The sequence below is a fragment of the Brienomyrus brachyistius genome, chromosome 6 (assembly GCF_023856365.1).
Source record: "Brienomyrus brachyistius isolate T26 chromosome 6, BBRACH_0.4, whole genome shotgun sequence".
NCBI lineage: Eukaryota > Metazoa > Chordata > Actinopteri > Osteoglossiformes > Mormyridae > Brienomyrus > Brienomyrus brachyistius.
Window position 1 is genome coordinate 2,145,661 of NC_064538.1, and position 60,948 is coordinate 2,206,608.

Sequence of the window (60,948 nt, forward strand, 5' to 3'; positions counted from 1 at the left end):
GGTACTTGCAGTACCTGCCAGTGTGACATGGGAAAGTGGAAAAATGCCCAGCCGTCGAAGCCATTTCCGGAAGGGGGAGAGTTTTACGTTTAAACTCGCGAGGTCTGTGAGCCCAGGAAATGCGTAATGAACTGCAGCAGCATCAAACCCAAGAGTCGGCCGAGTCAGAAAAGAGTCAGAGAAGAGTCATCGAAGAGGTGTTAGAGAAGATCGTGGAGAAGCAGAATCAATGACTCTGAAGCGCTGCGGTGCTGTCAATGAAATCCAACCATGAAATGCAATTCTATAGATGTTTTTTCTTTTAAGACTAAGGTGCCTGTAACTTAGCAAAATCTCTAGATTCAACACTGGGATTAGTCTATGTTAGTGACAGTAGGAAAGATCCCCTTCTCTCAGATCACAATGTCAGCTAGAAAGCACCCAAAGGAGGTTAACAGTGACTGATATTCTGACTGTGGGTTACCAGAACCCAATTTCTCCCATTACTGGTTGATGGTAGAGGAAGGTCAAGGTATGCTGTACTGGAATGACTGACCCCTGCACTGGGATTAGTGGGTGAAGCAAGAGTGAGGTTTATACACATACCTGGAGGTTTTCCTCTTAATGGAATGTGGTGAATTACAAACCACAGCAACTCTTCAGGCCACCACACACAGAGACCACCTGCTTTGGTGTCTCACTGTGATTGGTTATATGCTGTGACATCATCTTGGCTGACTTGCTAAGAGATGCTATATGGGGGAATTATAATTTACGGCATAAAGTCTTCTCGTTACACAGAATGTGACATAAAACTTGAAATGCAGATAAAAAAATAGGAACAACGCCTCTGCTATGTGCAGCCATTTGAGAACCAAGAAGAGATCAAACTTCCAAATTCCTTCATACAGACAAGGCCCATCCTGTCGTCGATGTCAGAACGGGACATTAGAATGACACCAGACTTTCTTCCTCAAACTACAGACTGTGAACAATGAAATGGCTGGGCGCAGTCATAAATGCGACATGGACCATTTTCGCCAGTGACGCATGCAGTGTTCCCTTTTGTTCCAGGTGTCCAAAAATGTCTGGTTTGTGCAAAACCAAAATCAAGGACAATAATCATCAGGAAAAAGGAAAAACATGCAGAACAATAGGAAAATAAAAAATACTGTTGGCCCCTGATGTTTCTTCTTTTATCACACTCCTTTGAAAATGAATAAAAACAACAGACAAACGTAGAGACAAAGAGCGGGTGGGTGTTTCACGGCGCTGGTATTGTCTGCTGATCAGATATGATGCAAGGCGACCTTTCGAGGTTCATCAAACTGCCCCCAGCATCTGCGCAGAAGAGCTTATGGAAAGTTTTGCCGACTTATCTCAACACAACGCTGATCAGGTATTTTAAAAATGGTCTTTGCTCTTCATGGGCCACTGACGACTCACTCAAAGCTTTTAATCAGTATTGAAGGTTTCCATGGAATGTTTCCATGGAATGTTTCCATGGAATGTTTCTGACCTTGTGGCTGGTTTGATTTTTAATAAAATTCATAATTCATGAATTATTCTCCACACAGTGCCTTATAGACTCTTGGAATCAAACTAACTCAATTCCAACGGAAAATTCAAATAAAATAAACAGGTAACAACAGACCAAATTGGCAATGGAAGGGATGGCTTTTCAGGTTTGTTAGTAGCCAAAACAGCAGTGACTTCGCACGACATTTAGTTTCGCATGTGTAGGGTGAACAATATCGCACAGAATCCCGTGCACATTGCACTCTTTCGAATCGCACAAACATCCTTTTCTGTAGAGAGCTTTCCATGTTACTTGTAGGTTGTTTTATACCAACCTGTAAGACTGCATCGAAGGCGAAGCAATGCAGAGAAATGCAGCATGCTGAGCAGGGGGAATAGCAAGGGATTTAATTGCAGAGAAATGCAGCATGCTGCATAGGGGAATAGCAAGGGATTTAAATGCAGAGAACCGCAGCATGCTGCGCAGGGGGAATAGCAAGGGATTTAATTGCAGAGAAATGCAGCATGCTGCACAGGGGGAATAGCAAGGGATTTAAATGCAGAGAAATGCAGCATGCTGCATAGGGGAATAGCAAGGGATTTAAATGCAGAGAACTGCAGCATGCTGCGCAGGGGGAATAGCAAGGGATTTAAATGCAGAGAAATGCAACATGCTGCACAGGGGAATAGCAAGGGTTTTAAATGCCACCTGGATGTGGACAAACGTCAGCAGATTTCTCGGTGTTGTGTTGGATCAGGCTGGGCAGGGGCGCTGGTTTACGTATATGCTAATATTAAACCAACATAGTCATATTTTAATGTCTAAATTAAAAACATTTTAGACATTTGTTTTTTGCGCATTATTATTACAAAGTTAACTTCTTGTTGTCTCAGGTCTGATCCCAATCCCACAGTGTGCGTGATGCCCGCCTGTGTTGTGTTGGTCACATCCCATCATACAAATGCACAAAATGCAGAACTGGTGTCTCCTTGCTACATTTCCCAGTTCCGTGTGAATGTGCATCCCTCTCTCTGTGATCCTGTACTGGAGTAGACAGATGGATGAACATATGAGGACTTCGTATGTCATACCTGCTGACAGTGTTTCCCAATCCGGCCCTCGGAGACCTGCAAACATCCACTTTTTTGCTGACTCCCAGCTCCCAACCGGGACCAAAAATGTGGGCCGTCTGCGGATCCCAGAGGACCGGGTTAGGAAACACTGCCTGCTGACACGACAGAGAGTAACAGATTCTTATGACCTGGCAGTTTTCGGCCAGATTGCAAAGCATGTTGGTGAAAGTGGGTGAAAGAGACCCAGCTGTCTGTCCCCTTTTCCCTCTGGGGGCAGGAGGACTGCAGCACTGGCCTGTGCCATGTTCAAACCCCCACCATACACACCAAGTCCCCCCACTGCCTCTCTGACCTCCTTATTGGGGCTGGCGACTTGACAAACTTTGTGATGGTGGCGAGGGGGAGGGGGGAGATCATTATGGGATGTGACAAAACATAAAGCCATTAAGAATAAAGATGGCTTTGAAACACTGGGCTATTCTTGCAGCCTGGCTCCTGGCTCCGCTCACTGGCAGACCAGCAGGCCTGGTCTGGTAATACAAACTGGCAGGATGTGCAATAAATGGGTGACGGACAGGGCTTCGGTTCAGCTAATCTCAGTGCAATGCGGCACAAACCTAGGAGGCAGAGAGCAGGGAAAGGAAATTCCAGCACAAAGGATCGTCTTCCAAACTGGCACGTCTGTCCCATCACCATATCAAATGATCATCAGAATAATCAACAAATGAGTCTAAATGTTGCAGAATGACACCCGTCCTCTATCTCAGCCGAATGGAGTGCAAAAAGGCCGAGATACACTATCAAACACGAGAACGAATGGAGACTGACAGACAGAACTGGTTTGGATTGAGTAAATATACGGGCTCACAGAAAGTTTTCGGATGCTTGCTTAATTCTCTAATAAAGTTGAAAATTTACTGGTTTCTTAAAAAAAGTCCATCCATCCATTTTCCAAACCGCTTATCCTATTGGGTCGCGGGGGGTCCGGAGCCTATGCGGAAGCAATGGGCACGAGGCAGGGAACAACCCAGGATGGGGGGCCAGCCCATCGCAGGGCACACTCACACACCACTCACTCACACACCATTCACTCACACACGCACACCTATGGGCAATTTAGCGACTCCAATTAGCCTCAGCATGTTTGTGGGCTGTGGGGGGAAACCGGAGTACCCGGAGGAAACCCCACGATGACATGGGGAGAACATGCAAACTCCACACACATGTAACCCAGGCGGAGACTCGAACCCGGGTTCCAGAGGTGTGAGGCAACAGTGCTAACCACTGCACCACCATGCCGCCCCCTGCCTCTGAATTGTGCTATATAAATAAACTTGATTTGCCTTGTAGGTTGCTTTAGATAAAAATAAATGGATTCGCTAAATGAAGGAGACGTAAATGGTTGTTTACAAGGGCTGAATAAACGACAAAAGGTACATCGACCTACCAATAACTAACAAAAGCATATAAAGGAAAGTCTGAAAACTGTTGCAGTTCTTGTTATATTCGGTAGAAACAGACACATTTCACTGACCGTGCACGGAATCGCTTCCCTCTTCATCATGTGTCGACAAGCCGCAGCGCATCACTCCGCAGCTGAGCAAATGTGAACCTTCTCGCACATGATGTCATCGCGTGTGCAGTGTTGGGGAAAGTACTTTATGCATTTAAAAAATACAATAATACAGAACACAAAAGTATTTTGACACAAATTAATCATCATTTCTATTAAGCTGATCAACTGCAAATTACAAAATATTATTTTATATTTTAAATAGGCCAAAATATTTTATATGTATGAGAAATTCTGTACAAGTACAAAGAATGGGCTTTGGTTCCTTCAAAATTAATTTTTAATTGAGACCAGTACCGCAATATACAGATCAGTTTAAATAAAATCCTGTAAAATATTACTGACTAATATGGAAATGTAAAACAATTTTACCAACAAAAATGGGAAAAATGAACTTAGTATCTACTAAATTGTATTCAAATCTCCCAGATACACTTATTAATAATAACCTGTCAATAAAGGCAATGATTTCTAAGGACTACGAAGGCGGATATATTTCCTACCTCAACAGCAATTTATGTAATATCCAAGTACTATAGTTACCGTAGTATGGTTTGTAGTCATTGGCTCCCAAAGGGAGCACACATTTTCGGTGTTTTATGTTATTGCAAAGGTGTTACTAATTAAAAATCACCAATGATGCTTGTCAATGAACTTTAAAACTCAGAACAGCTCTTTAAGAGCTATAATTTAGGGTTCAACTTACAGCTGATCCCTTGGGAGAAATTCTCATTTCCTTCCCCCAACCCGCTCTCTGTGGGTGAGAGCACGCTGGCTGTGAAGGGCGGCCACCCATAGCTGGAGGCTGAGGGAGCACCCAGGGAGCTGGGGGTTGGGGGCCTCGCTCAAGGACCCGCAGATGTGCTGAGGCCGGGCTTGAGCTGGTGGCCTTCGAATCACAGGCACAGAGGCTCAGCCCACTGAGCCACACGCTGCCCCCAAGGATATCCTGTTGAGGCTCACGGGGGGTCTGGAGCCTATCCTGGAGCGCCAATCCATCACAGAGCAACTCATACACTACACACCCACACACCAAACACTCACACACTCACACACCATTCACTCACACACCACACACTCACACACCACTCACACACACACCATTCACTCACACACCAGTCACTCACACACCAGTCACTCACACACCACACACTCACACACACTCACACACACCACTCACTCACACACACCAAATACTCACACACCACACATTCACACACTCACACACCACTCACTCACACACACCACACACTCACACACAAAACACTCAAACACCACACACTCACACACCAAACACTCACACACCATTCACACACCACACACTCACACACCACTCACACACACACCATTCACTCACACACCAGTCACTCACACACCAGTCACTCACACACCACACACTCACACACACTCACACACACCACTCACTCACACACACCAAACACTCACACACCACACATTCACACACTCACACACCACTCACTCACACACACCACACACTCACACACACCACACACTCACACACCCACACACCACACACTCACATACCAAACACTCACACACCAAACACTCACACACTCACACACCTCACACTCACCCACTCACACACACCAAACACCATTCACTTTACATTTCCGGTTGACTCTTGTTTTGATTGTCACCAGTTTTAACAGCTAGATACTTTACTAGGATTATTCTTAAAGGTTCTACTGAACTGGAACTTTGGACTTGAGGTTCGGGTCTTTAGCTATTAAGCGTCCCAGCCATACATTTAGTGAGAGAGATTACTTAGTTCTGAGTTAATGAAATAGGACCAGTACCATTATTATTGAATAGAATAATTCAGTTTAATACCGCCATGCATTTGCACTGCGCCACACAGGAAGCCAGTGCTCCTCGCAGCAAGAGGACCATGACATGACATTCAGACAAAGTGAATTTGGGTTATTAAGTCAACACCCCCTCATAAGATGGCGCCCTCGGCTGCTGTCTAATTTGTTTGGCTGCTACCGATGACAAGTATTCAGAGTTTGAAAGATATACAGTGATAAGCCACTTGTGCCACATTCGCTGGAATCAAGCTCACATTCAAGGATTTGCAGTGTAGTGATGCCCCCTACTGGGGAAAAGGGAATGAAGATTCTCCAGATGAGGGGCTGCGCTCAGACAACCCACGTTATTTGTGAAGCTAAACTAAGACACTGAATTACAAAAATAATAGCTGCAAATAATTAGTGAGAATTTGTTTGAACTGCTATCCATCCATCCATCCATCCATCTGCTCTATTAACCTTCATCTGCTCCAGGCCAGTTTTCATTTTCATTTTGGATGACATTTGTATTCAAGGTAAAGCTGACTTAGCTCCTGATCTTTCCAACCTGATCTGGAAGCAACCTTCTGCTCAGCGTAGCCTTCTGCCAGCAGAACCAAATGCAGATTTTTTTTTTTTAAATACAGTGGTCTCTTAATTTTTTCCAGAGCTGTACCACAAATTTTTTTGCAGTTTTGGTAATAAAAAAATAAGAAGTAGACTCAGGCCTCACGAAATACATGCAAATATTTGCCTTTGTGGTAAATGAAGTATTAAAAGCTGTAAGGTGACTTAACCTCCCACCAGGACGGCTGACAAGCCTGAGTGCATCTTAACATACTGTTGTGACTTGAACCTCTGAGACTATCTCACTGTGGACGTGTTCCTCCGATAGCAGAGGATAAGGTGCTGACACTACGCACGTCGCAGGCAGAGACACAGTCCTTGAGCTCAGCTCGGCTGTCTGGAGGACTTTTCACACAAAAACGCCGCCAGCTTTTCGACCTGCCTTCAGTCACGTACACTATATAGAAAGAAGTACTGAGACACCTGGCCATTACACCTGCCTGAAGCATGTGGCTCAGTGGGCTGAGCCTCTGTGCTTGTGACCTGCAGCTCACCAGCTCAAGCCCGGCCTCGGCAGGTCTGCAGGTCCTTGAGCGAGGCTCTTAAGCCCCAGCCTCCTGGGTGCCGCTATGGGTGGCTGCCCTTCACGGCCAGCTTTCTCTCACCCACAGAGTGCAAGTTCAGGGAGGCATAAAGAGAATTTCCCTACAGGGATAATTATTATTCCAACACCACAATACACAACAACAACAAAGACCCAACAGTCCCAGTAAACAGCAGTGCAGTGCAGTGCAGTGCAGGGCAGGGCAGTGCAGGGCAGTGCACACATGCAGCAGACTGTGAAGCAAACTAAATATCAGGAAGGGACATCAGTTGGGTGTTTTTTCCTTCCACCTGTTAGGAGAGGAATTGAGGGACAACACTGGTGCAGCTTAGTGGAGAACTAACACAGGTTTATTAGGGACCAATACGCAATGTAATAGAAACCAAAAGGACCACAGAGGAGTCACAATGGAAGGGTAAAAGCAACAGAGCAACACCAACACCAACAACACCAACACCAACAACACCAACACCAATACCAACAACACCAACACCAACATCAACATCAACATCAACACCAACACCAAATATTACTAGAACATCACACTTATATATGAGGTACTCATGTATGAAGGTAACATGGAGGAGAAAATTAGTGTGACTAATTGGGAAATAAATGGAAGGAGACAGGATGGTCAGCAAAGACCTCTACTGGCCAAACAGGAGCAGATTAGGGACCGACTGACAGATCGTCCGTCAGTCAGTCAGTCAGTCAATCTTCTTATCCTGGTCAGATTTGTGAATGCTTGCCTTTTTATTTTTAGAAATTTAAGATTAAATGACATGGATATGACTAAGTGCTCTAATGGGAGAGAATCATCAATCAGTGTTCTGACTGATGATTAATCAGGGTTTTAAGGTGAAAATTTCTTGTTAAATTACAGCAATTTGAAAATTATAACATGGTCACCGATCTGCACATAGTTTAGATTTACCTGCATAAATCTCTGATCAGTATCGATGACAGCTGGGTTAAACTGTCCTAGCGTATGTTTAACTGACGCATGTTTAGCTAGGGTGCAGTGGTTAGCACTGTTGCCTCACACCTCTGGGACCCGGGTTCGAGTCTCCGCCTGGGTCACATGTGTGTGGAGTTTGCATGTTCTCCCCATGTCGTCGTGGGGTTTCCCCCGGGTACTCCGGTCTCCCCCCACAGTCCAAAAACTGTGAGGCTAATTGGACTTGCTAAATTGCCCGTAGGAATACATGTGAGAGTGAATGGTGTGTGAGTGTGCCCTGCAATGGGCTGGCCCCCCATCCTGGGTTGTTCCCTGCCTCGTGCCCATTGCTTCCGGGATAGGCTCCGGACCCCCCGCGACCCAGTAGGATAAGCGGTTTGGAAAATGGATGGATGGATGGATGTTTAGCTAACACTAAATACCTTTTAGTTCTCATCTAGACCTTTTCATAAAAGCTGCACTTTCCTTATTGTGGACCCTACCCAGATCCCAATGGCATGAGCTCACATCAGTTTCTTTTTAAATGAAGATTCCTCCTGTTAACCACATTACCAAAGATTTCGCTTTTACCTTGAAATGACATTACTTCATTACTGCATTGGGAGAAATAATTCCCATTTCGTATGTCTGTTTGCCAGTTTCCTACAGGCAGAAAATCTCAGTTTAACCACCAGTGTTGTCACAACCGGTCGCGGAGGTAAGCGGCGATCGTGCGGTAGGGCGTGGAAGGAGCAGGCAGGCAAGCGGGATAACGGGGGTTTAATGAGGTAACGGGGAGCAGGAGACATGTAACGCCACTAACATCAATGACAGACAAAGCAAACTGGGGAGACCAGGACTTAAATACACGGAACAAGGCAGCAGGAAACAAGACACGACTGGGCACGATCAGGAAATCACACGTGGGTAATTAGGGGGCGTGGCACACACGAGGAGCGGACGAGCCGGGCATGACAGAACCCCCCCCCAAAGGCGCGCTACACCGGGCGCGCCAAGGAAGGGGGCGACGGACGGGACGAGGCAGAACAGGACCTGGAAAACAAGAACAGAATTAACGCACGACGGGGAACAGGACCGAAGCACAAAACAAGGCAAGAGACAGAACATAGGACAGGAGCTGACAAAGGGCCGGGAAAGCGGAGAGACAGATCAGAAAGGGAGACACAGAGGGAACAGGCGGGACAAAAGGACCGGGAGTGAACGGAGGGAAGCCAGAGGGAGAAGGAGGAACACGAGGAGCAGAGACGGGAGGAACAAAGGAACGAGGAACGGAGAAAGGAGGAAAGACGGCAGGAGGAACAAACAAAGGAGGGACCAGGGCAGGAGAGAAGGGAGAGAAGGCGGGGGAACAAAGGGGAGCCCGTGGGAGCCCCAGCGGGCGACGGGCGGCAGCCGGAGGGGACCGAGAAGGGGCCGAGGAGACAGGGCGAGGGACCCGCGGAGGGGCCAGGGAGGGAGCAGGAGGGAGCACCAGGGAAGGGGACGAGGGAGCTGGAAGGGGCCCACGGCGAAGGCACAGAGGAGGGGGGAGCCGCCGTAGGCGACCGACCAGGCACCGGAGGGGGGAGCGAGGCGGGGTGACGAGGTATCGGAGGGGGACCCGCAGGCGACAGCCGACCCGGAGGGCCAGGACCCGCAGGCGCCAACCGAGCCCCAGCGCAGGCGAGGCAGGGCGAGCCAGGGGGCAGGGCGGGCGGGACCCCAGCCCTGCGTCTGTGTCCCCTTCCCCTGCGGGACACAGACAGGCCGACCCCAGGTCGGGGTCGACGCCGCCGGGGCGAGGGACCAGGGGTCACAGGAGCGGGGCCAGGGACAGGAGCGGGGCCAGGGACACGGTCAGGCTGTGGGGGCGCCGGCCCGGGAGCTGCAGCAGGCGGCTGCAGAGGGGGCGCCTCTGCAGGAACTGGAGCGCGGTCAGGAACTGGAGCGCTGACGGGAGCTGCAGGTGGCTGCAGTGGGGGCGCCTGCCTGGGAGCTGCTGCAGGCGGAGGGGGCGCCTCTGCAGGAACTGGAGCGCGGTCAGGAACAGGAGCGCGGTCAGGAACAGGAGCTGGCTGCAGTGGGGGCGCCTGCCCGGGAGCTGCAGCAGGCGGTTGCAGAGGGGGCGCCTCTGCAGGAACTGGAGCACGGTCAGGAACAGGAGGTGGTTGCAGTAGGGGCGCCTCTACAGGAACTGGAGCGCGGTCAGGAACAGGAGGTGGCTGCAGTGGGGGCGCCGGCCCGGGAGCTGCAGGTGGCTGCAGTGGGGGCGCCGGCCCGGGAGCTGCAGGTTGCTGCAGTGGGGGCGCCGGCCCGGGAGCTGCAGGTGGCTGCAGTGGGGGCGCCGGCCCGGGAGCTGCAGGTTGCTGCAGTGGGGGCGCCGGCCCGGGAGCTGCAGGTGGCTGCAGTGGGGGCGCCTGCCCGGGAGCTGCAGGTGGCTGCAGTGGGGGCGCCTGCCCGGGAGCTGCAGCAGGCGGCGGCGGCTGCACGGGAGCGGGGTCCGCCGGCAATGGCGGCTGCGCGGGAGCGGGGTCCGCCGGCAATGGCGGCTGCGCGGGAGCGCAAGCCGCAGGTGGAGGAAGCTGCGCAGAGCTAACGGACAGCGGCGATGGCTACTCCGGCTGCGCAGGTTGCAGAGGCTGGCGCTGCGCTGACAGCGCAGGCAGAACTGGCACGTCCTGGGAGGGGGAGACGGGCGCGGTCCTCTTCGGGACCCGGGGTATCGAGTCCCTTACGGCCCTAATACCTCCCCAATTAGCCAGGTGTTCGGGCCGGTGATTATACCGGTGCAGGGGCGGTAGTTCATCCGGAGCGAACGGCTCCAGCTCGGGATACGAGAAAGGAATGTCCTCCTCGTCGCTGCTGGAAGCCCCGACTCTCACCAGGAAGTGGACTCCCCTATGGAGCGGGTCAGGGACGGAGCCCTGGACGAGCCCCTCTCTCTCGTCCTCAGCGAGAGACCAGGAGTCGGCGAGGGAGCATGTGCCCAGTCGGATGGGCTCAGGCAGGGGCTTCCTTCTCCTCTGCTTCCTCCTTTTCTTCCGGTCTGTCATTCTGTCACAACCGGTCGCGGAGGTAAGCGGCGATCGTGCGGTAGGGCGTGGAAGGAGCAGGCAGGCAAGCGGGATAACGGGAAACCGGGGGTTTAATGAGGTAACGGGGAGCAGGAGACATGTAACGCCACTAACATCAATGACAGACAAAGCAAACTGGGGAGACCAGGACTTAAATACACGGAACAAGGCAGCAGGAAACAAGACACGACTGGGCACGATCAGGAAATCACACGTGGGTAATTAGGGGGCGTGGCACACACGAGGAGCGGACGAGCCGGGCATGACAAGTGTAGGGAGGACAACAATTTTAATAAAAATCATAGCATCAGTTCGGGGCAAGTACAAGGTCACAGGTTCTGATTTTTATGTAACTTATTGCCTGTCAGTGACTAACTTACCATACAGTACAATCTGAAAAGGAACAAACCAAATACAAACTTCATTAATATAGTACAGAAGGAAATAATGAGACACTTGCAGTCAGAACTCATTAGCTGTTACACATTGCATTAGATGTGTCCATTAGATTATGGGTTTGCAACATTTATTGAAAAAATGAAGCACAATTTCACAACCAATAAAGAGGCTCCTTTAAAGCGTAATCATGGGACATGCATGCTGATATTGTCTGAGACATCAAGCCGAAATTCAGGACCTGATGAGTATGCTTTTCAGTGCACATGTTTGATATCCGCCATATCGCCGATCTGCCCATACACCACCCAATAATCAGATTAGCCCAAAGAACATGCAGCGGACAGTACATTATCATGGCCCTCCTTGTCCAGAACTTAACATGGAAGCTATGGGTGCAAGACAGGGAATTAACCTATCACAGAATAATAATAATAATAATAATAATAATAATAATAATAATAATAATACATGCATGCTCGAGACATCCTGCTGGGTATCTAGCTGAGACCGGGAGAGCCTGCCTGAGACCGGGAGAGCCTGCCTGAGACAGAGGCTGTGAGGTGGGAGGAGCCTCACCTGCGTGATGCTGGGTCCCCTTCCAGGCTGGGGGCCTCGGTGGGGGTGTGACCTAAAAAATAAAAGAGGATAAATTAAAACAGAGGGAAAACTGCCATTGTTTCGATAACAGTTCATCTGATTCAACTTTAAAACAAGGATTTTCTGTGGATTATTTTCCAAATCCCAACTTCAGAAGTCGCTTACCGTCCAGCCTCTTCCCACCAGCAGATGGCAGTGTTATGTGAACATAAACATCGAACTCTGCATGTAGCGACAGGCTTGGCCTCAATGTGACCCAGAGCACCAGACCAAAAAAAAAAAAAAAAACAACACAGAAAAATCTACCTCTTCCCACGCGAGACAGTAGGGGTTCCCTTAGAATTCCGCTAAAAGATTGTCATAGTTATTATAGTTGTTACAGTTATTTACAAACGGAATAAACTAGCTGTGCTATTGGATGGCGATTTAGCTAAGAGCTAATTATACATCGGTATAACAGCATTATAATGGCCGCATGCATTTGGTGGGAGGCAGTCTGGAAGCGACTGTGCTTAAGGACGCGGTCTGAATAGGAAAGACCCAGGAGAGGTACTGCTGCAGCATGCAGGAGAACAGGCCGCTTAACCAGAAAGATTGCTGCAAAAAGGTCACCTGCCCGATAAATTTATGGCTAATGATTGTCACTTTGTGTCAACACAATGTGCTACCTACTAGGACAACTACTAGTAATAATAATAATAATAATAATAATAAATACTAACTTATCCGTTTTGTGTTTTATGCTTATGGTGCACATATGTAATGCACGTATGCATTTTTTTTTCTCGTCCAAATTCACAGCATAGTTCCAGGTAAAACGTCGCATGCTTGTCAAGCGCACAAACTGCATACTCGGCCAACTCCCGCTAGACGCTCCGACCATCTTGAAAAACCTGCCCTTCTTTAAAGTGCGTCCCACCAAGCTCTCCGCTTTGCCGGGTGATTCCCTTAAGACCACTCTGAATCTATTAACCAGACCCTCCAGCGGCACCCACCTTGCTCAGCCCATAAACTGCATTATCCTAACTTAATATATCCCCCCGTTATCTAAAGATCCTGCTCTGCCCCGAGTGGCCATCAGCTTATCCAGCCCTCACACTGGGATCCTGATTGTATTATTTTAAGGAGAATGAGAATGGAATCGATGGAGGAAATGAATCTTGGAAAGTGACTGTGGGCGGGATCACCACAGGCGGCCAATCACCAGCTTGTGTAACCCACTTTTAACCCACTTTCCATTGGTTACTTTTCTGGTTCCCAATGAGTCACACAGTGATTGACATAATACAATAAGTCCGCACACTACATTGTTGGAGTACCCCTCTTACAACATTACGGAAGAAATTTATTTTTTACTCTTTCACTAATCAGTGCTCTATGTTAATACTGTTATTTTTTGCAATTTGCTTTATTTTACTTTAATGTGGCCAATTGACTAATAAATTCCTTGTACTTGGGTTGTACAGGGCAAATAAAGTTCATTCCGGTTCTGATTCATAGCATGTTTAATGGTTGCAGGTGTGAATCTGCCCTTCTGCATGTCATTTTCAAATGACCATTAGATGCTGAGTATATGTTGTACTGTTTAGATACGTGTTTTGAGAAAAACAGGCATGGAATAATGAAATTTCTGCCATGCTGGATGTATGTGCAGTTAACAGGCACTCCTCCCAATAAAAAATACAAGAAACCCTTTTCCAAACTGGTCTGTTGTCCTGTGCGACTAATTATGACCGAATCCACTGCACTTCCCACACGCTGAAGCAGCATGAGGAACTTATTACCTCAGAGGGAAACAGAAGACCTGCTTCTTTCAAATTCCTCACCACTGTGTGACCTGTTTAATTATCTCATTACTACAAAAGCACCTGTGTGTGTCCAAGAAAATTATACCAATAATCCCAGGCCAGCATTTCTGTCGGTGAATTTTCTGCTTAACCCTTTACTAGCCAGAGGTCGGTTCGGAAAAACGAATTAATGACACCAGAGCCGGTTTAAAATGACGCATAACTTGTTTTCCTGGTCAAAGGAAGGCTACACGGAGATTCTCAACTTTCCACGTCTGACATGTCAGCCCACGCTGGGACATCAGAATATATTTGCATGTATTGCGACTTCTGCATGCTTCCATTAACAGTATGGTAATTGTGTTAACAACAAGGGTTTTCCAAAGACCAGCTATGCCCCCACTCCCCCCGACCCCTCCTCTCTTCAACCTATGGCTGCGGTCTGGCTATTACCATTAAAATTTCCCTGATGATTGTCGGCCGCCTAGCCTACTGTCGATCCTAAAGACAATAGTGAGATCTATGTTTCAATATACAATGAGTTCAATTTAAATTGTGGTTGACGAAAATATGGATGTGATACGTTGTAACTGTCGCTACAGTAGATCATATCCTTGTAAGAAACAAAATACTGTCTCTGGGGATGGGAAGAAATTATAATTGTTGTTTTAATTAACAAATATAACAGACAGAAATGCCCAGGCATGTAATTTAACACTGTATTTTGAAACAAATACGAATTGGCATGTTCTTCATACCTTCAACAAACTTTTTTTTTTTTTTTTACTTCTGCTACTTAGGAAAATCTTAGATTTTTATATCCTGCTGATTATTGTCAAAGAGGTGAAAACCTGCATAGGAAATAATTCAAGTTAATCGGTTGTTAATCCTAATTGCCACACGATTAAAACAGACTCAGAAGAGGATTGACACCCTGTGTGTCTGCTTCTTAGATTTTAGAGATAAAGCATTCACTTCTGGGGTGAGTCGGCAGCGTTTCACGCCTGCACCCAGCCCCGAAGTCCTGGGGCGGGATGCTCAGCATATGAGATATGTCTGGGATCATGCCAAAGTTTCCCTGTTGGCAGTGGGATGGTGAGAGTGACGATGTGATTCTGTAACCTTTATGGTGCCGGTTTGCATCCCAGGAGGAACCCCTGAGTAGGAAGCTTATGTTCAGAGCTTAACTGGAATTCATCCATCTGATGCTGTGTGATGGCGGGCTGCAGGCTGTCTAAGGCAGCCTAGAGCAGTGTTTCCCCCCACTAGATCCTCAGACGGTCCACATTTTTGCTCCCTCCTGGGGAGGGAGCAAAAATGTGAACTGTCCAGCAGGCAGCTGGGAGGGAGTAAATGCGTGGATGGTTTGGGGGGGTCCTTGAAGACTGGGTTGGGAACCACTACCCTAGGGTAGAAGGCGCAGGAACACCCCACCCCTGATGGGATGCCAGACCATTGAAGGCTTAACTGGAATCACCCCAGTAAAACACCCATAAATGGGAAGGAATTGTAGGCATTTGTGCAAGCATTGACAAATCCATTAAGATAAATGTTCAGTCACATGGCTGTTGTATTAGCTATTTAAAAATCTGTGCTATGTGACTGCCAGCTCTTGGGCCCCTCGCCACAGAACGGCATTGCTGACATTTCTGCTACCTGTGTTTTTGTCTGCAAATATATTCCTTCCTACTTAAAATAATATTTCAGTCACTTTCTACAAACCATAAACACTGCTTCTTCGACAGCCTGTGTGATACAGTCTTAACATAAAAACCTGCCCTCATGAAGAAATGGGAAAAGATTTTATTTGAAGAAAAATTACATATTAAAATTTTGTAATGTCTTATTTGATAACTTGCTGTATTCCTAAGAGAATAACATTATTTCATAAATTTCTATGGTTCTGTTTCTTGTACCCAAAAGAAAATGTGAAGTCTGCCTTCTCTATTCGGTACAACATTCCAGTTTGACGGCAGACGCCATAAAATTCCAAGTAAGGGTTAAACCCCTCTTTGTTGCCATGGAGATTCTGATAGGCTCTCTTTACTACTGGCTTGACATAGAACAAGAGAGGAAGGGGAGTGTTTGAGGGGGAAGGGGAGTGTCAAATGAATGCCTTGCGAGGCCATTGGTCAGATGAGATCACATGCTGCCTTTTGGAACGCTAATTCATTTACCATTTTTTTCCCTCTTCCCCAGCTCCTCCTCCCGTCTATTCGAGAGACTGTGAGACAGGACAAGATCCAGAAATGGTGGAGGATAACAGGAAAGAAACAAACATTTAAGCCGAGGAGGAAGACAAGGCCGAGGCAAAAGGTACGTTTAGTTGGCTTTCTTTGTTTGTGTAAGTGGAGTGGTGCGCGAGACCTCATTGTTGTGACTTTAATTTCAGCTTTTGCCACACGCGTCTGCATTAGTGTAGTTCTCCATGCATGCGGGACCCTTTGTAATGAGGGAAAATTTAGTGTCTCCCTGACAGAATAATGATGTTCAGTTCAGCCACATTTACCCACCTAGGGCAAGTTACGTGGGGCCAAAGATGTAGACGAAAGATCTTTTTTACTCTCTCTTTACACTTCATTATTTTACCGACATCCTGACCCAGCTTACCCTGAAGATGCCAGTGACTCCTGTGCTGCTGCCTCGGTATGTCCTGTTTACCTTGCCTTCTGACGGGCACGCAAGTCTGCTTGCGTTAAAGAGGAACATTACAGCTGTTTCTCTCCCGAGGTCTCAGGGCTGGTGTCCACGGGGTCAGGCCCCAAGGGGGGGAAACATTTATCTTGACAAGTGTGTCATGTCATTAATGGTAAGCAGTAGGCTTGTCCCACCTCCCCCCAAACCAACTGGCCTACAAAACCCCCCACTCCGTCTTTCTGTTTCACTTAAATCAGAGCACAATGCGGGAAACCAATACGGTGGGCAGAGAGTTGGCCCAGAGGTCAGGAAGTTGTACCTGCGGTCAAAAGGTTGGCAGGTTAAGTTTCCATACGGTGGCCTCTGCTGTACTTCGGATCACTGTGAGTTCGCACACTGTCCTTGGTCTGTTTACGCGCCGGATAGATGCCAACGTGTACGTGTCAGGAGAGGCGCGTTCTGCTGTGAGCCGCCCTCCAGCATCCTCGCTGTCTGTGTCCTGACCCTCCTCTCGATTTACGCACCCTCTTCACATCTTGCAGACACTCACGTCCTGACAGCCCTAACAACCGGACGGGAGGGGCAGGGGCGGGGGGATGACCCCGTCCCCGTCTCAAACCGCAAACGCCAACCCAATGTCGCCATGAAACCTGGATGCACCCGCTCTCATCTCTACAGCCTTAGCTTCCTGACACTAAAAAACTGCCTGATGGAGTCGTTAGGCAACTTCCTGCAGATAACACAGGCGTCAACAGTAACGTCATAAAAACATAACCCCCCCATAGCAGCTATACTGATGTGAGCTCCAGTTTACCTCTGTAACACGGTGCCTTTGGGGCGGAATGTCCGTTAGGAGGTTCGCCTGCAACGTGCAGCTCTCCATCAAACCTCCAACGTGACACTTGCCTTTCTGATAACACGGAGGCACAAAGAATCTCAGTTTCATCCCTGGATCTGCAGAGAACAGGGAGAATCAGTCGTGTGGAAAAGGCACAACCCAACCTGCCTTTGGCTGCAGGAAGCAGCCGATTGGGCTTAAGATCCAGAAAATGCACTCCGACGCATACATACATGCCCTGAAAAGCCACAGCAATTGACATCTGCCAACTCTTAATCTCAGCCTCTTGGCTGGTGCTGTGATCCTCTAGGCTTTAAGGGTACTTTAAGTACTTCATTTAAATCATTCTGCCGTGAAAACACCTTAAGTTTCTAATCAGGGAATCTTTTTCTTTAGCCTAAGTAGGCTAAGTGGTGATGTAGCAGATTCAGTATTTTATTTTTTAAATACACCTTAATTATCAACGTAAAAATAGTAAAAATAGTGTAATAATTACTCCGGAACTACTCAAGCATTTAATTAACATTAAACGGGGAACACAGTTTCATAACGGACTTAACATCCTAGGAATTTTCAATCAAAAATAGACTAGACAATGTTTCCACATCAATTTAAAATAAAAAAATAATAATTAACAAATATTTTGGACTGTAAAAGTAGCCCTAAGAGATTAATGTTAGGTAAATCTACCGTGAGCTAACATGGTAAGTAGGCTACAAAACTGCGGGCGAGTTTTTGCTATAGCGCAATTTCGGCTCTAAAAGCCGTAGCTGCCCTAAAAGAAACCAGCCCACCGGGTGAATGGAGATCTACTTCCATTTACTTCCGAGAAGTTTTCACACGTCATGGTGTTTGCAAGTGAACCGTGACTCCCGGGTAACAGGATCGCAGTGTCGACGGCCGCCCTCCGGCTCCCCGGCGCCCCGGCGCGGAGCTGCCGAACTCGGCGCCCGGGCGCTGCCTGCAGAGCCCAGTTTAGCGCTTGTACCGCTTCGTCGCATTATGTTTAGTAGATTAAAGCACAGGCTAATCTCTTAAATCTGTGCTGATAAGGTTATATTTATTTGTTTTGAAATGGATTCTTGCTAATACCCTCAAATAAATATACCACCAAAATTGTATTACGATGGTGCCGTTTCTAGTTCAATGCAGGGTTACACAACGTTACACGAACGCTCCTGGACTTGTGTAGTTAAGGACGTTAAAGAGATTTATGTGTAAAAAACTGAATCAAAATATTTGTTAAATAGTATCACCTGAGTGAAATAGCGTGACGGGCACGCTACCGTGATTATATTAAGTTTCATTCTAGTGTAATTTATAGTGTACGGGCCATATTTTCTGTCACAGATTTTATGCGCGGCGTAAAACGTATTGCAGCGTTTGAAGAACCTGTTTTGTCGGTACTTTTTTCTTTCAGAAAATTGTAAAGTAAACAGAATGGTCAATGTGTCAGGGTATTGTGGAAATTGGCCTGGGGCAGTATGGTAGTGTGAAAAGCACTCAAACAAAGAACTAGTTTTGTTTCACTCTGTAAGTCATTTCCTTTCATCTGTCTAATGGCAGATAAACTATTTTTTCCTCTGGATTACGGGGCATTAAAAGCATTTTGTGCGTTTTTATAAGGAAGTGTGATTCCTCGGCAGTTGCTTCGGAGAAAATATCAGGCGTTTTTCTTTCAACAGTGGTTTCGGCGGGATGGTTGAATGACTTTAGACTATAAACGGAATATAGTGTGTCATTGTGTAACTTTGACTCCCTCTAACTGAGTGGTGAATGGGGCACGAGAAAAATCAAGGCATCGATCTCTGCATTGCTGCTGCCCGTATAGATAAGTGCGACTGCTTGCACGTCTTCATCAGCCTGTGACCTGAGGGCAGTTCAGCGTGTCTGAAATTGGCACGCCGTTGCATAATACTGTGGGACAGCGCTTGGTTTCCGAACGTGTCACTGAATGCAGTTGACGTTCCTGCTTGCTTAATGTACTGATTGTACAGACCCCTTAAGCTGGAAAGTGTCTGTCTAATAAATGGACGTGAACTTGTTTTTCGGGCACAGGGACAGCGGGTGGTGACAGACATCAGGCAAATGGTGACGGAGTGGAACCGTGCGCCGTTAAATGGGGGAGAGGGTCAGCTCACACTTTTAACACTGGAGTTTGTCTGAAACAAAAAAAAAAAAGATCAGAGAAACTTTAGGTGTAAGACTGTTGATCATTCGATGCCAGATCTGAGTACGAAAATGACGTACTGCGATGTGGCGTGAGAAGCGGTCATTAGCCGGCACAGCTTGCCTTACCGGGGCTCGGCTGTTCGTGCAGCTCGACATTTTAACGGCACATTCTGAGTTAAGTTTCTCACTTAGGGCTCTCCTGGGACCATAGCCAGCTACTGGCTGCTCAGTTACTCCAGCTTCTCAGCAAACCGCGCTACAGCAGGGCTCCCCTCCCCCCCAGTCCCGAACCTCACACGCCAGCCAGGTGTTCCTGCTTCACCTGAGCCTGATCCATGTGCTCAGGGCCAGATTCTCACCTTGGGGGTCCTCCAGCTCACAGCTGGGAGGCATAAATCTCCTGTTGTTAGCAGAGCTCTGGCCTTTGGTCCTGATTTGGTCCTGCGTCTCCCTTGCCTGACCTATGCCGTTCCTTGTAAGATATGACCCCTTATGCTGCTCTGATCACTCACATTCAGGCTTGTTTCAGCATCTGCGTCAAACGTGTTGCCACATCTGTCTGCTTCTTTGACGCTCGACCCGTACGCAACGGCAGGAAAATTCCAGAATATCAGATCTATCCTTCTGCCTATGATCAAAAATCAAGACTGTCGGGAAAGGACCGTAAGAATAAATTTTAAGAATAAATTTGGTGGACTTCAGCAGGACAAAAAGTTGTCTTTCCTGCACAATCTTTTTCTGAATAAAATTCTTGTGTGCCCGTACCTGGGAGTGTGCAGAATCATTTTCAGGTCGTCTTAGTTCAGTGATTCGTTCCGAGCTGGAAGCCTACAGAGAGACGGACCAATTTGTTATCGTGAGTTCATCTGCATGCACAACATGTCGACGGCACTGCTTACAGTCGCTGTATCTGAAGGTCGAGTGTGAGAGTACACCAACAAGGCATCTCAGACATCTTCCGCTCCCTCTGCGTGCATGCTTTGTGCACGCGCTACCCTCCTCGCATATAAATGTGTGTTCATGTGGTGGCCAGCAGAGAGATGAGATGATCGTGATAACCAGACATGGAGAGTGGAGTACAATGCTCAGGGCGAATGAGGTTTGCAAGGTGCCAGCAGGGATGAAATATAAAATGTCTGGTATATCCATGGCGCAGTCAAAGATGCATGCTGATGCAGACGTTGAATCTGCATGGCTGCGATACCTCATGGGCCTGGATGGGCCCAGCACAGTGCCAGAAACAGGTATGGACCAGCCCTGCTGATTGCTAAATGGGTGTGGACCAGCCCAGCTAATTGCTAAACTGGTGTGGACTAGCCTTGCTAATTGCTAAACAGGTGTGTACCAGCCCTGCTAATTGCTAAATGGGTATGGATCAGTCCTGCTAATTGCTAAATGGGTGTGGACCAGCCCAGCTAATTGCTAAACTGGTGTGGACTAGCCTTGCTAATTGCTAAACAGGTGTGTACCAGCCCTGCTAATTGCTAAATGGGTATGGATCAGTCCTGCTAATTGCTAAATGGGCGTGGACCAATCATGCTAATTGTTAAACGGGTGTGGACTAGCCCTGCTGATTGCTAAACAGGTGTGTACCAGCCCTGCTAATTGCTAAATGGGTATGGATCAGTCCTGCTAATTGTTAAATGGGCGTGGACCAATCATGCTAATTGTTAAACGGGTATGGATCAGTTCTGCTAATTGCTTATTGGGTATGGATCAGTCCTGCTAATTGCTTATTGGGTATGGACCAGCCCTGCTAATTGCTAAACGGGTATGGATCAGCCCTGCTAATTGCTAAACGGGTATGGATCAGCCCTGCTAATTGCTTCTGTAACAATCTTATGCTCCTCCAGGAGCCAAAGGAACCTCCGACTTGATTTGCCAACATCTCCTGCCGTCCATAAATCAAAACACCTGACACTATGGACTGTGGAAGAAAGGACTATTGCAGCAGCTGGAAGGATGTGACTAATTACCTTTTATAGCCTTTCTTCCATCTAGGACAAAGGGAATAGAATAAGCAAGAATGAAAGCTAGAGCATAAATTATTATGTCCCTATCCAGAGTCTTGGGGGGGGGGGGGGTACCGGTACTCAGAGGGGCTGACTAACAAACTGCTGTTATTAATTTGATCAAAAATGTGACAAAATGCTTAAGATATATTGCAGGACTAAAAACATTAAACACACTGCACTGGCTTTTAGTGTGAAATACAAGCTAAATGGTATGTGTCCCATAAAGTCCATGTGTCTTACATATGTCTCACGGTCCACAGCAGGGCCACGAAAAGCCTGGAGTCTATCTCAGGCAGCACATGGCAGGGCGCAGTGACACACACTCAAGCGCTGTGATGAACTTGGAGACACCAGGTCACCAAAATCACAAATTCAATGTGAGCACAGAGAAAGAAGTCAAACTCCACACGTACACAGAACCGGGGGAGGGAAGTGAACCCAGACCCCTGCTGGTGGGATGCCACAGGGCTGCCCTGTGAGCCACTATGCCCCCCCCTCAAAGTGCATACATAAGACATGAATCAATAAAATAAGAACACATCTTTGGGGATGTAAACAGTGTGGGCGCAGTTAGCATGAGGATGGATTTGCAGTTTGTTCTGTCCCAACACCAGCACAGCGATGCTGGAAAAACATCAGGGACCTATTTTTTCTTATTAAAAAAGCCTCCTTGGCTCCAGGTTGATACACTGCAGGAAAAGCGAGTGTGCATTAGTGACGCGGTGGAGGGGCTGGTGATTCCGTGGGTCCCCTTCCTGCAGCTGTAGTCCTGCTTCTGCTTTGATCTCCTCTAACTACAGCTGACTTTCTGGCGCCATTGTTCCGGATGACAGAGGGCAGTGAACGCGAATCACGGGAGAAGACTTATGAGGCGTCTGCCTGTTCGCGCATTTTCTCTGATGCCCCAGTGTGCCCACTGACATGCCAACGCCGGCTCACCAAAGACGTCTGCATGCTGGAAAAGGGCGCTTTTCAAAAGGATGCTGAACTGGACCGTGTCTTGCATCCTTCAGCCAGGTTATGCTGAATCTCCTCTGTAAACATTCACCAATATAACTGACTGTCCTTTTGACTTTGTGTTCCTCAAGCCGCTCTCCTGTCTGAAGCAGGGCTTGCATTCAGTCTAACTCTACAAGGACGCAAAAGCTCTAGATGGCTCATCAGTTTGAAACAGTTGTTCCACTGGACTTCCTCACTAGAGGAAGAAAAATGGGTAGGAAATGGGGTTTGAGCACGCTCAGTAAACCCTCTGTCACTTGGGTAGGGTTTCTGCTGTGTCTCCAGTGTTCTCGGTTCACTCATCGACCTCCGCAGCCTAAGCCACATGTGCTGGGTTGTCACCGCATGGACAGCCTCCCGCACGATATTCTTCTTTGACTGCCGGGCGGAAACCGAAAAGGGGTGGGGTGGGGTGGGGTGGGGGGGGCCGCGCGACAGCCTCACGCCTTCTCCGTTTGGATGGCAGCCAGCGGCTGTAACATGCCCCAGTGTGGGTCTCTTTGTGCCGGATCGCCAAACCACTGCAAACGACTTTATTAAGAGTCAGGCGGAGATCGCTCATGCAGCCATGCAGGAGTATCGTGCGCAAATGTACTAAGAACCGGAGACGGTTCACTCTCCACCAGACTAGAGTCACTAACCTGGGTCGGGGGAGGCATCAAAGATAAGAACATAAGAAGCTTTAGAATTAACAATTTGGTGCTGGAAAAAAAACATTCTACCATTATGCATGCAATTTAGGCTTCCTAAAGTGGGATCACGAAGGACGGCTTGTTATCAAAGCTTTCCTGTGTTCCTGACGCTCACCATCACCCCAGATCAGGTGCCGTCCGGAAGTCGGAGTGGCATGCAGGAGTGGGTGTGCTGCTCTGTACTCCCCCAAGCACACGCCACCTTACTCCGCTCCGTCTCAGCAGGGACCTATTCTCCCCCAGGGTGCGCCTCCTCCCGTTTTAACACACAGGAGTAATCCTATTCAGGCGCCCTGAAACAAATAGGCCTGCCTTTTGATGTCATTCTGCTCACTTTCCGCTCACAGCCATTGTCGGTCAGCTGTGACGTTTTTTCTGCATGCACTGCAGATCGGCCGTGATGTCATTGGTCTTTTCGGGTGAGGAACTTGCAGGAGATGGTGTGTGACTCGCCTGTATATGCATTTTCAATAGGCCCCACCAATGCAGTATTACCCAGGCGGACGGCTAATATTCGATTGTTTCATATGGCTAGTCAGAATAACAGTGCATGCTGTTTTGATGCATGTACCAGTGATGCTGATGAAGTCTTTGTTTTGTCATGAGAGCCTCAAAGGAAGAGACCAGTTCAGGAAGTTTAACATCTGACCTCATAAACATCTTACGTGCCAAGGGTTTACATTTACGCAAATTCCGTTTCATATGCAAACTCTTAAGAGTATGTCCTTGCTGGATATATTCTATATTTAGCTACAGTGTGACTTTTTGCTTATTTATATAGCTAATGTTTTACCATTAAGGTTAAGGACTTTTCTTCAGCAAGGACATTACAGCCAAATGTGGAGCCAATTTCATTACAGCCCTCTTCCCTTCCCGTGACGCCGAATGCTCTACGTAATATTCTGGGTACCGTTCAGGATATTTCACAACGTTTTCTCATTTCTTCATTCCTGTGCATAAACTGATACTACGATGGTACGCCATCCTTCCCTGTACTAGACAAACTATTTCGGAAGCTGGATCAATAAGTGCTGTTCCTCCATGTTTAGTTTAATCGTGATAAATGGCTTTATGCCCCCCCCCCCCCCCAAGAACGTGTGAGAAATCATAATTAAAAACACTGGTATCCACTGGAGTTGTGGGGACAGGAGGTATTTGTCAGTTGACGCAAGCAAAAGAGCAGCAGGATAAATGTGGTGAAGGAGGTGGAGTGAGTATGGGTGTGTTAGCCTGTCATTTATTTCAAATTGAAATGTAAAATAAGTTCAAAAAAGACTGATCGTTTTTCTTTACCGCACTGATTCATATTCATATCAAAGACACCAATTTCAAGAATGCAAGGCTCCACGTTACAGTGTGTAAAGTTCACTGGCAGGAGAAAGCACTCATACGCACATGTAACTTCTTCAGATCTCAAGACGCAGTACAGTAGCAAACAAAGAAGTGACACAGCACAGTGTAACACAAAAACAGCAAAATGGCAACAAAACCGTGTACAGTGGGAACCGAAAACACAGCAGTGCTGTATCACTGGAGTCACCGGAGTTTATTTTTAAAAAGTTTTGAAAGCTTGGTAACTCTTCTGTGTGATAGATTCTCGATTGCTCTTCAGCATTTCTCAAAGAACATTTAACATTAGCAAGTGATATCCCCACACCATAATGTCACTTCTGCACAGCAGAACATAATTTCTCATCACTTCACGCAAATTTCCAAAAGTTTTAATACAGGTATGCAAATTGTTTTGTACAATTGTCATCATTTGGCACAGTTTTCAGGTGCTTTAGTCTTGTTGGTCGAAATAGATTACGTAGTTTCCCACTGTAATAATTTTACACCCAAAACTGTATATGTATGTGATCACTGCGTTTGTCACCACATGCAAAACCAAACTGTCAAAATGATTTAAAAATATATTCCATAAATATATTCCAAGTGGCACAGCATTGTTGTGTTTCAGGACATGATTTTGTTGCCATTTTCCAGTTTTTGTTTCTTACACTGCTTGGAACGTTTAAACTCGTGTCTTTAACATGAATAAGTATCATTTTTCTTTACCACACTGATAAGTCAGTGAGAAAATGGGATCCAACAATCATTCAGCATTGCGGAGCTCAGGAGCGTAGTGACTCTGACTTACTGACAATATATCTAAGCACTGTACTTTTCATTTTGGTGGCACTGACTGATTCATTGGTGGAATGATTTGCTTTTGAAACCTCAGTTAATTGCTTTGGGTGAGTTACAGGCTTTTGCAGCTAAACCATAGTGTTCTGTAATGTGATTAAAATGGTACAAAGAACATGAGAAGCACCTGTCGTCTGCCGCCGGGACACAGTGCAGCCGTAGAGCGGGGGGCTGGAGGACAACAGAGCTACTAAAGCCGATTGGAAAATAGTGCTGCCATTTGCACTAACCCATTAACTACAGCGTTTAACGCCTTAACAATTGATTAAAGCTTCCCTAATTATACATTAACTGGCACTATGCGAGGGTCCCCAGACCTGAATTCAGAATGACACGCGTTTCCTTCTGTCGTATAGAGGAATAGCCAGTGCCCTGTGTGCACTCACTGCCTCCACGGGGCCTTTGTACCCTCCTCTGGATTAAAGGGCTGGTTTCGACCCCTGTAGCTTTAGAGACGGGAGTTAATGTGCCGCGAAAGGCCTTGTCTACAGCACCCACTGCACACGATCCGTTTTACAGCAGGGCCGCGGCGTAAAAGATGCAAAAAGTATATGGTCCGAAACGTCACCCACATTATATTTAACTCCAGTGCTATCCATGAGGCACGCTGAAAAACGACAGTCATATGTAAGATTATTTATGAACAACTGTGAGGCTGATGCTGATTCTGCATCCAGTATTTTCGTATCGTTCTTACACTTTTGGGACATGAGGTGCAACGCAGAAGCCTTCAGCGTGTACATGCATGCTCTGGGTGGGAAGTGACTCAAGTGAGCAGGATGGGAGGGAGAAGCAGGAATAAGAGACAGAGGTTCTCCTGGTGCGAGGCCTACAGGAGGAAGCTACGGCAGAGATCTGCCTTCTCCTGCTACTCGCGTTGAGTCAGGGGTGCCGAGACCGGCACTGCAGGACGTAGGTGTGATAATGGATATCCTGCGACCAAAAGTTACGCTGTGAGAAGAGAGCGTGTTGTTTTTGCAGAAGGGCCACTGCTGCAGCTGTAAAGGGGACTGGGTTTGGTGTATTGGGCAGACAGCTGTCACACAAACAGAGCTGCAGCTTCCTGTTACCCTGAGGTACTCTGCAGTTCCTGATTAAACGGGTTAAGAGGGGTGGCAGGTTTGGTCAGTTGGCTCGAGTGAGATTTTCAATTCAAGACGAGTCTGCACACGCATCCACATATATGTAAGAGTTTTATTACCTTGTAAATAGTCTATATGGTTTGCAAACTACCTGAACGCTTTTAATGTAACTATTTTTAGGTTGATAATGGAATAATTTAGATTTGCCATAAGACTGCTTGTGTGAGCCTGAGAGCCTGAACGTGTGAGTGTCACAACTGCTGCGTGAGAGCTGGCAATCCTGGGATAATGAAGGGTCCAGTGTTTTTTTAACCAATGATTTTTGCTTTATTGGTAATTAGTATGATTGTTTATTTCATCCACCAGCCAATGAATCAATATACTCATTCATTTGTTGGTTAATGAAAGAGTACTGAAGAGTATAGAAAGTATGATCTGAGTATTGTGCCCTGTGGAAGACAACTCCAATAGTATCTCTGACAACACTGTGTCAGCCCTTGCAATGTTACACTGAACAATCAGGATCATCAGGAGTATTATTTTAAGTTTATTTCCGATATTTTAAGCAATAACAGTTTGCACAGAATGCTTTCCTAGGGGATTTGCAGTATCGGTGCCCTGCTCACGGCTGTACTACTGCAGATGGACTTTATTGTTTGAGTGACACCATTAGATAGCAGACTGACAAGAGATGGAGGCCCAAACTTTACTAAGAACTCACACAGAAGTTATCTTCTTGCTCTCTTCTCCGTCGTATTTTATCGCGGTACGGGAGACGGGCCACTCTGTCACGAGGGAGGAGTCGTCATTCGCTCGCTAACGGCAACATCTATTCCGTGCAGCATCTATGTAGAAATTCTGAGTGGATGTTTAGGACACTGGGATCCTGTTGATAACCTGTTGACTTTAATGAAAGGGCCTGGTTATGCCATGAAGATCGCCGAGGTCTTTCTGCTTGCTTACCCGTCACATTCCACGACATGCGGCCGCAGGATGACCGCATTGCCAAAGTGTGGCCTGCATGCCGCTGTTATAGCTCAGGCTGCATGGGACGCTGGTCGGTCATCAAGGATCGATGTCTCGATTCTAACAGTAGGGAACGGGACAGTTGAGGAAGTGACAGTGACTAATCTGCTGGCCTTCTTCCGGAGCTCCTAAGTCCGCACTTTACAGGGTAACAGTTTGCTCAAACTCATAAGGCTAAGGGAGCCAATTAGAAGGTCTGGTATTCCATTTATCCTTAGTACTACGTAGATTCCAACACCATGCGGGAATGTCGGCTCCTCTGCCAGAAGCTGTGCTGACTGGATAGCCCCCCCGCAGCCCCCCACCACCAGGCCCACCCCACCCCAATCCGTCTCGCTCTCCCGCAGGAGGAGGGTGAGGTAATAAATCAGAGCCCATGCCCCAAGGGGCCTTTCACCCTTGTCTACTCATTAATTAGTCTTACGTAGGATCGGTTCAGGTTTTTCGGAGAACTTCATGGAGGGTTCAGTGTTTGCCTCACAGCAGATGGATGAAGGAGTCTTCAGTTAACTGTGAGTCTGTGCTTGTTTGTGAGCTGTGTGTGTGTATGTGTGAGTATGTGTTTTATGTGTGTTTGTGTGTCTGTGTGTGTGTGTATGTGGCTGTGTGTGTGTGTGTATGTGGCTGTGTGTGTCTGTTTGTGTGTCTATATGTGTGTGCGTCTGCGATGGGCTGGCCCCCCATCCAGGGTTGTTCCCTGCCTTGTGCCCATTGCTTCCGGGATAGGCTCCGGACCCCCCGTGACCCAGTAGGATAAGTGTGTTGGAAAATGGATGGATGGATGGATGGATGTGTGTGCGTATGTATGTTTCTGTTTGTGTGTATGTGTGTGTATGTCTGTGCGTGTGTGTGTATGTGTGTGTCTGTTTGTGTGTATGTGTGTGTATGTGTGTGTGTGTGTGTGTGTGTTTGCCCAGGGGAACAGGCACGCTTCCCCTTCACACCACGGCGTGTCCCGTCCATTTGGCTGAGCTGCCGGTGTTGCTGTAGCTGTTGGTGCGTCGGGTGGGTGTGAGACACGTGGCCCAGCCCTTGTCCCCCCCCCTTCATTAACCCCACCCCCATGAGGAGCTACTGAGAGGCTGCCAGAGTAGCCAGCCTTTGAAGCACATTTGTTTAACTGTCCATAGTCGTTTGGAGAGCCAGACGTCTAAGAGCGAAATGGGGACGTGTGTCACAGAGACTGCAGTCTTTGTGCAGAGGGGGAACCAGCAGGCTGCCACAGCTGACTAACTTCCAGTCTGAGTAAGTACAGTTTGTCTGTGTGCTATTTAGCATATATAATTAAATTCAGATTCTGTGATGGCATTCTGTTTCATTGGTGCATTGTATGAGAGCGCAATATTTCAAATTCATGTTCGGTTTAGGAAGTGATGTGAATCATAATTGTTCTACCAGTTCCACTAACTGTTATTCTACTGTTGAAATCAGCATATAAACATATCGTCTGTGAATTTATAGAAATGACACATCCCATGAAAATGCAACTTTCCATGTAAAAACAAAAATCAATCATATCCATATTCCGGGACATAAGTACTGATTTTATAATATATATTTCTGCTTTTCAGTCTTCATTTAATCTTAATCTAACCAGTGAGGCGAAGAGGCTTACTGGAATATCCATCTTAAATTCATTTACATTTTCTCTTTTTAACAGGTGTTTGATGGAAAATTTTGTGACGGTTGGTAGCATTTTTATTCTTCATATTATTTGGTAAACCCAAAATAGAAGGAACTACGCATATTGCTGTGGCTAAACTGAATCTTTATATATTTTGCTTATTGGCACGATGCATTATATTTCTGCTATGGATTAAGCCAACTGAAGTCATGGGCTACGATAGAGGCCTTTGATATATGAACTCGGAAGTATCCAGAAAGACAATCCCCATTGCCCACAGGGTCATAACACATCAAAGGAAGAAGGAGATTTGTCGTGTCTGACATGTGTACTGTCTTGTGCACCTACCAGACTGCACTGTGTTTCTTAGGGGAACGGAAGCTGCTAAAATAGGCTGATATCGTCCTGGGTTCCCGTCCGGAGAAATACTCTGTACCTCAGTGCAAGGCGACTAGGAAGAAAAACACGACCAGCAGAGACCTACATACATCAGTCAGGCCTAATATACATCACTTACAGCACTGATAAAGACAGACAATGTCCTCTGGCAAATGGAGAGTGTTTTATATAATGGGTGCGCTCCTATAAGTTCTTGGTCGATGACTTTCAGATTCAGTTGAATTCCAGGAACTTTGATTTGATTGCACACTTGTGTTCTTCAGTGTAGTTTTTTTGTGAAAGTCTTTAAGTGCCGGAATATGCTGGTGTGACTCCTCGCGCAAGACATATAGTTCATTAATTTTACTGCTGCATGACAAAGGCTTTGGAAGAACAGAGCAATAAGCTTGTTTTGTTCATGGCTATTTCTGTTTTGTTCGTTTTAGAGTTGCGGGTGTAGTGTTAAGCTATCAGTGTAGTTTGTCTCCGTTTCCTCCGAAGAGCCTCTCAGCAGGTCATTTGTCTGTAACCCGATTCTTTCACCTTTCACCTCTTACGGGCAACCTACAAGCACGTGGGTGAGAAGTCAAAGCGGGAGAGAGCGGCTTGCATTTGACATCGCGGGTGTGTTTTATGGAACAAAAGAACTACAGGGAGCACGTTCATTGCACGCCACAGTCTGCCAGTTTTTGGGACGACTCAAATTAAGTTTATTGCGGGGGCAATAATTATAAAGCAGCCTTAAAATTTCAAGGAACTTGAAGGTGTATTATGGATCTGCTGTCATAAAATGGATCATAAAATTCATGAATGATGCATTACGTCTGTTATGAGCTTGTGGTGTATTTATCTGGCCAGAGTACATTTATCCCATAATAACTGAAAACATATGTGTTGAGACTGCATGTCCCGCTTGGTTGCATGAATGTATCTGAGTAATTTGGTTCCCTAGCATAATCCAAAGAAATGGAGTGAGGCAAATCGAAAACTTGCCCAAACAGTGTATCTGTGTATGTGTTTGTCCTGCAATGTACGAGCCTCCCCACTAGGGGTCTCCTGAGCTGTGGGGCCCTGTGGATCTCAGGATAGACTCTGGGCCTCTGTGATTGTGTGTTGGGTATGCAGTTAGACAATAGATGGATGGATCTGAGCAGGGGTGTTGGAAATAGGGGGACGTCCCCCCCCCCCCAGTATTGGCAGACCCCCCCCCTTTCCAAATAAATAAATAAATAGGATCTTCCCTATCTTTCATTACAAATTTGAGCGTTACTGAGGTCGATTCACAGTGCAAGCAGAGCGCGAAGATGGGACATATACCCAATGAAGATGGGACATATACCCAATGAAGATGGGACATATACCCAATGAAGATGGGACATATACCCAATGAAGATGGGACATATACCCAATGAAGATGGCAGTGCTGTATTATCGCTGTATTATATTCATTAGTAAATTTTTTAATGTTTATTGTGAAAATGTACCCTAAACAAGTGTTAGTCTAAAATTATTAAAGATCTTTCTTACATCGTAAATCTTTTCTTGCAATCTGCCTTACAACCTTTCACCATGTGCCCATTGCGTTTTCATGATAATACGCCCCCCCCCCCCTCAAATGTCGAGCTCTTTCTGGTGCCCCTGGATCTGACGATGTTTCGGTGCTGTCCCAGTAAAATAAGGAATCCCAAAATAAAGACCCCCCCCCCTCCGCTCTCTATCTCCAGGTCAAGGTGCACCCGTGTGAAGCGTTGCTGTGACTGGGCGCTTGGAAGGAAGCGTAGGCATGGAGAACGAGCAGAGGGCTGCAGCCGCCGTGGCCAGCAGCGCCGGGACGGGCAATCTGAGCACCAGCACGGCAAGCGGCTCCAGCGCCGCCAGCGGGCGGCCGGTACTGCCACAGATATCTGTCTACAGCGGGATCGCTGACCGGCAGACTGTCCAGGTACATGCGCCCCAGACGATGTTACACTGTTACACTCAGGCTCACATTATCACCATCACAATCGCTGTCTTTACCGTCACGGCCGAGGCTGGGGGAGATTTATGTTCCCACAGCTTGCTCCAGTTGGACACGCCATGACAATCAATTAACAATTGGGACATAAAGAGAATAAATGCAAGATGCACAACAGACAGGCACAGACACAAGATAAATGCAGTGATTTGTGAACATTTAAATAGTGCAGTGCGGGAAATTGACACAGGTACAATACAGACAGCATACATCCATACCTATAGTGCATAATGTGCATCACATGGAATGTGCAATTATAATGTGAAAATAGATTGTCAGGCGTCTGTACTGATGAGAATGTAAATATTGGAACAGTGTAAATGCTGCATTGAGGCTGTGCAGAGGATTATGGGAGCTGGACCTGGCCCCAAATTTACCTTCTCATTGTGACTCGGAGAGAGCAGCTGACAGGGCTGTCAGACCCACACCACACCTTTCTCCTTATGGGAGTTACTGCGCAGTTTGAGACTTTACTGAGGTGGCTTGAAGGTTGATACATGGTTGACTTGCAGTCATGAAAAGGCTGGGCTTGATTGATTCTTGTTTCTTGAAGCACTCTTGTGCTGTTGAGATCTGAATGTTATCTGAAGGCTCTGCTGTGTGGAGCAGAATGAAAAGAATTCCTGATGTAGAAAAGTTCTTTGAAACAAAGGTGTGGGCTTCGCTTTTCTGTCACTGGCAGTGCCTTGAACTTTCGTCAAGTCCTGATTCTTTGTTGACTATCTTATGAATGACGTGTGATATGTTGTGAAGGCTTGGGACCTTGTCCACAATATGAACTGTCAGGACCACTATCTGGAGGTGATATTCAGCAATCAAACACTAATCTGTAGCGTAACTGATCTAATACCACCTTCATTTCCAAGTCAATTATAAGTGAACCAACATGATTTCTGTCTGAATCTACCTAGAAGGAAAGTATAAGATCACAAAACACTCTTCATTTCTGCTTCTGCCAGTGCCCTTTGTACGGCCGTTTAATATCGATATAAACCTTTACTTTTTGTACCTAGAAATTAAATTGCTTGTATAACTAAAATGTTATGACTCAACTTCCAATATAGCGATCATTGGACCAAATTATAACATGCTTTTGAAGAAAAGCATTACATTTTAAAATGATTTAACCTAATATAACATGTACATCCTATGCGAATCCTTCACAACTTTTATAAACCGATCTGTTGAGATTTCTGCGCATTTTTAATATTCAAAGACCGTTTCAGAATCTCAGCGAGCACGTCACTCTGCTGCCACCCTTCGGTCAATTAGAGAAACGCACGGATCCCCCAGGAACCCACTAAGCCACTATGTTCAGTTACATTCCAAGATCATTCCAGAAGAAATATTTTAGGTTTAATTATCACAGCTTATACAATATTTTATGTTTTTAAATGACAGAAAATTTCACAAAAATGTATCCGGATAATAATAATATCAAGTAACCTGCCAAGCACCTCAGTTACCTTCAGTTCGGTCTTCATTATTCTGGTTTTAAAAATATTCAGGACCACTTAAAAGAATAAGGTAAAGTCACTTCATAGTAAAAGTTTCGCACTTCATTTGGCTAGCACTTAAACAGTTTTAAACTGGACTGAAATAAAAATGGTTAATCTCGTTGCACAAACAATAGTATTGCTCTTTTGTGCACAAGGCCTGACCCCTTCCTTGAACCTTGCTCTACTAATCTGGGAACATTAGCCTGTCGTCACAGTGGTTTCCCACCTTAAAGAATAAAACCTGCCCCCACTTGCCGGCTGATGGCAGGTCCGTAGATATATCCGGAAAGGTTCTCGGTGGCCGAATCACACACCCAAAACCAACATCAGAAATACACAGAAGGACTGATTTGCAGGGTGGTACCTGCTAAAACGCACCCAGGGTAGTGTGTACTGTTGCACAGTCTGATGTACTGCACTGCTGAGCTGAAACTCATAACCCAAGACGTTCACTCGCTAGTTTACTCGATCTAGTGATACGACAATAAAAGTGGCAAAACTGCACGTTATTCTGGAAAGATAAGAGTGGAGGTACTGACACATCAACCGAACGCTTATACTTCACACCCCAGACTGCAGCGCCCACCTGCTCCCTCCTGCCGCTTCTTTCAGACTTGCCCCATTGTTCTTGGTTGCTTTTTGTTATTATTTTACTCTTTTTTTCTGGGAGTTACTCGTCTTGTCCAATGCAGTGACTAGCGCCAGATTAAATATGCTCTCGAGAACATCCCAGGAATTTCACACACAGAATGAATTCACTCCCAAGCCACCTCATGATGAATTACAATGCGGAGGCAGCTCCGGCCGCGACGGTATTTGTGTGTCTTTCTCAAAAAGCGGTGAGAATATGTAACGAGGTAACGCAGATTCAGCTTTACCTTTATCAGGGTCGGGTTATGTCACATTTCAGCCTCCTGCTTTGACAGATCCGAAGGCTGAAATGTTGAGAAGCGGCCAGCACGCTGTCAAAACGGAGGCGCAGACAAAGACGCTCTTGAATGTGGGCGTCAATCACGTGAAAAATGCAGCCTCACGGATGGGAGGCAGGAATCTTGGGAATGGGCACAGCCGGGTCCCGGGGTCGCAGGTTAGCCCTTTACCCGGCGTATGAAAGGCGAAAGCGCATGCAGCGCTTCAGTGAAAAGATGATGAAAACGAGTGGGCGGGGCAACGGAGCTTCGGCACAGCCATTGGTTAAGAGGAAGAGTGGGGCGTGTATTTCACGTTATGACTTAGAGGCGTACTTGCAGAATCACGGGGATACCGCGCAATGCAAGGATAATTTTCATGATTCTGCCTTTAACATCGTAATTCAGGAAAAAGGTTCCTCTGTTGCCGGATTAACATCAGAGTAAAAAGCCAGGCACTGCGCTACATCGGAAGGACACACGTTAGATTCGTTATTTTTTCCTTCTCCATCCTTTGAAGCACTCGCCGTTCCTGGTGAAGTTATCAGACTTGGTATGTGAACAGTTTACTTTGCTTAATGTATTGTAATGTTTATGTATTTGTGTAATTGTTTTGGAGGAATGAACCACTGTCTAGTGAGAGTTGCAAAGCCTCTTTGTAATCAGATCAGAATCTTTATTGGCGCAAATCCAATGTCGGCAGAAATTAGTGCTATAACACATGATTATGAATGATTATGAATACAGCGCACTAAGTCCGTATTACGTTATTTAGCATGGTAGACGCAGGATTTACATGAACTTTCAGTCTGCTGGAAGCTCAAATCAGGAAATCTGGTCTTGTTACGTATTATTACTGTTTATATTGCTATATTGTAATGCAAATGAATTCCACTGTATGACTAGATGAATTAATATTCGTAATGTATTCTTCCCACTTCTAAATGTTTATCCAGTACAGGGTTATGGGGATTTACAGAAGTACTAAAATTGGAATTATATAATTATAGTGCATTTTAATTCTGGTCATCACATTATTATCCAATATCACATTAGATACATTATAACCGCATAATATTTAATCTGTTCGTTTGTTTTGTCATACAAACTTAAAATACAAGCACTTTTTTCTTGGCTGCAAAAAAGGACACCATGAATGCATATTTGTTGGTAAAAATTTTATTTTAAAAACATTGCTAGATAGTTGATTTTTGTAAAACTGATAGTGCTCGTGTTGTACTTAAATAGCTGAAAATGGTGTATGTGGTCTAGTGGTAAATGGCATGATAGATGTGCTACACCGATGAAATGCATTTCTTTGTAATTTAAGTCTTTATTAAATGAGCACATCATTCCAGGTACATGGCAGCGTGTCCCGGTATACGGCGGCACACAGCAGTATACACTCATCATGCAGTGTTTTAGAAAACAGAAAGTCTGGCAGATTTGTCAACAAATATTTCTGAAGAAACAAAATCACACATGCAAAAAAAAATCAAACAAACAGATAAATAACGGCCCCCCCAATGGCAACATGGACACCTGTCTGAGGCGCATGAAGATTTCTTTCATATAGATAGCGAGTACAGTTTGACTGATCACCTTCCGGATCTATAAGAGAACATAAGCCATCGGTAATTTGGAAAGAAGGTGCCTGTATGCGTAGCCCCCACTCAGACCATTTCTCACCAGTGGATGGGATGAAACGGCGGCTCTTTGGAAGGCTTCAAGTCAGAGAGAGTCCTGTTGTTCTGAGGTGAGGGTTCGCGTTTCCAAAGCCCATCTCTTTTGTTGTCCCATGAATATCAGGGCACATGTGAAGAACTACTCCGTCCGGGGTCTGGGCTTGCGTTGAGTGGGGGATTGTGGCTTGGGGTGGGGGGGTGCCTTCTGACCTGGGATCTGTTGAGGATTCATTGTTCTGCCCAGGGACTTGCCGATGCCGCTTAATGACAGATCCCGTCCAGCAATGTACATTTTGACACTTCTGTTGATGGCTGGATGATTGATTATGGGGCAAGAACAGAAAAGGATTGAATGACAGAGATTGTTACATTTGCCTTCTGTTGGAAAAGAGATGCTAAAGTTCCCTTTTTGCTGAGCCTGGTTATTGTCTGAGTAACTATGTTTGTATATTGTTCTGTGGTCTAGGAGGCTGATGTAAATTTGTTTTGATTTAGGTCCTTAAATATGATGTCTTATACACAATAAAATATTTTGGTTGCTGATTGCTGTAGCTTTCCCCCCTTATGACATGGAACTTGGTACAAACACAAAGGAAGCGTAAACATATGGCAACGCAAAGCTCAGGCGGGCTGTGGTCTGCTGATGTATCAGGTCAAGATTTCGTGTACGTATCATAAAGGTCAGGATTTCCAAACTCAGCAGATATCAGTACGAGCATAAATTCTTGTGAACATTTGTACACAGCCACTGCTGTATCTTCCCTGATTGTAATTTAAGATCAAGTGAACCCATTACCTGGTTTGTAAAGAAGTGTTTCTCAATCCGGTCCTTGGGGACTCCCAGCGAGTCCACGTTTTTGCTCCCTCTCGTCTCCTGGGAGGGAGCAAAAACGTGGGCTGCCAGGAAATTCCCGAGGACCGGATTGAGAAATACTGCTGTGGAGTGTTCATTCCTCATTGGTGGTTGGTTAAGTTCCACAAGTACAGGGAGCTTTGCCGATCATCCGAAGTTTGGACCATAGATCATGAGATCACACAGTTGGTTCTGTTGTGTTTGATCTTACTGTGATGCTCTAACTGAAATCTCTCTCTGCAGGTGATCCAGCAGGCCCTGCACCGGCAGCCCAGCACAGCTGCGCAGTACCTTCAGCAGATGTATGCAGCCCAGCAGCAGCACCTCATGCTGCAGACCGCCGCCCTCCAGCAGCAGCACCTGAGCAGTGCGCAGTTGCAGAGCCTGGCAGCCGTGCAGCAGGCAAGTGCCACCGCAGCCAGATGTCACAGAGATCATATGTGTTTATTGCGATTGAGGCTTTAACTGTGTGCAGGCCAGGCCATCACAGGGTGCATGCTCGCAAACGCACCATCACACGCTACAGGCAGCCAAGGTCCAACCACACATGACACTACCGTAACCAAAGGTTCTCATCCATCTGTCTGGCTTTAGAAAACAATCAGCAATCCAAAAAAACTATTGCCAAGGGAGTTTTAATGAAGATATTTATATTTGCTGCTTTGGTCATAAGACAAAAGCATATATTTCATAACGAAATAGTTTTTAATTGTTTATATATTTTATTCTCTTTATTTTTTCCCTGGGAGGTGGAAATAACACAAATGACGTGGTTATTTAGAACATAGTGAAAATAAGAAATAATATGCTATCCAGAGTGCCTGCTATCTCCTATCACGTGCTTCCTGCAGTCCTGCACCGCAGATGATACATACGTCTCAGTGTGTATATGTACTGTTTTCCTTCAGCTCAGTCGGATGTTTCTCATGCAAAGAGACGCGTCTTTCTTCATTCGGGTTTCTGACATCTGTCGCCGTCAGCGTCACGTGCCTGAATAGCTTCTCAGACTGATGTGCCTCGGTCTTCACAAAGCTCTCTGTCTTAACTTTGGAGAAAGGATCCTTTGAAACAAGAGAAGGGCTTTAAAGTGTATCAATCACATGCTGGGAATATCTAGTAGCTAGACGGACACGCCGCGTCTTACACCGGAATCACGTGTAAGGTTTGGCCATCTCACCTTGGCTTAGACTTGCAAATACTTTTCAGACAAATTCACCTGAGGTGCAAAGAATGATGGGAATTGAAGTATTAACTATTAAAATGAAAAACAAGGAACTAAGTTGGAGTAATTACATCATTCATTGAAAATCCAATATATGATTTTTGCTGTCAATTTCAGTAAAGCTCATAAGGTAAAACATCCATCCATCCATCGTTTAACTGCTCTATCCAGTACACGGCTATGGGGGGGGGGGGGTTCCTGTAGCATATCCCAGGAAGAAAGGGGGGGAGACCCATAATGGGATGTCAGTCCTCCATAAGGCAATAAACAGAATCATTTAATTAAATAAATTATAAATATGAAGCACTCAATAAGTACTCTAACTGAATTTAAAGCTTCTAATTTTAAGTAAATCTTATCCTGAAAAACAGCTTCTAATGTGGTGACAGTCTTCCTTTGTATTCTGACGTTTCCATTTAGTGTGGAGCAGACCTGCGTGAAACCCGAGCGAGCCCCTGCTCACAGGAAGTCTCCAGCCCCCGAGTCGGTGTCCGCACTCTCTGTGTAGGGCTTCTGCACGTCACAGTGATTAATGTCATTCTACCGGGGGCCAACCCAACCTGTCACACTGTGATTAAGAATAGCCCTCAAATTACTGCCGCAAAGGCCTCCGCATGGGGCAGGAGGGAGGAAGTGTTTGTTCTCCAGTGTGTAAATACACTGCGTAGCGGCGAAAACGCCACGTTGTGGTGCCACATGGAGCACATTACTCTGCAGACACGTCGCATTCCGCGGGGCTCTGCGTTACTGACTGGCCCTCCAGGCTCATTCCTCACTGCCATCTGGGGGAGATGAAGGCCGGTTGCTGGGCACTTTGCTTCCCTGCGGGCAGCTAATCACACATAACGTCAGGAAACACCCGCGGACGGCCATCGATCTCCTTGCAGCTCTGCTGACTCTGATGGACGGCCTGGTGCCCCCCCCCCCCCCCCTCCACCAGGACTCTCTTACCTCCCACGTGCGCATGCTGCTCAAAGCCCTTTTGTCTGCTGTGTGCCGCTTGCTGGTGGCACTGGGATGTCTGAGACCTGTGCTGGGTGAATAAGCCTAGCGGGTGATCAGGATTCATGTTTTTGTAACTTAAGTCGTTTTATAAATTAAAAGAACGTTAAGAATCGCTGAAGACCTTGAGAGTTTTATTACCGTAGAATTACTTTAATTCCTGTCACTGTATTTGAGCGTACTTTATTATTGTAATTATTATTGCTTAAATTACACCGTGTGAATGATGGTAACCCCCTGTTTTTTTTTTAACAAGGAATAATTTTCACCCATCTAAGAATGTTAAGAATGGGTGAAAGAGACTGAATGAATGTCTGAAAAGGGACGATGGCTTTTTCTGTGCGCTGACTGTGATTAATGGCCTTTGTGCTGGACTCCAGGCGCCTTCCCCAACTTCCTGTAACTCCTGCTCATTTTCCTGCAGGCCAGCATCGTGGCGGGGAGACAAAGCGCTGCTCAGAATGGTTCTGCCCCCCAGCAGGGAGGATCCTCACAGGCCACAGTGAGTCTAATCCATCTCCCATAATCAGTGGTACTGGGCCACACCGACCCTGGAGTACAACACAAGTTCAACGGACTCTTCAGCATATCTGTCTGTCTGTCTGATCCATCCACCTGCAACTATTTGCTGGCCACTAAACCCTTTTCCCTGTTTTCAGATTCATTCACAAAGCCAATGTTACCTCCTTCTGTTATCTTCTGTGTTTTGCAAGTCATATTTTCACTATTGTATTACATTGTCATTTTATATTCTGCCGTGTTACTCGTTTTATATCAGTCTGTGATGCTGTTCCTGTTAAACATTTTTAGTCCTTTGGGAATAACTGAAGTTTTTCATATAGAAATAAATTGAACCTGGTTTAAAGTGGAGTCTCATCATAGCAAATAGTGCTACTGGCAAAAGCTGGAAAGCAGTTCTGAATAAATTAATTAAAATGTGCTAAATATTCATGTAGTGTCTCAGCTGATGCAATGTTTCACAGTGACTGATCATTTTACTAGAGCAATTCAGATCACGCTCCTTGCTCAAGGGTAGAAAAAGTGACAGAGACCATGCATACCATCTGCTTAAACTGCGTTGTGATTAGCTGACAGTAACTTTCCTGAGAGAGTAAATTACAACGGACACTCACCTACACATCTCGAGTTAAGTTAGAAAGGTCACCCACCAACAGACCTACTCTCTCAGAAAAGAGGGTAAAAATGTGTACCTTTGCTTGTCACTTGGGCTGTACCGTTGTAATTGTACCTTTTAAGGTACAGAAATAGACTCTGAGGAACATCCCAAAGGTACAAACAGCATCAATGTCCCATCGATGGTACAGAAATGTTCCTCAGAATCCATTTCTGTACCTTAAAAGGTACAATTACCTAAACTAAGGGTACAGTTGGTAGACCCTTATGAGTACAGCCCCAGTGACCAGCAAAAGTACAATTTGTAACCTTTTTCTGAGAGTGTAGATTCAGTTAGGCTGCACGCTAACTTATGGCTAAATAAGATAAATGTTGCTTAACCTGTTGCTTTAAACTAATGTGTATCTTTGTTGTTGACTGGTTGCTTCCAGTAGGTTGGAGGCAAGGAAATAAGTGGAAGGATCCAAGGCTACAGTTACAGTTTATCTCAGTTGCTCTGCAGCATTTCTCAAATAATCAACAATAGCAAAACAACAAGTGTGATCCTCACACCATAATGTCTCTTGAGCACAGCAGAGCATCACTTCTCATTGCTTCACACAAATTTCCAAATGTTCTAGTGCATATATGCAAATGGGTTTTGTATATTTGTCATCATTTGGCACAATTTTCTGTTGCTTTGGTCATGTTGGTCAAAATAGATTATGTAGTTTGCCACTGTAATAATTTTATACCCAAAACTATTTTTCTTTAGCAAACTAATAATCAGTCAGTAACAGTGAGGAAGCGGGAGCCGAGTATCATTCAGCATTGTGGAGCTCAGGAGCGTGCCGACTCTGACTTACTGACAATATATCTAAGCATTTTGGCTCTCATGGTTAAAACTATGCTGGTTGTACTTTTCATTGTGGTGGCACTGACTGATTCATTGGTGGAATTATTTGCTTTTGAGACATGTGTGAATTGTTTTTGGTGAGTACAGGCTTTTGCAGCTAAACCATAGTGTTGCGCTATATGCATGAAATGATCTGAGAAATGCTTTTATAGTCTTGAGAATGTTAAGTACATGAAAATACCAAAGCGATCGAGAAAATCTGTACTAAGCCCTCATGTGACTCAGCTTGCTTCTTTATAATTATTCCAAGGCATCTACCTAGCAGTCGTGAACGACTGAATACTATTTGCTATGTGCCACGGTGACTCCGCATCCCTATCGGCTATGCTGCCTCTCGCCCTACATTCATTCATGCAGTTTTACGTCCTTTTGTTTGCTTATCGATGCACTGAGGTGGCAGTTCTGTGAAGTCAGATGGCGCTGAGTCCCTTTGCGGTTCCCTCTGTGCGTCCCGCAGATGAACCTGGCCACCTCGCCGGCAGCTGCTCAACTGATGAGCAGAGCCCAGGGTGTCAACCCCGCCCCCACAGGGATATCCCAGCAGGCCGTGCTCCTGGGCAATGCTCCCAGCCCCGCCCCCACGGGGATATCCCAGCAGGCCGTGCTCCTAGGCAATGCTCCCAGCCCCGCGCTCACCGCCAGCCAGGCCCAGATGTACCTGCGTGCCCAGATGGTAAGGGATTGTGTGTTCTTATACACGCACACACGTACATATCGCATGCATCCACGCACACACTCCTGATGAAATGTGTTAGAAATTATAAAAATATACAAAGAAGCTCTAGCTCATCTCTGTTCACACTGGACCAAATAATCACTGGACCAAATAATCACTGGACCTGACAACTTCACAACAGCAAATGAACAAAATGAGCTTCTCTGTAACAGAAAAATACAGTTTTGTTAATGATATACAGTCACACAACCCTGTACACTTACTGCAGAAAACGTTACATTTCGACGACCCCCCCCCCCCCAAAAGCGTAATGCAGACTTGAACGCAGCGTACAGCAAATGAGATCGTTCTCCGTCTTGTTAATGGTCTCTGTTCCTCTGCTGCCCTGGGCTGCGTCTCTATGCGCGGAACTCGCTTGCTTGCTTGTGTCCACGCAAATGCGTCATCCATGACGCAGTGTGTAACATTCTTACGTACAGTCCGTGACTTTGAACTACGGCTTCATCTGGTGTCTGTATCTGCATGTTTGTTATTTATTATGCCAAACATTTTCAAACAGTCTCTGTCTGCTGACAAATAACCTACCCAGCCATTAATATCTGGCTGAACATTCTTCAGTGTAACAGATAATGCTTCACTGATTCTTTACACCATTCCAACAAAAATGTAAGCACATTATAAAGGTTATTTCTTTTTTTAGATTTACATTTTTAATATGAGCTTGAGAATTATGGCTTTACAGTTTCTCTCGATTTGCTTTGGAGCATTTCTCAAACGGCAATTAGCATTTGCAAAACAAAACAAGTGTAATGCCCACACCATAATGTCACTTCTGCTCAGCAGAACATCATTTCTCATTGCTTCACATAAATTTCCAAATGTTTTAGTGAATAGTAAATTAGCATACATATATGCTAATAGTTTTGTACAACTGCCATCGTTTGGCACAATTTTCAGTTGCTTTAGTCAGGTTGGTCAAAACAGATTATGTAGTTTGCCATTGTAATAATTTTACAGTCAACACAATCCTTGTATGTGATCATCGTGTTAGTCACCACATGCAAAACAGTTAACCAAGCTGTCAAAATAATATATTCAATAAATTGCAATGATACAGCACTGAATTTTTCGCTCCCACGGTACATTATTTTGTTACCATTTTGCTGATTTTGTGTTATACTGTGCTGTGTGACTTTGTTTGCTACTGTACCGCGTCTTGAGATCTGAAGAAATTACATATGCATGCAAATGGTTTCTCTTGCCAGTGAACTTTACACACTGTAACGAAGAGCCTCGCAGCATAGAAACTGGGGTCTTTGACATGAATAAGTAACAGTTTGCTAAAGAAAAATGATCAGTCAGTGACAGTGAGAAAGTGGGAAATGACTAATGTTCAGCATTGTGGAGCTCAGGAGCAGCAGACTGACACTGACATACCGACAACATCCATCCATCCATTTTCCAAACTGCTTATCCTACTGGGTCGCGGGGGGTCCGGAGCCTATCCCGGAAGCAATGGGCACGAGGCAGGGAACAACCCTGGATGGGGGGGGGGGGCAGCCCATCACAGGGCACACTCACACACCATTCACTCTCACACGCACACCTACGGGCAATTTAGTAACTCCAATTAGCCTCAGCATGTTTTTGGACTGTGGGGGGAAACCGGAGTACCCGGAGGAAACCCCATGGCGACATGGGGAGAACATGCAAACTCCACACACATGTGACCCCTACCGACAATATATCTAAGCATTTTGACTCTCGTGGTTAAAACGATGCTTATTGATCTTTTCATTTTGGTGGCACTGACTGATTCATTGGTGGAATTATTCGCTTTTGAGACATGAGTTACAAACCAGTGTTGTGATGTATGCATGAAGTGTTTTAAGAAATGCTCTTATAGCATCGAGGATGTTAAATGTGTTTCATGAAATGTGCCAAAGCAATCGAGGAAAAACTGAAATATCCTATAGTTTTTCTTTTTGGAAAAATATGAGAGCCAAAAGTTATGAGAAGTTGCTGAAAATAGCTGGTCGAGTGTTATTTTGTTCAGTGTACATATGGCTACTTGTCATATATATTCATTTTTTCCATTGGATAAACTGTTGTTTTTTTCCCACTGCAAAAATAAAGCCTTGGACTTAAATTAAGATTCAATGGAGCAGGCTGGGAATATGAACAGAGAAGGTGCTGAAATGTTTCTGCATTATCAGCTAACAAAGTTTTCCTGGGTCAAACGGGCGTCCGTCCAACATGGAGACTTCCCTGCCCCCAGCAGGCTGAGGAAAGCAAGTGTGAACACTGAAAACAGCGCTATTAATTCTGCATTTTATAGGAAAACTTTAGTTTTCCTGCAGCTGAAAGACTGGCTTAGATACTGCTGTGCTCTCCCATCAGGAAGCAAGCTGTTGCAGGACAGTATTGAAGAAAAGGAAATGTGGATGATTCTTGGTCTTAAACCCAAAAGTCAATGTTGCGAAGTGGGGCTGTATATGGGTGTTTAAAATTCTGATTTGTGAGACAACAGCATTCTCAGGTTAACCCTGTAAGTGCTGTCAGACCACAAGACTGCAGAGGGAGTCTTGTAGAAGCTATTTGTGAGGGGAAGTGTGATCGAGAGGGGTGACTGACTTGGTGGGATAGGGCTGTTTGCCCTTGTTCGGAAGGTTGCCAGTTCGAAACCTCCAACCTACTGGAAGCAGCCAGTCAACAACAGAGATAAATATTAGTTTAAAGCAACAGGTTAAGTAACATTTATCTTATTTAGCCAAAAGTTAGCGTGCAGCCTAACTGAATCTACACTCTCAGAAAAAGGTTACAAATTATACTTTTGCTGGTCACTGGGGCTGTACCCACAAGGGTCTACCAACTGTACCCTTAGCTTAGGTAATTGTACCTTTTAAGGTACAGAAATGGATTCTGAGATGCGCATGATAAACACAGAATTCATCCAAGGTGGCTTAAAATTAGATACGTTTTAACGTTTAACTATTGTGATCAGCAGTCTAATTTTCAGAACCAATATATTATATATACATCTTTAACTGAAGTATTGCCAAACAGTAGGTTGTACTTCGGTTACTTATTAAGACATTAACATTTAAAAACTGATTTCTAAATAATTTGTTGGAAAAAGTATGTGTGAACTAGTTAATACAGGTTTCCCATAAATCTATTTTCTGTGACACTTTCCCAGTCAAACCAGTCTTGCTGGATGTCTTTGTGAGCTATTGAAACATCACGCTTTTATTACAAGGAGTAGATTGAAAAGCCCAATTTGATCTATAAAGCACAATATATAGACCTTAAGAAGAGGTCTATATATCTCTGCGTTATTTTCAGTTGTAACCAGTTTAAATGAGTACACTGCAAATGAAAGAGGTAGTCTGCATTGTGCAGAGTGATGTCTGTATTAAATACCTCCCCAGGCTAAAGACTGGCATATCAAATTCACACCATGAAATCAGAGTAGCACCGTCTGAGAGCTGTCTGGAAGATTATACTCAAATGTGGGTTACAGTCAGAGTCACAATGTAAGAGAACCACACTGTTTTCTACGATGGTGTGGTTGTTGGCCTGGGGCTGGGAGGGGGGGGGTATTATTTAACATTCCATTAAACAAGGGTATTTAAGCTAGTTGTACAGTAACTTCTTAATAACTTAACGGGAACCCATAGGGAAGAACAAAAACCCTTTTATACTTTTCTCCCCACAATGACTGTACGCCGGAAATCCTGTGTTTCTCCAGTGGGTGAAAATGAGCACTACTGTCACACATAAATACATGAAATTAATGAAATTAATCAAGTCAAAGCCATAGAATGGATATCTGTCATCCTGACTGAGAAACACCGCATGGGATTTTCCCTTTACGTACCGAATAATTCATTTGCACGTGTTCACGTTACTCACCCTTTTTCGTAGACGAGCTGGTGTTTTTTATTACGTGCTCCAAATAGAAAACGCAGTGCATGAATGATCGTTTCTAAATGCGGTCCTGCTGCTACCAGCCTCGTTTCATAGAGTGGCTGAGATATGGGATAGGATGTGTGCGGTCGTGCCTTATTGTGTGGTTTCCAGGCAAAAGAACCTTGTGAAGGTAGTTAGTAGCCTGGATTGTCCTGTTCCTTTGTCCCTCCAGCTCATCTTCACCCCCACCGCCACCGTCACGGCCATGCACCCCGAGGCTTCCTCGCTACCTTCTAGTCAACAGTCTTCTTCTGATCAGGTACCGCACGCCAACACTCCCAGCTGGTGCTTTCACGAAACACGTGGATTGTAGCGCATCTGTGTTGCACTAGGGGGCGACAAAAGTAGTAAGACGACATGACACGTCTTGGACTGATAAAGGCACTAGTATGAAAAAAATCAATAATCTGAAATAAAAAAATATCAATGTGATTTTTCAGGTTTTCCTGCAAAAAAAATGATGTAATTTTAGCTTGCGTATCGAAAAAATTTGCATTGCAGTACATCAAAAGTGTGAATGTGTTATAAATTGATTTAATAATAAAATGATTGATGTACCGATACAAAGTATGATTATTGAACAGCATAGTGGCTCGAAACTTTGACTTTTATGGTTTTCTTGTTGTATGGAATGTTAGATCACATTTGTTAAGCTGATACAGCCTGTATGTATTTGTATGAAAAATATATCAAGAAAATTATTGTTATTATTATTGATGTTGGGCGGCATGGTGGTGCAGTGGTTAGCACTGTCGCCTCACACCTCTGGGACCGGGTTCGAGTCTCCGCCTGGGTCACATGTGTGCGGAGTTTGCATGTTCTCCCCATATCGTTGTGGGGTTTCCTCCGGGTACTCCGGTTTCCCCCCACAGTCCAAAAACATGCTGAGGCTAATTGGACTTACTAAATTGCCAGTAGGAATGCATGTGTGAGTGAATGGTGTGTGAGTGTGCCCTGCGATGGGCTGGCCCCCCATCCTGGGTTGTTCCCTGCCTCGTGCCCATTGATTCCGGGATAGGCTCTGGACCCCCCGCGACCCAGTAGGATAAGCGGTTTGGAAAATGGATGGATGGATTATTGATGTTGTTACAAGTGTTACTTTAAGGGTTTTGTGTCTTACTGTTGTGTTTCAGGTTCAGAACCTTGCCATTCGCAGCCAGCAGGGGGCATCCTCAGCCTCTCCCTCTCAGGCTCAGCTCCAGGCATTGGGCCTTAAACAGGCTTCCGGGGCCACACAGAACTCCCTCTCTGTGCAGCCCGCAGCCCAGCTGAAGAATCCCAGCTTGGGGGCTCAGGGTCTGGGAGGAAAAGGCACCACACAGGAGTCCATCACAGAAGCCGTAAGAAAAGCAGAGGGCGCCGGTGAGCTGGCACTACGGGGGCTGGCTGTCAGTCGCAACGTGACTACTGTCAGCAGCCGTGCCCTCCTCACACCAGGTAGGCACTGGATGTCCTACCGCAGATGGTTGTCAATGCTGCACCAATGGAATTTAACTAGTTATGGTTTATAACCAATCAGAGTGGACCACAGGTCACATGTTTGCATACAGGCCTGCCTCAGCCAATTGTAAGCTTGGCCCATCCCAGGGCCAAGTATACGACCCTCCAAGCTTCAGCAAATTTCTATGTGACCCGAGCGAGCAAGAGCCAGCCGCAGATGTTTGGAACACAAATGAGCTTCTCGCGCACGGGACAGTGTGCCCAATTACCGATCATTAAACAGCACCGCTTGGCCTACCTGTATACTCTTTGTTTTCTTTTTTAACTTTATAACAATTTATTAGCGTGTAGGTGGTTAAAAGTCAGGTATTTTCCCTTCAGTTCTAGAACTCCTTTAGACTACAGTCCTGTCAATACAGTATTTCAGTGCAGGAGTCTGGCCTGTTTGTAGGTAGGAAAAACTCTTCATGTTGAAATTAATTGTTATCCAGTCCTGGGGCTGGGGGAGGCCTGGAGATTGTGGCAGGCAGCACAGGGCAAAATTAAGGGGAACATTCCGGATGGGATGCCGGTTCAGCTCAGGACATACAAATGCAACAATGGAGGGGGGAACGTGCGGAATTGGCATATCAGGCCTGGAGGTGTCAGGGCCCACATTACCCGCCTGTATACATGAAAACGTGGAAGGAGCTGGAAGCCAAATGAAACCGGCTTGGGGATTGTTCTCCAAAGTTAGACATCATTTGGGGAGGAACTGAAAGCAGACTTTTCTTTTAGCTTTTATGATGCGGATACATAACCTGATCGTCTGCTAAATATAACATGGTCCTGTATTCCGTCTCTGTGTATTTGCCTGCACTTAACATGCACATACTGAATTAAAATGTAATCAAAAAGTGAATGAGTGAGAAATTCATACTCAAGACTCCGTGCAAAATAGGTCATAAGGAAAATTCTGAAATTAATGAACTTAAATACCTTTTTTTAGGTAGCTATTTCTGTTGCATTTCACTTTAAATAAATCAGAATTCAGAGGTGCATCATGCACTTATATTGAGCAAAGGCAGGAATCGATAAGTCTTTCGTAAATTTTTGTTCTACCATTCATCAGCCACAATCAGCTGCTGCCTTGGCTGTGACATTTTTACCGCCTGAAGGCTTTTAACTGGCCCATTATCCCAGAACATCCATTGGCCTTAATTAACAACTATGCTTCTTCTCCTTGGAGGAGAATTCATTACGTCATATCAGGCTGAATGAACAGACCAGTGGGGATTTAGAGACAGGGAAAGGTCAGGGGGTGAAAGAGTAGAAATCAGCGAATATCTTGTCCACAGGGGATGTTTTGCAAGGTTTGCATACATGGAAGGTAACTGTTGGTCAAACCCCTGATTGCACACAAGCTCAGCGAAACGACTGCAGCAGTAAAAGCCACATGAAATCAATCTGAAACACAGAACTGTCTCCCGTATTAGAGCTGCTGATGTAACTGCTTCTGTTCCGGATTAGATGAACTGAGGTCTAAGACCGCAGACGTGGCTTTTGTGCTGTGTGTGTTACAGGAGGGTTGGTGTCTCTGCAGCCCACGCTGAGAGCCCCATATATCATACAGACCTCATTAGCCTCCAGAAGGAGCCACTGTAGGGTCAGAGGAAGCAGGAACCAACTAGCTGAAGGCTGTTTGTGTTACGTCTCCCTGAGCGCTTGCAAGGCACTCACTGGCCCAGGCCATGTGGGTGGGGGGGCGGGCAGGACAGGGGTCACCAGATCTGAAGGCTGCCTAATGAGGCAGCATGGAGGGGAGACGTCGGGGTTTCCTCCACAGCCACGTTTGCCGCAGGGGTGCAAGCTAAGGAAAGCCTTATTTGGCAAATGACGACAGGAAGTGCAACCTCTGACCTTTCCACCCTTCACAGGACACCCAAGCCAAGGAGTATTTCCAAGCTAATCACATAAAGAAAATTTAAATAATGATGCCAGTGGTCTTTGGCACAATTCATACAAGGTATGGGTGTAAGTGATTTAAAAAATAAAAGTTCAAAATATGAAGTGTTGAGGAGAACAAAAAAATAACCTAATTTAAGTGTTGAGATGGTGCATGTGATGTTATCTTAAGCCCTAACAGTCCAATTTAAGGGACAACATCACTCAATTAACCGAGTGGCCTGTATAGAATGAGAGACACTAGCAGAAACATAATGTCCACTACAGAGGACAAAACGAACTGCTGGATCTCAGGAGGACTTTCTATTTTCATTGTCTTTCATCCCTAATAAATAAACCCATTACTGAATACCAATTTAAGTCCAGTGATATCATTTCCTTAAATCAATTGCAGTCGTCTTAATTGCAGCAGTAGTTTTACAAAAATCACATGCGTGCTATTGAACAGCATACGCAACAGAATCAAAGGAAAAGCTGTACTGGAATATTTCTGCCTTTCTCATGAAGGTCTTCCTTCCGGCTGATTGGTTTGAAACAAGCGAGGCGTTCTGAATGGACTACTCTTGTCTGCACTACTCCTAATGCTTTTTATGCAGTAGATAAATCTGCCGTGTCATTTAGTAGTAGATCAATGAAACGCCCCACATCATTCCCAGCTTATTCCGAGCATTCAGAGCCTCACAATATCCTGATTCCCACTAACAAGGAAATTTGTATGAGGACAAAACGCAATTTTGCAACAAGGATGGACGTGAAGTATTAGACGTTTGGCACAGTGCATGCTGGAATCGCTGACTGGGACACGGTATCACCATGGTCTATTTCCAAGCAAGAGACAGAGTTTCAACACAATCCGGCACTTTCTCGGAGTTTCATTAATCACGTACCCATAACCTATTATCACTGTCTTTTCGGCAAGGCCACACAGTTAGGTCGAGAGACCACCAGCCTCGCCTGCACTGTACGCTGAATGCACAGGATCCCCCCCCTCCCCCCGACTGTCCTTCAAGGCTGGCAGAATAGAGCAGATTTGTGGTGAATGAATATGGGTGTTGCTCCCTTGGCGCTTCTTCAGGCAAGGGCATGTTTTCAATTACCGCTTTTTTGAACATCGTGCCCGAAATACCGCGGAGCTGTTGGGAAAGAGTGTTAGACAGGAACGGGTCAAATTTGGCTCTCATGGGGAATCTCTGTCACTTATGACCCATTTCCCACTAGTGGGCAGAACATTGTGCTTCCCAGTAAGGTACCTCTAATACCACAAACATTTTACCCCTTCCTTGTTTAACTTTAGCCAGAATGTAGTCCCACTGTTGGCACTGTCTCTTTTACATTTCTTGGAGGAAATGTGTAAACTCACTGTCAATACATGAAACATTTACTTGAGCCTGGGTGAATAAAACACATTTTCCACTAAAGAGGTGGCAGGTTTTTCTGCTAATGCTGAGGTTTATCACTGTAAGGAACAGAACAAGCTAAAGACCACCTAGAGTTAAGGCATCGATACGCAGAGATCAAACATAATTGGTCTGGGTTAGCAGATGAATCTCAGATCGAATAGTAGTGCAATTAGCTATGTAGCATAAGACCATTTTAGACTCTAACATTCAGAATACTAAGTGAGTGCAGCAGACTGTGGAAAGTCTATAGCAAAGTTAGCAACGTGGACATTAGCGCACAGAAACTGGCCAATAGTATTTACTCTGCTCTTAAAGGCCCAAGGTGTCCCTCTGTTTTGGTAATGAGCACCTTCTGTCTTCTTTCCCTGGCAATCAAGCTCCTGTACAACATGGCTCAGGACACTGGGGTGCAAAAAACCCCTTTTCCCACGTTAAAGAGTATGCCACAGCTTACCCACAGCTGGGGTACGAGGGAAAACTGCTTGAAAAGTTCAGAACTTTGGTGTTATCAAAAGGGGGTTATTCTTGTTCACATCTGTACTCCTCAGGATAGACTGTGAAACACCTTCCGGATATAATTAAAAAAAATTCTAATGTGGTGTAGACGATTCCTAATAACAGTGTAAAGATAAAGAGAAAATCAACAAATAGATGTTAAAATAATAAAGCTAACATGGGTTTTAAAGATTTGTATACTAAAGAGAAAATGTCAGGGTCAATGCATGACAAGGCTTGTAATGAATGAATGAATGGATGAATGATTCGGCTGGCATGTGCAGTAGAAAAGTAGTCAACACCCTCTTGTCCAATCAGATTTGAGAATTCCGCAGTGCCGTGATATAAGTGTTTATTAAGGCATTTGTTTTTTGTAAATCTGTGTACTATTGTGTACGTATGAATCAATATGGTTAACGTAGAAAGACTTAACATAGTTTGAAGTCAAAAAATACAATGTACAACCACCACATTTCGCACACACATAACTTGTCATAATCCCTATACTTCCCATTTTTGTTATATATTGATGTCTATGTCAAAAACTATTGTTAATTCATTTTAAAAATCTATTTTGTTATTGAATATTGCTCTGGACCTCTGACTTTGAACAAAAATCTGACCTTTGATGAGAAAGTCTGAGAACCTCTGTTCCATCGGGTCATTTTTAGGAGCCTGCTCCTGATTGGTTGCTTTTAGGAGGTTGTTTTTAGGAGCCTGCTCCTGATTGGTTGCTTTTAGGAGGTTGATTTTAGGAGCTTGCTCGTGATTGGTTTAGATCACAGATGAAGAAGGCCTTTTTTTCTCTCATTCCAGCCTTTGCTCAGATCCAGCCGCACCAGCTGCTGCAGCAGCACAAGCAGCCGCAGTTTGTGATCCAGTCGCAGCCTCCCCAGCGGAGTCCAGCTCACGCGCACCTCCAAGCCCAGGCAGTGCAGACGCTGGCCCTGCAGTCTGCTGTGGCGGCCCCCCCCCCAGGTCCCGGTCCCTGTGCTCCCCAAGCCGCCACCCGCCGGCCCTGCAGGCCGCTGTCTTTCACTCCGCTATCGGCACCCAGGCTCTCGCCCAAAACAGCCAGACCCCTGCAGCGAGTCCTGCCAGCCAGCCGACAGCCCAGCCCGTGCAGCTGACAGCAGTCAACCTCCAGACTCCGCCGGTGCCGAGCCCAGTACGAGCCTCACCTCACCTCAAACGTGGCCCTTTGTAGCCATTGAAATATGTGGACTATGCTTCCAGCTGAACTGTCAAATAATTTGATATCATTCAGCCGTCCACTGTCCATTTCACCTGACATGATTTCCTGACGTCTTCGGACTCTTAAGAAAGCTCAAATAAAAGATGGTTTATAAGTTTTGGCCTTTAACGTAACGAGCGCACCAAATGTAATAAGGATTATATACTTTATTACGTCATGGAATAGTATGCAACTCCATACCAGCTAATTCCAGCTAAGTAGCCACATGATATTAATCATATTTTACCCCAATGTTTAATAAACAAGCATGTTTCACTGTTTATGTGCTTCAACTATATCTCATAATATTTTTCCTAAGGACTACTAATATGTACTAACTACTTTTTTTTGCATAAGCTGGACGCATTTCCTTCGCTGGTTCAGGCTGTTCAGCCAAAGCAGGACGACAGCAGCAAAGAGCAGCTGGCTGCTCCGGAGCCTCGTGCCCAGATACCCTCAACTCCTCCCCAGCCCCTGGAAACCACAACGGAGCAGAACAGGCCGGAGGCCAATGGGCCCGTGCTCCAAGCAGAAGGTACCGTATCAGGCTCAGTCTGAGGCAGACAGCCTCGGAGGCAGGTGTTCCCGTCTGCCTGATTTATTCAGTTAGGGGTCGGAAGAAAATACAAATTAGCATGATCTATGTTTGCTAAACATCAGCAGGTAGATGCTTGGTTACTGATGATGCCTTTGACTGAGCTTCTAATGTGAAAAAAACAGCTGATTGTGCTAGACGCACCTGGGTAGCTGAGTACAGACACACACACCAGCCTTTGTGGAGTTTGCCCCCCCCAGAATTACACCTAAACCATCCAAATGATACAATATCTTTATTTTTTTAATGTGCAAGATGTGCTTCTAATCCACTAAGACCCCCATTCACCTTCTAAAGCTGTGTACTAACCAATATGATTCTAACAACACAGTTCTCGATTCTCAGGCATATTGACTGAAGCTATTTGTCTTACCTTACGGTCAGTAGTGGAGTTTCTCCATCGGCAAAAAGTGTACTGGCGTCTTGCACATCTGGTGTCTTGGTGTTGAATGGTTCCTCTTAGTTCCTCTTGCAGTAACCTGGGCATTGGACCCAGAATGCAGGAGCGTGACGCTGAGATGTGTCTAAATGCAGTTTGTGTGGTTTGGAATTCCTGCCTCTCAAGGAGAATCCAGTCCCTTGGCCGTACTTCAGCAAACCTAAAGCACGGTGACCCATTTGCAGGGCTGGCTGCTGTGGTTTCATTAGCATCTCTGCCTCACTGATGTCCCATAAGGCAATCTTCTCCGTGGCCTGGCTGAACGTCTCCCACTGTCCCGCCTGCCACTTGCTTGCCCCGAGCCTTACACTGAAAGGCTGCCTCACTTCATGGAGTTATATTACCATACATCCTATGGTAATGTCACTCTGTTATTGTTCCTGGGAAAACCAGGAGTATTTGTCCATCTGCCAATCGGGAAATTGTTCATACTAAAGGCAAGAGCTGTTTACCAGGGTTCATTATGCAAGCAATGTAATTGGAGCAGGAGATGGCTATACAAAGGCCATTTCAGAACAGCCAAATTTATTTATTTAAAGTTGTAGCCCTTACTGCATTCCCCAAGATAAAACTGGGACGTACCAAGTTGCAAAATTTGCATGAGGGCAGCTAATCTGATCCACAGTGCAGCGTGAGTTATGTTTTGAGGACAGTATAATTCTTTATGTCACATTAATCATGCGTGTCTTTTGGGGTAAGAGTATCTCGTTTACACATAGATCTGGTGCATGTATTGCAGGACGCTCGGTATTGAGATGCTGCGGAGTTTGTGCTGTTTTCTTCCATCTGTGAAGTTCGCTTAATAATAAGTGTCCTAAATTAGCCTTCGCATTGATGCTTCTGTTTAAAACGAGACACAAATGCCTTGGAGTGCATTTGCAATTAAGTCAGTAGGCTTCTTTTCTTTTAATACAGCTGAATAAGTCATCCGAGTAAGAAAGGCGGGGGGCTGGATTAAGCACCGAGTGGGGGAAATGTAATAAGGTTAAAATACAACGAAGGTGTTGGTGTGCGCTGGAGAAAAATACAGCGAGAAATGCTTTTCAACGGGACAAGACTAGACTTGGCTTGTGTGGAATTAACGTGACATTTGGCTCCTATAATGTAATAACATTCGTTTATTAATTATTTGAAACGTTCGGAAATCACGCCACATTTAATATTAGCCAGGTAAACGTTAAAGAATGCAAACGTCTATACCTGTAAGCAATTTCTTTAAAAATAAGACTTACGAAATAAACTGCCTTTGTGGGGGGGGGTCGTGTATCGTAACACGTAGAGCGGCGGCAATTCGGTTCTAAATTTAAACCAAGAATCTCGACACTGAAGCCTTAAACTGCAATTCTTGAACATTTCAGCAGCCAGCTTTTATATCTAAAGGGAATTCAGTACAAGTCGAACAAATAAAATAAATAATGGAAGTTGTGAGAAATTAAAACAGAGTAAAGAGCATGTAGTATTTGTGGGTCCGCGTCTTTAGTCGAAGTGGGAAAAGCTCCTCTTGGCTCGGGGCTCCCGGCGCCCTCTTCGGCCAATCGCAGAGAAGGCTCGCGGCCGCGGCGCGTCCTCATTGGATAGAATTCCAGGAGCGGCGGGTCAGTAGCCGGGACGGGCTCTTTCCTATTCAGTTCCCCTGTACAAAGCGCGTTAGTGTCGTGCTACTAACTCGTGCGGGGGAGGACCGAGTCGAACAAACAACAAATTCACTGGGAAAGTTTCTGAGAGATTCACTTTCATTTCCCTACCACAATTGGCCTAATATATGAGGTAGGTCTCATCCGCGGAGTCCGTAAAAGGCTTAGTTTAGATCGGCAGATGTTTTTTAAAACATTAAATACACAATCCTTAAAGGGAAATGGTTGGAGGAAACAAAGGCGTGTGCTTCCCCGTACTGTTGACTATTGTCAGCAAGACCCCACTCCGTTTTGGAGGCGCTTAGATTTTTACTTTACTTTCAAAAACGTATAACCTAACCCAATCACCATGCTTATTTACATTTACTAAACTAATTTAAATCTTTAGACAGATTTTTTTTACTTTTGCATGCTCCTGGCTGATTAGCAGCAAAGAAAGGTAGCCAGCTAGCCTACGTTGAACAGCACAGATTAGTTATGGCTCCGCGTGTTTTATTTTGTGCAGTTGTTTTCATGGCAGCTGTTTAGATTGAGCGTTCGTGCAGCAAATACATGCTTTTTTTCACGGCCAGCGTACTAATACAAGGGATTTCTTATTATGAGTGGTTGTATTCTGGAGTACCTTTAACTGTGAGTATAGGGAGCCGCGCGCCGCCCCTTGAATGTCTGCGTCGGACGCGCGTGCTGCCCGGGTGAGTAAACAAACCGCGTGCTCGGGGCTTTGCTGCACCTCGCGTGCTGCTTACGGTCCCGCTTGTTTAGATGTTCTCTGATCCTGCACGGGGTGCAAACAAAAAAAAAATGCCCGAGGTGCATGTTACCAACATTAGTGGAAGCGTTGCGTTTGTCACTTCGCTTTTCTTTACGTGCGCTCGGGAAGTTTCCTAAATAGGAAAACATAGGGGGCGGGGAGAAAGTAATATTGAGCCCCCGATTTGTAGCGACGGTTATGTTTTGATGTGCTCCGCAGGTACCGCTGCCGGTGACAGGGTGAATGCGCATCCAGGTGTGGGCTCGCCTCTAGCCATGACCTCGGGAAATGGAAGCAATGCGCCCTCTGTGACTGGAAGCACGCCCCAGAATGCGGAGAACAAGCCCCCCCAGGCCATAGTGAAACCCCAGATCCTCACCCACCTCATCGAAGGCTTCGTCATCCAGGAGGGAGCCGAGCCCTTTCCCGTGAGTCTGTCCAGTTTCCCACTCCACATCCGTAGCTTGTTCCCACTGCCAAATGCTCGGAAGTGACTGTTAATAAAGACGGAATGGTTTTCACAAAATCATTTAGCTGAAGATTTTCTCTCCTATATGTCCAATACCGCATTTAATGCATGGGGTCATTCCAGACAAGGGCATATGCTTCTAAGGTACTTTACTAATGTGTTTTGGTTTATTCTTAGTAGTCTATGTGTTCTATGATTTGAAATCATAGAAGTTATTTCTGAAAAAAAACTCCCCATTATAATTTATTTGCACATTGTTTTGTTAGCATATTTGGAATTGCAAAAGTTGAAGAAGCGGTACAGCCCACTAGACCAGTACACAATATCGGTGCCAGCTCATCTGAAGGATAATGTAAAAATAATTTCATTCCACGCAATGAAAATCTTCATGTGTTGACTGAACACGGTCCTGCCACGATCATACACACAGCACGCAGGTACGTTGTCATACAGTAAGTGAGGCACCATTGAACCTCATGAAGACAGAATGCATGCTGACACAGACCTGTCTGTGACTTTGTTGTGTGGTTGGATCCCTCTGATGAAGATACGCTGTCTAATTTCAGTAGGACAGTAAGTGCTACAGAGGTACGGGCACCTCTTCATAGCATAAGCTGTCTTTCTGTATCTCCTGCTGACTTTCCTTTGGTAGTTGTAGCTGATCATTATCTTTTTTGGGTTCTTATATCTGCTTGTACAATGCGCACTCTACCCTTTTGTGTTAGCATGGTGATGGGTCACTTTAAAAGATGGAGCGGGCGGCGGGGGGGGGGGGGGTACACTGCCATGTGCCCAGTCCAGGCAGCTGCCCGCAATGCCCCTTCATTCTCTGAAAAGAATATTGTGCTGCTATTGAAGACTCCTTGGCAGAAGAAATGATGCTCTTTGTAGTTGTTCATCCTGCCTTGCCAGTGTGAAAATGACTGGAGAGAGAGATGGCAACGCTGTGAACTTAGTACCATGGAGCTAATCTAGGTCTGCAGTGGTTAGAAATGCGTGCCGACGGTCTTCAGTTTGGTCGCCTGATAGGCGAGGAAGACACCAGTGGAGGGAGGTCTTTCTAGAAAGAGCCATGAGTATTATGATGCCAGCGGCACATAACTCGCAGGGCCCTGTGGAAAATGTGATATCATGGGTGGGATGACCAGCCTTGAAGAAGCCCTCAAATCACTTTTCATATGCCACCCTTGGTGGCCTGTTTCTGGGAGGGGGGGGGTTGTTCTGCTGCTCACTTAGAGAGCAGATGCCCCAGCAGTCAGTTATTGTGGTGTATAAATCTTCAGGATCCACCCCTGTGCCCAGCTAAGAACCGAAGAAGTGGTCTTTCCATAGACCAAAGTTTTGTCTTCTTCATAAGCAGAACAGACGTGCTGATACAGGGAACACAGGTGATTAATTGTGTTAATGGACTGAATGGATTTAAGCCCGGCAGTGTTTTCCTCTCCTGTTCTGGAAACCCCCAGGGTTCAAATTGAATCCAGACAGCGTGTTCATGCACTGTGTCTCACCTGCCCCAATCATCTTGGGATTCTTCTTCAAATGGGTGCTGATCGCTGACCATCAGTTTCACAAAAAGCTTGTAAGATGTTCTGAGCAGCAAGTATGGAAACTCGGGCAAGTCTTCCTGCTGTGTTTGTTTTTTATTTTTTGAAGATAGAAGGTTGCTTTAGAGCTACATGGATTTCCACAGGTGGTCTGTTTGCTGCTTGCAGGGCTGACAAACGGAAAGCCAAAAGTCTGTCTAAACTGCAGTTCTGAGTTTGTTTTTTCCTGTTTAGTTTTCTAAGTTGTCTAACATTAGTAGCTTGCAAATGACTCATGTCACCAAGTGTTTTGATTTTTATTTCCCTTAAGTGAAATTTGAAAAAAAGCTACAAGTTGATTTAGGTGCTTCTCGTGCCCTTGTAACGGGTGCTGTAAATGTGCATTAGTATGTTCCAGTGTGTGATAAGACCATTGCAGCCCTGCTACACCGCTGAAAGCAACAGGTGCATGTTCCTCTGTGCCGTCAACGTGTTCAGGGGTAATCTGAGAGCCGCCCACACCGCTGTCACATGATCGATAGGGACCAGTCACAGCGGACGCAGGGTCATGGAGTCTGCTGTCTGTCCCGGGAAGCACAGGATACACAAATGTTAAATAATGCTACCCCGCTCTCCTGTCTCTTTCCAGTGCTGGACCGTACCTCATCCCTGAAAGTCTGCTGAACCCAGTATCATATTATTGTTGTTGAATAGATCCTACTGCTGTGGTTGTCATAAATAGAAACCTGCAATGTAATAGGAGCCTGCGTTATAAACGGTTCCTCAGTCGAGAACCTGAGATGTGCAACCAGCAGAGCAGCAGCAAGGGCTAAACGAAAGCTGCTGCACTCGCAATAAATCCTGCAAGTGGGCCGGCAGAGAGGCCGCTCGCAGGTGGCAGTCGCACGCGCCGCAGCCCATGTGTGGCGGAGCGAGGCGTGACCCAAGTCCCCCCCCCCAACCCCGGCTGCATCCGCAGATCGAGAGGCCGTCACTGCTGATCGAGAACCTGAAGAAGCAGAAGCAGCAGTCGCAGCCTGACCTCGACAACCAGCAGGAGGCGCTGTTGAGCGAGGCGCCTGGCGCCCCTGACTGCAACATGGAGACTCTGCCACAGCAAGGTAAGCAACCAGGCCAGGCTGATTTAGTCTCGCAAGGTGCTCCTGTAACCCCCAAGAGGCAGGGTTCAGCCGGCTGACACCCGCGCCTCCGTTTCAGAGCTGAAGGAGCAGGAGGACGAGCCCACGCTAAAGTGCGAACTCTGCGGACTGGTGGACTTCGCTTATAAGTTCAAGAGGTCGAAGAGGTTTTGCTCCACGTTGTGTGCAAAAAGGTAAAATATACATTTGACAGATGCTAATTGCTGCATTTTTATGACAAAGTCACCTGTGTTTTGCAATGACATCAATATCAGTGCTAGCAGACCAGTCTGAATTAGCTTTTTTGGGACAAATTCTGTAAGATCAGCGCAGCCAAGATGGGATACAAAGATCTGATTTATATTAAATATTTTGGATCTAACAATTGTTGGTGTTGATGGATGAGCAATGCATTGTTTATTTAAACAACCCCCCCCCCCCCCCCACACCCTGGCTCAGGTATAACGTCGGCTGCACCAAACGAATGGGTCTTTTCCATCCTGACAAAAGAAAGGCAGAAAAGCACAAAAAGCGTAGATCGCGGAGCTGCAGCACGCAGAGTCTGAGCAGCGAGGCCAAGAAGCAGGTAAGGAGCCTCCAGGGAGCGTGGCGGCTAAGGGGTTGGACCTTGGAGGATGAGGGTTACGGCTGTTGTATAACTGAATGTGGGATGACTTGAGTGCGGGGGTTGTTTTTCAGCTTAATTCCTCTCTTCGCTATGTGTTAGCATGCTGAGAGCCGAGATAACCGGCATTCATTTCGGAGCACATTACATTTGATGAGCATGGATCTAAGGTACTGTTTGGGGTGTTCCAGGCTCCAGCCCCACCTCAGCCCTCCCTGGTCGGGACTGTGACCTCCCCTGTGCCCCCTCACCCCGGACAGGGAGAGTCTAGCCCCTGCTCCGACATATCCAGCTATGGGGAGGCCCCGTCGCCCCTGTCTGCTGCCAGCTTGGGCCCCCCCCGACCCGCGGGGGAGCGGGCGCAGGACCAGGGGGCGAACCCCAGCAGAGAGCTGCCCCTCCTCATGCAGCACTTTCTGCCCAGTGACCCCACCAAATGGAATGTGGAGGAAGTGTTACACCTTCATACAGTCCCTCCCAGGTCAGCTCCGCCGCCTCCTCACCATGACGTTCACTAAATAACTGAATTAAGCCTTTTATATAAAAACCTGTTAAACTTAAAAGCCGATGACTGCGGGATTATGTAAAATCCCTTGTGTGGTTGATGTGTCTGGATCTCCAGGCTGCCAGGACATCGCAGAGGAGTTCCGCTCGCAGGAGATCGACGGCCAGGCTCTACTCCTGCTAAAGGAGGACCACCTGATGAGCACCATGAACATCAAGCTCGGCCCCGCGCTCAAGATCTACGCCCGCATCAGCATGCTGAAGGACTTCTAGCTCTCCTGGTGGGGCGGGTGTGGGAACCTTCTTTCCACCTTGCTGGTGTGGCACAGAGAGGCACCTCCACTTGCACCAACTTGGCTCCCAGAAGATTGCCAGGAAGAGCCTGGGATACCCATTAGCCGTGGGTCTTCAGAAGCCAAAAGGATGGATGCCCATCAGTTAGGGGTGTGGTAAATCGGGATCTACTCCACAAGCGCAGAACCTGCAGGTGCCAGTTCCCCCGGAAACTACGAAGGAGAGGGGCTGACTGAGAAACGGCCACGTGATGTGCAGCCCAGTGTTTTAAGTTCCGTTAATAGAACTAAAAGGACAAATGACTATTCATATATATATATATATTATATATAAGCCATTTTGTTCAATATGACAAATGGAGATGGCCTGTTGGTTGCATCTATAGATAGGGTTTCTTATAATTGTAATATATGCTTGTGTTTTTCAAATGAAACTTTTGTTTATATGGTTATTTTTGGTCAATTATATAAAAGTGTTTTTTCTAAATGTATCCATTTGTGAAGTTTGTTCAAGAGATTGCGAATGAACAGCCTGACATGTTCGATGGTGCCCGTGCTTAATGGGCGCTTTCCTGTTTCTCTCCATTGGAAATGGAATTATATTCTTCTACAGAATGTTTACTGCACGCTCCACAATATATAGAGTGCCATGGGGTCGTAAGTGCTGGGTCACTGCAGTCACTGTCAGCAAGCAGGAATCTGGGGAGGAGAACTGCCTCGGTCCTTTGAGTGACTTATAAAGAAAGCTTCTTTGCTTTTACAGGAAATGAAGTGCATCATGCATGATGGGGTTTGTGAACACTACCACTGCCTACCTGCCCGTGTGTGTGTCCTGTGCATACCCTCCGTGTGAACTGGGCGATCGTGTCTCAGAAAGCCATGCTCTAGTCCTTTACCCACCATCTGGTGAAACTTCCAGGCAAACAGCTTGAAATTCTGATGGGCCGGAGATCCGCATCGCCAATATTCATGAGGTTATTTATAAATATGCCAAGGATAATTGTGAGAAGTGCCTCTAGAGTCCTGGTAACCTTCT

At 45.9% G+C, this 60,948-nt stretch overlaps 1 protein-coding gene and 1 long non-coding RNA gene across 2 annotated transcripts; one reads left to right on the forward strand and one right to left on the reverse strand.

Moving 5' to 3' along the window:
- The first annotated feature begins 16,116 nt into the window (after nt 1-16,116).
- Nucleotides 16,117-60,399, forward strand: phc2a (polyhomeotic homolog 2a (Drosophila)). Its single transcript, XM_049018456.1, is given in 18 exon segments — nt 16,117-16,233; nt 31,292-31,509; nt 36,770-36,928; nt 39,175-39,252; nt 41,237-41,452; nt 45,600-45,686; nt 46,561-46,864; nt 51,523-51,685; nt 51,687-51,726; nt 51,728-51,874; nt 52,298-52,475; nt 55,579-55,787; nt 58,331-58,472; nt 58,570-58,684; nt 58,950-59,076; nt 59,307-59,570; nt 59,572-59,596; nt 59,738-60,399. Coding segments are annotated over 17 exon segments (2,568 nt in total). The 5' UTR covers nt 16,117-16,233; nt 31,292-31,350; the 3' UTR covers nt 59,893-60,399.
- On the reverse strand, nt 41,752-53,222 carry LOC125745513 (uncharacterized). Its single transcript, XR_007398690.1, has 3 exons — nt 52,909-53,222; nt 46,548-46,725; nt 41,752-45,755 (listed from the first exon to the last, which is right to left on the reverse strand). It is a non-coding gene; the product is annotated as an uncharacterized LOC125745513 (long non-coding RNA).
- Nucleotides 60,400-60,948: the final 549 nt, after the last annotated feature.